The sequence below is a fragment of the Ruditapes philippinarum genome, unplaced genomic scaffold (genome assembly GCF_026571515.1).
Source record: "Ruditapes philippinarum isolate M1 unplaced genomic scaffold, ASM2657151v2 ctg989_1_1_1_1, whole genome shotgun sequence".
Taxonomy (NCBI): Eukaryota; Metazoa; Mollusca; class Bivalvia; order Venerida; family Veneridae; genus Ruditapes; species Ruditapes philippinarum.
This window is the reverse complement of record NW_026852943.1, coordinates 127,018-199,106: the sequence shown is the minus strand read 5'-3', so window position 1 is coordinate 199,106 and position 72,089 is coordinate 127,018. Positions and strand designations below refer to the sequence as shown.

Sequence of the window (72,089 nt, the reverse complement as noted above, 5' to 3'; positions counted from 1 at the left end):
AGTGCAATTTTGAACTTCGTATATCCTGGGGTATGTTAAAATGTACATTCAAACACTGAAACTAAATAATATTTTCGTACCAATATAATGCAAAATATTTGAAATATGATACCAACTTTAAATGCGGTTTCAAAGCAAATTGTTTGGTGACAATAGTGTTTCTTAACACGAAGTTTCTTTATGATTATATACAATTGCTTTTAAAGAGAACAGACTGAATCAATCATGACAAAATCAAATGTTTGAAGGCATCGGTTTCCACTACAAGTGTGTTCATAATTGCTGTATTTTATTCCTAATTATGCTTACAGGAATTATCTTTTTTAATTAGTTTGTTAAAGCATATTTAGTATAATTAGATCATAAAACAATAAACAACAGCTGTATAAGTGACATATTGAAATGATGACATGTTTGTAAATATAATATATTTTCATTTTTGGAGATAATATGTATTTATTGTTTGACGAAGGATCTTTTGTTCACCTATTAAAGGTAAAACATATTAGTTCCGATGATCATCAACGATAAATCTTTGTGGCGGCCGTTACAATTATGAGAAGAATAACCGTTTTTCTAACATCTCTGTACCATAACATCTCATCAGGCAATCTTTTGCAGTTATCATGTAAATGTAACTTGCTTGAAAATTTCACTACAAACAAAAGAATTACCAAAACTGCTTGAATATAAAAATGAAAATATATGCAATAAAATAAATCAGATGCACATTTTAAGTATCAGTATTTTGTAAATCATTTTAGACGTAAATACATTCTGTCAGAGTTCTGAGTATCTTTGTTATGCCTATTGATACGGATAAAAGATGGCATAATCGGTAAATAAACCCGGCAGCATTAATCACAACAAAATTACATGAAAATTGCAGACTCGTGTACATAAGGAATAATGAAAAAGTGCCTCACACCCCCTAGCAAATTTTGCAAAAGCAATTTACAACACTTAAAAGTGTTGGAATCAATGATCCCGAAGGACCAAAAAAAATATAACAACACTAAAGTGAAGTAAGGGGCAATTTTTAACAGCTGCCACACAGCATTTGACACCTACTGTTGTGAAATATAAAAATCTCGAATAAGTGTGATCCCTTAGAAGCATTAATCACAACAAAATTACATGAACATTGCAGACCCGGTTTGATTGAGACGGCAATGTGGAATGTTAATCGATATAAAATTACATTTCCTTTGGTATGTTTACACGTGCTTACTTGTCCTGCATTATCTTTTGACATTTTCTGGGTGCATATACAAGTTTCAATAAAATTATTTGACAATTTACGAAAAAACAAAAACAGAATAGATTTACGGTCAAACCGTTAGAAGTAGTCTTGAGGTAAAGCATCAAGTATTTTGTATCGGCCGGATCTGGTGTCATCCAATAATAAGGCATTGGTATTGTGTTCAAATAGTACGCAACTTTTGTAATGATTATTTTGGTAACATGGTCAGTAGGATTTATTCTTCTTTTAATTTGGATCTGTTAATTTTTGTTACATGTACACGGGGTTACAATATTAAGAGGCTAAAATAGACAGCTAGCAATGTAGGGTCTGCTTAGACTGCATAATACTGAATATATTGAAAAGCTAGCAATCGCTAAAGGCCTCAACAGACGGTAGGATTTAGTTGTACAGCACTAATTAGAGATAAGATGTACAATTTTCAAAGCTATACAACACTTGCATTCAGACGGTAATTCTACACTGTAAGAATCATGTGTGGTTTCCCCTAAAAAGGATACATTGATCCTTTACATACTTTACTCACTAAATACTTTTTTCGCCATGAATAATGATTGAAACCCCTCCATTTAAAAAAAAAAATATATATATTTTAATGTGAAGCCTGACCGAGACTCAAACCTTGGACCCTCGGAATACCGAACTGTGGCTCTACTGACTAAGCTTTGTGGTCGCCTACAAACTACCTCCCCTCCCCTTATTAGAGAACAATTCAATACTGTGACATAATTATTTTCGGAATAATTTAGGATTCTAACATAACTCCTGAAGAGTTTTTCAACATCATTTTTACCCCATCTTACTACTATGTTTACCTTTTAGCCCTAATTGTTCTGGAATTTCATTCATTACACCAATTATCAGGAGATAATTTGGTTATCTATTACTTGTCATTGTGGGAGGTCTGTTAAACTCTGTACGACAAGATTTTCAAAATAGAACATGTTCTATCCCTTACATCTAGACTAAAGGTTTCCGAAATCAAGAAAAGGTAGCCTTCACACATTAATATTTGTCTGTACATCTTAGTTTTAATTGGTGTTGTACTTCAAAATCCTACCGTCTGTTGAGGTCTTAAGTTAACGTGCTATTTTAGTTGATAAGTGTATGTTTTCCACGACATACATGTCTAGCTCATAATTTAATTCATAAAAATATCGCCTAATATATCTCATTTATGTGGAAAAGTCATCAACATCTCTTTCGAATTTTTGACACAACCAAGTGTTATCCTTTCTTTCATTTTAGTCGAAAAACCGAAAATACGAAATCAGAAATATTGCAAGTGCGTCAATGTGTTCTCGGATTTTAAAGTCAAGAATACAACAGAACGACAAAAGTAAGGCGACAAAACGAAACATAAAATATGCCGTCTGTTTGCATATGTCGTGTCGTTACTTTTTTTGGATGAAAAAGAAACAATGCCAAAACACAGAGACGACAAAATCACAAACTTTCCTTTTTTTTCCCCCTCTTTGTTTTCGTAAATTTATACAAGCGCAAACGCACACGAAAAGCAACTAAAGAAGTCTCATAATATGACAATATTATTTGTAAATAAAAAGGTTGATATTAATTGAAATTATTCTAGTTTAACTTATTAGTCAACTTTATCGTTATTTTTGAAACTTTGACTCCATTTTCCACAATTTGCATAATACGAAGACATGACACATGAGAAGCAAACACAGAACTTATGTTATATGTTGTTCTTTTTTTCTTTCTTATAATAAACAAAAGGACGGCAAATGGGCAATTGCAATCAATGTCCACGTTTCAGAAAATATTGTATTATGATTTAAATTGTCATAAACGGAATCCTTTAACCTATTGTGTTCACATGTATGTTTGTAATCATGCAACCTTCATTGCAGCGACATTTTTGTGCTTTTCAATTAAACGCGGCGAATGGTCCCTAAGCTTAAGAAAACGTGGGCCTTAAACATGACAACAATAAGCGGAACTAAATAAATTATTATTATTATGTTTAAGAGAGGATGAGGGTCATTAATAAAAAGGTTTACTTATCACAGTTGGCATAATATAAACCATAAGGTGATTGAGATTATTCAAAATGTATTACTTTAAGCATCCAACGATGAAAAGTTGAATTGCAAGAACTGAAGATACATCAAACACGGTAAGGATCTTGTGCTGAAAGATCTTCACGAATCTGAAAAAGTCTGATCACAACTAATTGAAATATTGAACACAAACTTGAAATTCGTAGACCTTTCAAATATTAATTATTTTCTAGTGCACTCTGCGGTAGATGATTGACTATTATATGAATAATTGACTTGTAAATTTGAGTGAATTCCAAACAATCATAAATCTAGGATTGAATCGGATTAAATGCTGTGATTTTCCGGTGTCAGAATCTACTTTCACAGGAGCAAATAAGTCAATTTCTATACTGTTTACTGGCATAATAGCAGCGACTTAATATCAAAACCAGAAAATTGTATAGATCCTTATTCAACGTGTTTTTTTTCTCACATTCTATAACATATTCTATAATACTTGAATATCCCGTGCCTACACTAGCGGATGAGTTTAAGTTTGATATTTAATGAACTTTGATACATCAGAATGTTTAAGTACATGAATATATTTCATATGTATAAATCATTTTAATCTTAAACATAAACATAGTAAGCAACATTTTATAGCTTACAATCAGTTGTAACTTCATTTCATAAAATACACAATTAGCAGTTCTTAATGTTCTAACATTTTTTATTGATATACATATTCTTTCTCAATTTCTAATATATTATATCTTCTTAAATTTACAGTGTTTAAATTCTCACACATGGTTTACAAGTCACTGAAAATTTCCATTATCAAACCCCCAAAAAACACGTCTCTAGCCGAAAGTAAAACTCTGACTCTCGAATCCCAAATCCCGAATCATGAATGCTCCCTTAGAAGATTTTGCACCAGTATTTATACAATATACCTTATCTCACCATATCTGGAGTCTACCCAAGTGTTTACTGACAAAAATATTTATAACGACAAGTGTTGACCAAGTTACCATATCAGATCAAGCAGACTGATACCTCAAATATTTATGATGAAAACCGATGATTGAGTTACCTTAACACAACAATTGCATGTCAATTGTCCAGAATTCATGAAGGTAATCGTTGACATGGTTGATTGTTCTCTTATTATTGCATTTATTTCGATACACGTATTTTGTTATTATTGTCGTCTTCCTTTCTTTTCATTTTCTTTTTAGTATTCCTGTATACGCTAACAATGCTGTTCTTATGAAACTTTGGCGTTTCCAAGTCGTAACATTTATTGAAAGCTAATCTATTTCTATTCCCTTTAATGCCAGAGACGAGCAAACAAACATCAGTGCTTTATTTATTTAGAATAAGAATATTGTCATTTGAGTATTGTATCCGCATAGAGAAAGTAAATAGATTTATGTATATAGTAAGCCTTTTTATTGCCAAGCTCCGGTGTTTTAACCAGTTTTAAAGCAGTTTAGCTATAAATACCAGTAGGTGAACTCAAATAATTAGTATACTAGAAAGATATGTATTGATATGCTGTATTTGAAATGACTACTTATTCTCAGTTTGCTTGTTAAAACGCACAATTAAATAAGTAATATTTATTACATATCATCTATGGGGAGTATTTAGTATATACGGTTGCAAATTAATTTGTCTGTAGAAAGCGAATGAGACAAAAATTTACGTTATATAAAATTGCTTGAAAATTACACATACTAACACAATGAAGGAAGTCATCAACTTCTAGATAATTCGGTTTTAAACAACTGAGTGTATAATGTCCCAAACATTGTATTTATTGTCTTCGTAGTTATACAAAGTGCCAGGGATAATCCTTTTTATCTTTTTAATAGAGCATGATAAATATCTACAGCTATACACATGTATATAGAGATACTATGTATTCATTGTTTGAGGACGAATATTCTTCAACTACATGTACAAACTTTATGGTATAATAGGACTAAGGAATTCATATTCTTTTTAATATTTGTGTAATTTATTATACAAGAAATATTTGAACACAACCTTTTGTTGATATCTTTAATATCAGTATCGAATATGATATTAACATGATAAAAACATAACAAACGTGTGTCAGCGCAAAAATTCTATCTTCTCGTTTTATGTTTCATGAAATCATAACACCGGAAACGTTTAATTCATTTAAAAATAAAAAGGATGGATACACTGGAGGGTATTTAAAAAAACACAATACTGGTATCTCATCGGCGATTAAAGAAGTACGCGGCCGTTTATTGTGAGCAGACTGATATTTTAATTTTCCTATTCCAGAATCTTTTAAACACGCAATCTAATGTGACCGATATATGCGTGAAACTTTCGCTACCATAGTTGCTTTACATTTTGAAAAATAAGCATGATTAGCCTTGTGACTACTGGTTGTTAAAATCTACTTTGATGCGTTAAAATTATTAGACTGGAAACGTAGAATTATAGTTATAAAGTTTGAATCAAAATATGGAAACTAAGTAAAGTAATATAATTTTGATCGTATTCATTTTATTATTGATAATTGTTAAGTGGTTTCTGTTGTTGTTGTTGTTGTTGTTATAAAAATATTTATTCATAAAAGTAAGTTAGTATACAATCTTTTATAGCTGTATTGTGTTAGTTATTTCAAAACAATTCGTTTGTACATACCCCATATCTTCTTTTGAAATTAAAGTAACCAATAATAGAAAGGTAGATACAAAATTGAGATATTAGTTGTTTGCCATCAATAACAATATGACAATTTTAGACATGGGTATAGGTATACCAGAAAGTTAGAATCGTATTTTGAAGAGCATCATAGGTTCGAGGGTTGATCTAGATATCTATTGACTCATGTCATATCTACTTTACTGCGCACAAGACTAAAATACAAACCACATCCTCTTTGACCATTTCTTTCTTTTGTGTTGCTAATGAAATTAATTCTAAATAAGGTTTACCTTTGGTGCTATTTTCTACAAGAGGAATACTCATCAAGTGGCGTATATTGATTGAAAACATGATAGCATTATTTGTAAATACTTTATGATGCTGATGGACAACTTTTATTGTTATGTTTCAATATAGGTTTGTAGCTGTAAATGAATATTTTATCTTTTTTTCAGTCAGACCCATTAGGAATAGCCACTAGTCATTGTGTTGCCGCTACCTAGCTTGATTTTTTGTTAATAAGCAAAGTTGCAAATGAATTGTTCACAAATTTAGAAAATTAGATTCAATTGCAAACTTTGCGATGTTTGTCTTGATTTATAACGTCAATAAGATGGCTTTGATAACATTATAATCCGTTGTCATCAAATAGAAACATTGTTTTACTTGGTTCAAATTACTAAAAGTGATCTTATTTTTCTAGAATGGTTACTTTTAACAAGCACAATATTGAACAGCTAAACAGAGCACGTAGCAATGTAGATATTGGTCACACTGCACGAATATGATACAGAAATGCATTCGGTATTTTAATTTGTTTTGTTAGCATCAGTAAAATTGTGTCGGTAGCTAGGTCCTTTTTTTATTCTCAATTTAAAAAGCTATGTTGCTTTAAGTTATGTATGGACTGTTTAATTTGTTAAAATACCAAAGCATGAAGTTCATTCAATTTCCAACATACATGTATTATCGGGATAGAAATTGATATGCATGTATTAAAAGGCAGATTTGCAAACAAATTGATAGTAAAGACTACGTATCATTCATATGTTGTGGCTTCCCTTAAACTAGAAGATATACCTTCTTATAAATGTATGTGACAAACTCGAATCTATCAGTTAAAATAAACCTTTTGCTTCAAAACATACAATTGAGCAATGGTACGAGGTATGTTTAATTGATGTCAACTCTTGATAACTATATCCATTTGCTGGAATAAGTCAGTTTTGATATGAGGATATCAAGGATATCCTCCGTGCTGGAGTATTCAGTGTCATTTCTGTATATTAGACATCTGCATCGATCTTATTTTATTGTGATTCATTCTTGGGAATTTAACAGTTGCGTTTAACAGATATTGGTTTTATCAAATGTTTTCGGTACTGTACACATAGTTCACTTATTCAATTTATTAAGACATACATGCATGGATTTAGGAATATACTGCATACATAAGGTATTATATTTGTTTTGTTAATGATTTAATGTTTATTTTGTGTTTCAAAAGTATAGGCCCATATGATAGCAATATGAATAACGCGTAAACTGCTAAATTCCAAAAACGTGTATTGTCATTTGCAAAATAGTAAGCATGTTGTTTAATATTTTTATCAGCGTATTGTTTGAGAATCTGCTTATTGATGTGTGATAATCTTTATCATCACTTGTTATAGTGATATTGACGTTTCATCTAGCATATTTTCCCATTTTACATGGTTATATGAAAGAAATGCTCATATAATGCTGAGCAGGCACACATTTTTATCATGCAATTGTATTCGTTATAAAATTATGTCAGTAATACGTATGTTAGTGGATGTTCAGGTTGGTAAACAGGTTGGTGTATATTAGATTTTCTATCTGATTTATAACTTAATATGTATTGTCACGAACCAAGAAGTAATATTTGTCATGACATTATTACATTACTTATTAAAGGTTAATCAATTCCCCTAACAATATTTTCCATTAAAGTATCGAGGAAAAAGCCAGCGTTCTATTTATTCAGAAGATGAATATTGTCATTTAATTACCGTTTCCCAGATAATCAAATCGTGATAGAGTTTAGCTTAACACATTTCGCACTGTAAATATTGTATAAAAAATAATTAAAACACTGAAAAATACAACATATTTAAACAGATGAATAACTTTAAATGTCTTTTTCCTCCTCCTCCTTCTTTTTCATTATTATTATTATTATTATTATTATTATTATTATTATTATTATTATCATCACCAATCATCAAGAACAACAATAGCAGAAGCAGCAGCAACAGCATTATCGTCATTTTCTACTTTATCATCATTAACATTATCATCATAAACATCATCATCTGACATAATAATTATCAATATTAATTATTATAATTATTACATTTCCATTCTTTTATTGTTTACATTTCTATTCTTTTATTGTTTGTTTCTAACAAAAGATGATCTCTTTCCTATATAATGATTTTCTGTGGAAATGAAACATGTCGGTAATTTCGTCAGATAAACTATGATAAAACAACAATAAAAACATTAATAATCCAATAAGATATGAATATGTACATGTGGTAACCGCAACAAAACAAAACATTGTTTGTGTAGCGGCTTTTATTAATTATTGTTGCATTGTGTTACAGATTATATTGTTGTTAATGTTGATTATAATTACTGTTAGATATGTTACTTTGGCTTATGATATTACTAAAACGATTTTTGGTTGTGTATTGCAGTAAATGAACAACAACAGAAATACTCTGTTACAACCTTTTCTATACGATTATGGAAACAACATAAATTTACTGTTTTTAAATTTTGTAAACAAATTTCATAAGATATAAATTCCCCTTAATTCACAAATATTACATATATATCCAGCTAAAGTATAGATTTTATTATATATATATAAAAAAGAATTACAAAAAGGTACGATGTAATTTTATATGAGTAACATTTGTATACAAAATTTAGTGTTTCACCGTGAAAACTAGATATGTTGTTATTACTTGATAACTTTTTGAAATACACATTGCTTTTGCTGGAGATAATCGTGAATAAATTGGACATCACTGTGAAAAATAATGGCTTCTAAAGATAGAAAAACTACTAAATATCAACTGTGGTAATCACTCTATAAATTTTGCACTTTCACCAGAACCAGAGAGTGTAAATAAAGCCCCCCCCCCCCCGGTACAACAACAAAAATTAATTCCCTCATATGCAGGACTACAATACCCATTTTTGCCACCTTCCACATTCCAGGAATCCCCGGATATGCGTCAACATAACGTCAACATCAAGAATCTCTAATAAGTCATACAATTATGAAACATTATTCAATATAATGTTCAAGAGCATGCAGTCTATGGACAATCGTTAGAAATCTAAAATATAAAAACTGAACAAAATATTGCTCCCCTAAAACTAAATGTGCAGAATCTCGCGCAAGAAAATAGCTAGCATAGCTCACATCCCAAAACTTCTTTCCATATATAAGAGGTATTTCTGATCATCGTTTAAAATAAAAAGTAAGAGCGAAGAAGCTCTGAGGAAATTGAAGGTGTCCAACATAAATCTGTGGTCACAAATCGATGAACTCGGACACAAAAACACTTATTTAGAAAGTACACACAAAGACATGTATAACGCATACCTCAATACACAATGTCCTGAAAAATAACCTTATTGTATTCGATGTAAATGAGGCCCGTCGTGCATTTGACCAAGATTTAAATGCTCTAAAATTCCACCAGAAATCCCAGAAATGACCATTGGAAAATCTGTGAAAGACGATCTACAAAATAATATCGCAAATAAAATAAGGCTCAATTGACTTTAACTCTTTCAAGTTCTTATAAGTAAAAGGATTGGTGATCCGGGGAATGCAGCAGAGTCGTATCGTCCGTCCGGGACCAATAGTGGTAACATTTGACCGGGTACATACTCGTAACTTCTTATACGTTTTTACAATGCAATCCTATATGCTGTCATGAAATGTCGATTTCTTCTTTGTAACAGATATTGTCTTAAGTAGTATCAATAATTTATAGCCAAATACATGTGTTGTGTAAGTACTTATTTAAACTTGTGTTGTGAATATTACCGAACATGAGTTTATTTTGTTATTATTCATTAACTCTGCGGTTTTCTCTCATATTTCATGTTGTTACTACACGTTGTATTATAATCATACAGTATGATATAAATTACATCTTTAGAACAACATCATCTGCTGAATTCAATGTTTATTTTCCAAACGATATTTGAAAGTATGATACTTTTTTCCTTTTACTTGATTTGGTCTTTCGCAAAGAGATAAAGGCTTTTTGGTACAATAAGTAAACATTGATATTTTCTATCTAGATACACTTCTGATGGACACGTAACAATTTCATCCTTGCTTTAAAAACATCTGAATGTATTAATTTCTAATTAAATATTATTTCTGGTTTTAATAATAAATTAATAAAAATTATTGTCAATTATTGATTTTTTTCTGTTAAGATTTCATCATAGTTGTTTTTCATATATATTCGTATCTTAGTTTTACAAGGAATAGTGTTCCACTTTTGTTGTTTCGCCTGAACTTACATATGTTTCTAAATAACATTTGTCTTTAATTAAGTAAGTCAAATTCATTTTTCATTCTAAAGGCATCACCAGACGTATTAACAAATATATTTGCTTATCTGTCCTTTGACACAGATACTTTAAAATATATACAGAAGCTGTATAAGACAATCCTCGTATCACGAGCATGTCTTATACGAGGATTGTTCAAAAGTTTGTGGACTGCGGCTCTACTGTTCACATCTTTTAATTTGCGTACACGATTTGTACAAGAGACAAATATTGGAACGTTTCCCTAATTTACAATAAAAAAAGCAATATATTTTTAAACAAATTATCTGTGAAAGCTACAAATAACAAGGTGTACGTGTATTTCTGCCTGACTGTTCTCATTATTAATTTAAAAAAAAATTCCTTAAAATCTTGTTACTTTAAAGAATGATGGCATGTTTGTGAAATTTAAGAAGAGTTCGGTTACATGTCATGTAACGAGTCATAAGCCATAAAATGCCCTCAAAGCATCGTTTTCATTTAAAAAAGGATAGTTTAGATAATGTTTGTGTAAACATACGCATTTATAAATTTGCTTAATTAATAGTTAATTTCACATATTGCACTGGAGAGATCTTTTTCTGATCTTTAAATTAAAAAATGTGTTGATAAGGATTGAACACCGATTAAGCTGGTGCTAAACGCGTAAGAGATGTCGCTATTTCCATAATCACGCGTGAACAGACTAAATGAAACCAACTCTGCAATGGTCTAATGCTCGTAAGAAGTTTTGTTTTGTTTCACTTTATCTTGGGTGATCGCTTTACAAAAGTATAAGTTTAAGGAAGACAACGTGATAACGAAAGACCTATAACTTATCCCGAGACATTTTGCATCATACAAGGAATAAAACATTTCAATTTCAGAAAATTGATCTTACGAAAGCCATTTAAATATACTATGAGAAGTATCTTATTGTTGTTTACTGGGCTCGCTTTATCTGCATGTGATATATATGCATTCATTGAAACACTAGTCATGAAATGGAGAAATGTGTTTTTTTTAATATTTAATGTATAGAATGATCATTTCAACACAGCTCCATACCATATGTTGTTACATAATGTAAATACAGGTCATTTTCTAAACCTGAGAATTTTCCCAAAATTAACCAAATGCAGCTGCGCCTCAAGTGAATTATTTCAGTATGATGCTGTAGGCGTTTTTGACAACAGACAGAAATGTTCTATTATATTTTGTGACTATGTATCTTGAACATTGAAATTTGATACAGTACTGTATTTAATATGATAGTTAGACGACTGTTTTTTCCAGTTAATGTAAAAAAAGTTTCGTCTCTTGGAAAAGTGAAAAGAGATTTTATCCAAAGGATGGAGTAAATATTGAATATAAAGATTTCTGAATAGAAATATATGAATTATGTATTAGCAAGGCCGTCGTCGATGGTCCGGCCGGTCCGGCCTTGGCCGGACCAATATTTTGGCCAAAAATGAGTAAAAAAACCCCCAAAAAACAAAAACAAAAAAACACGCATCGCTGATTAGCAATTTGACACTTAACTGGCCCCTTATGCAATACGCGGTTACATACAAACATGACGCGAAGAAACAAATGGACACTGTTAATTGACCAGGTATTTGTAGGGGTCCTACGAAGTTAAATGTGAAGTTAATTGACATCGACGTGGCTTCGGACAGTTCACCGTATATACATGTATATATATGTGCATTATGAATATCTTGAACTAGTATGCCTGAATTCTCCGAGAACTTGATAATATTTTATTGATTGTACACGGCAACCGTTCAAAAGTCATATTTTTATCACATATCCGTGCCGTTTTTGCGACTCCGTGAAAATGGTATTGCACGGCCGTGCATATATTTTGACATCATTTGCGTTATACACACTAAATGTTAGCGTTTTTCTATGGGCGTCAATGAAAAATGGTTGCTCTTCACTTCAAAAGGTACTTATTTTTGGTATGTAATAAACAGAATATTGAATTCGTGTAAGTTCATTACTGAATTTATTGAACTCGTTGAATAAAATATTATACTCGCCAGAGGCTCGAATAATATATTTCCATTCAACTCCTAACATAAATTCAGTAATAAACTCATTCAATTACTCTATTACATAATTACAGTGCAGGACGTGTTCCGGCCTAAGTATTTTGAAGCAATCGATCTTGCCATGGCCAGTGTTAAAGAGAGATTGGACAAACCGAGATATCGCGTACTTCAGAACGTGGAGGATTTATTTATTAAGGCCGAACAACCTTTGAAGACCGTTCACTAGAAAACTTGGTTTTTGTTTGTGATTATTTGGCAACGATATTAACAGTGACATCTTATAGGTGCAGCTTCAGCTGCTACGTTCACATTTTGACAAATCAGAAAATAGTACTGTTACTCTACCTGACGCTTTGAAATTTGTGTCAAAACAATCGGTGCAAGAACAGAGGTCATTGTGTTGTTAAAGAATTTGTTAGTAATGCCTGCTGCTAATGCTACCAGTGAAAGGACATTCTCGGAGCTCAGAAGAATAAATGTGAAAATACACAGGGAGATAATAAGAACGGCGAATGCATTGTTGTAGAATAATGCACTCTTCGGGCCTTCTTTGTTTATATAGAAAAAATTCCGATAGTGTTAGAATGTTTATTTTTCATTCGCCAAATATCAATTACATGTATTCATCTTTTATGTTCACCTGTCCGTCCGTTATGCAAACCTTAAATTTCACCCTAAAAAATAACGACGCACTTACATCTGTAAAAAAATCGTTGACATTTTACTATGACATGTTCTAGCGACAGGCTGTAAAATGTGCCAAATATATGGGAAAACGCCCCTAAGAACATCCTAGAATAAAAAATTTTCCGGGGGAGCATGCCCCCGTACCCCCTAGATTCTGGCTAAAATCTGGCTAAAATCTACCAAATTGGCCGCACCAATCACAAAATCGTGACGACGGGCCTGATTAGGCATTACTCATAAGTCAGTCAAAACTTTAGGATGGGACTGATTTGTATTTATAGAAGGTTAGTAGACACTTTTCCGAGAATCTGCAGAAGCAGGGCGAAGGGCGAAAGATTTAAAAATTCTTGCATTATTCTTTCATGAAAAAATAAAAATATACTTCTGATTCGGTAATTCCGGGATTTGTTAATTTTGTGTGTAACGATACCGCTTTTGTCATACTTTTACATGAAACATGTTATTTTTAGAAATATAGAATAGTTATGCACATTGAAAGCTGATTTATTTCAATTCAATTGTGTTATCTATTTTCATTGTCAAACCTTTATTCAAATAATGCCCTCCATCCTGCACTAAAGCTACGCTCCCTTCGCAGCTTACTGAATACACTCCCGTTACTTCAGACCGCTGCTGTAATACCCGTCGATTCATGATATTGACCTTTACCGTGAACTTTAAACGACCAATGAAAGTTTTCCAAATTCCAAAACAGCCTAAAATCTTTATACGCATTTTCATTGGTTGAAACAGATGACGTGTGTACAAAATTATAAATAGACGGGTATTTCCTCAAAATTATGTAAACAAAATACAAGAAATAGCGTAACCGGCGCCAGACATCATTACAGAAGTTTGTTTTTCGTGCAACCATTGAACAAAATTTGGATACATTTGATTTTCTCAACATGGTCATTTAAGTAACTTTGTTTTTCAAGGAAAAGCGCACCTTCATCGACATAATTTGCGAGAGAAACCAATTTTCGCGATCTAGATTTACAGTAGCCTACTGTACATCGGAATAAAAGACATTGACAGGACAAATTTGTATGTCTACTGTACTCTGATTCAGACAACTCTATATCATGTGTGAGGAAGATGCACCTATAAGTAAAGTTGAAGAGAATAGAGATTGTACTGTATTTGATAAAGTAGCCAATAGTACACCAGTCTGATCTGCAGGTGTCAAGACAGTTCAGGTGTCAATATGGTATGAATTTTGATTTATGTTAAAACATTTGAGTTTGTGATAATGTGTTAGTAATGTGACATTATTTTTCACTGTCCAGATTGTTTCAATAGACAGACTTGAATTTAGTCCAACTAATTAGACTTGTCAAAGAGACACCGAGATAATTTTGGACGGGCGCTGTCTTTTTCCAAGTCCAACCACGAACTGCATTTTTATGCACGGACGCTTCCCAATTAGAAGTTGTTGGGAGCGAAAACTAGAAAAGTTTCAAAGAAACAGTCTACATTACCTGAAAGAGAATCGTTTTTTATGCAAGGTTCCAAATTATCATACTTCAAAGTCGAACAGAAGTCTAAATATTCCACTTTAATTTTTTTAATCGTTGAAAATTATTGAAAGCGGCCATATTGGAAAACGGTGTCATGGTAAAATTGTAAACACTGGTAAAATCCATGGTGTAACACAGGTATCGACGGCAATCGATTGTATTTGCCAAGCTTTATTATACAATTTGTTTATGTTATTTATATGAATTATTGCAGGAATAACTCTTTTATTCACACACAAATATTTCAGCATTAAAAAGAGAATGTGTAAAGGAAATTATGATAACCTTACTTAGAAATTAAATAGTTTATGATGTCCGATGTCAGATCATACTGCATTTAAGTCCGTTTAAATTGTCAAATTAGATATTATTAAGTTGGAATTTTTAACATCTGTGATCATTAGGTGAAATTTCTGAACTACCTTTTTATTTTATAACCCTGCCATGATTTCCCACATACGAAAATACAATGTAATTGTAGGTACATCTTAATTAATGAATTATAATTATACTATACATGATGAAGCAAAGAAGAATTTCAATTTATATTACACTCCATATCATTTTCTAGTTTATTTTCTTTAAAAGAAATTGAGGACGGTTGTGTATGGGAAGAAGTTCAAAACAACCCAAAATAACTTTAAAACTCTGAAAAAAAATCTTAAAATTTCAAACTATAAAATGGAATTTCAGACAGTCCTCAGTAAAATATAATTGTCGCACAGATTTGACGGGGTTTATGATAAAAACACAGCAAGCGGAAATTTAGTGACCGTTATTTAGATGTTGAATAGCATAACAATGTAAGACAGATGGGAGAAATGTTGGAACGACTGTCGCAAAAGGCACCAAAACCTCTGATACCCATTAAAAATTCCATGTTATCTAGTTCCCGTTGAACGGCACCTCGAATGTGTCACATTGAAAGTTCCATGATTACCGCCGTATTATGTACACATCTGTGCATGGATGTTGATTAAAAATTTCAACATTATTATGTTTAAGTGATCAATTCTGTTTAAACCGGCGAAAGGGAGCACTTGCACCTACCAGAGCCGTCTTTGGCACTCCTGTGTATTTATGTTTCGTTTTTTTTGGGTGGTTTTTTTTTTTGGAGGGTGGATACATGAATGTGGATAAGTCTTTTCTGTTTCTTTACATTTCTTTGCTTGCTTGCCGAACCTTGTACATGTATTGATAATCATTATATGTTTGTTACGGTTCGGTATACATGTATACAATATGATAAACAAGATGAACAAGGAAAGGCGGCGTTCATTGAACGCAACCCCCACACGACCCAGGAACATGAACCATTGGCAAGGAGCCCAGGGGGATCCTAAATTAAAACGGGACAGGGCGCAAGGGAGAGCACGGTCATGCTTATCACTAAAATGTAACTGAGAAGGAAATCAAAGAAAATAAATAAATGAATGATTAATAGGACCACTAAGTTAACGAGCACAGGGGAAGGGGATAGGAAATTCGGGGAGGGGGCGAAATAAAGAAATAAAACTAGGGGCAAAGGGAAGATACTTACCAAAGACGAGAAAACAACAAGGGACACAAACAAAAGAGTCACCAAAACAGTATGAAACAGGACCACTAAGTTAACGGGCACAGGGGAAGGGGATAGGAAATTCGGGGGAGGGGGCGAAATAAAGAAATAAAACTAGGGGCAAAGGGAAGATACTTACCATAGACGAGAAAACAACAAGGGACACAAACAAAAGTGTCACCAAAACAGTATGAAACAACAAGACATACACCTTATACATTTATAAGTCTCTTAATCTGTTCATTTGAAAATTCTGATCTTCTCAATGACTTTTTTTTAATATCCTCTACTTAAAATTTATTTCAATTAAAATATGTGACCCTTCCTTTATAGTTACACATCATATGGCTGGATCACAATAAAGTTCCTTTTTAGTAAATTAATAAAGTATGTCAAGAAGGCATTTAACTTTATCAATAGGTTTAATATGGTATTATATATCGGCAATCGGTGAAAAAGAGCTCTTGAAATATTATTTGTACAAATACTGAATAATTTGAAGTGTATTTCAAATAGTTTCCTTCAATATTTCTTTTACGTTCTTAATTGTCATATAAATATGCATGTATAAATGAAGTCAGTATTTTATCCGAGAGTGACATTTGGCAGTCATTAGCAGTAAACAAGAAGGCAAACCACCAATTGATAAATGTTGAGTACATGTATTAAAATATTTAAAAAATATGAAACAAAAGTACTTGTACGGAGCCTATTTGCGACCATTGCATTTAGGTTAAATAGAATGATACTTTTCAATAGTATTTAATAATGCACACATTTATTAAAAAATAATGAATAGATTTATTTCCCCCCGATATTTTGTTTAATTTAATCTTCATGCGTAACCCACACTTACCTGCTAGACACACTGGTAGCTACTACCAGCTTTCACGGAATCGATTTTTTACGATGACGTCATAACATGTCCGCCGAAGATAGAGTAGACAGTACAAATTTGAAATAAATCGAATGTATGCGTTAAGACAGGTACAATCTAATATTTTTTCTAGGAGAAGTTAGTACTAAAATTTATATTCTATTGATCTTTAGAGGTAATTGAAGTTACTTTCAGGTTTAAGCAGTAAAAATCAGTCCAAACTATCGATAGTGTTACCGGTAGATTTTCCGTGCGTAAAAATGACAGTTAAAATTAGGCGTAACGGTTTGACAGTAAGAAAAAAAAGTCTGTAAAATGGGTCAAACCGTTCACGCCAAATTAATTAGGCTAACTTGAATTGTGATTGAACAAAAATTAATGATAGTTGATCAGTGATTCCTAAATATAAAAAGACTGCCACACTTTTTTAATAAAATGACAGCCACACTTTTTTAATAAAATGACAGCCACACTCCTTTAATAAAATGACAGTTTATGAAGGATATTTACAAATATTTTTGTGGTTAACGGGATTTATTTACTCAGTTATTTTAATTTAAATGATCACAGAATCATGACAAATGCATACCTACCAAGGAAAAACATGATTCAGCACCCTTAAATTAGCATTACTAAATGTGAAATTTCTCAAATTGGCCAGCTTATCTTTCAATATGGACTAAAGCATTTATCAATTTGAAAAAGACTCTTCACAATTTGTAGTGACTGAAAAGTGAATAGTGCAGACCATGATCAGATCTTACAACACAGATGTGCCTCCACAATAGTTTCTTAAATTCTATAAAGTGTTAAAATTGTATAAAATATGTAACCATGCAGCTTAACAGAAATTTAATCTATGTGTGCATGGAATATAGAAAATTAAATTAACTTTAGTTTAAGAGAAATCAAACACTGTATGAAATAATTGCTACTTAATTATTAAGTAGCAATTATTTCATACAGTGTTTGATTTCTCTTAAACTCTTTTACAATTGTTGTTTTTTTGTGTTTTTTTTTATTGTTTTTTTTATAAACAAAATACAAATGTAATTGTATTTAGAAATTCTAAAATATTCACTATATTGATATTCATTTCATTTTGTTAACAAGAATATGTGAAGCTGTAGATGATATGTTTTGAAATTGTTACATATTAATATAAACATTTACAAGATATCTTCCAGATTTAACACAATAGAGTAATTTATGTGGCTTTTAAATAAAAAAATCTTGTAACTGTTATCATAATTTATATATTAATTAATATAAAAGGACCATTACAGTTATCAAAATTGATTTATTAATATACATGTCAGGGTTATGCAGGAGATTAATGCTTTTCATGTATTAAAAAAACAACTTATAATGAGGGCCCAGTGGATTTGTTCTTTACTTGAAAGTTGAAAACACAAACCTTTTTTAGGCAAAGACTGTTAGGAGCGTTTGGCATATGTGTTTATATTTATTTGACCTTTATAGCTGAATGGCTTAAAGTTTAGTATTCATTTGTCTAAATACTAGAACAGAACATTGCTTCATGGACAGTCAAAGTTCTTGACAAGAAATGTAAATAAGACATATGAGCCGCGTCATGACAAAACCAACATAATGGGTTTGCGACCAGCATGGATCCAGAAGAGCCTGCACATCCGCGCAGTCTGATCAGGATCCATGCTGTTCGCTATCAGTTTCTCTACTTGTTATAGGGTTTGTGAGCAAACAACATGGATCCTGATCAGACTGCGTGGATGCGCAGGCTGGTCTGGATCCATGCTGGTCGCAAACCCATTATGTTGGTTTTGTCATGACGCGGCTCAATTATATATCTTCCAAAATCCATAGGTCATTTGAAATGTAAAGAGTTTGTTATAGTTATATTACTCTTGGGAGAAGTTAGGCACAAATATCTGTCTTATAGAGTGTTTAAGGTCACATAATTACAGGCTGCCTAAAAAACAAAGTTACTATTTAAGTTTGGCCATGATAGCTACAGGGATTTTACTATTCCCAAATGTAAGGTGCTTATGGGGTATTGAAAGTATAAATTAAATAGTAGCTCAGAAGGAAATATTTTAGGAGATAATTTAATTTCAAATTTTAAGTTTCTGCATTTTGACAGATTTCTGTAGATGTTTAAATGGATCAACACCATTTACTTGTTATCCTCTTCTGAAATAAAGGTGGACTACTAGTATATTTTGACATTTATTAACATATAGATGGTTATTTTCTTTGAACAACAGGACTGTTACTGTATAATTAAATGATGTTTTCATACTGTACAATTCTTATATACAGTACTCCATACATGTTTATAATTGAATTAATGTCATAACTTCTGTTTTTAGGGTATATGACCAAAACCAGAAAGATGTGTTTCATCCAGTGTTCACTGTTCACAGGGGTTGAAGAGCTTTGCTAGCACTTACAGCTACAGCTAGGCCAACAGATTGTGCCAAATAAACATTGTGTACTAGGTACATGTATAATAACCATTAGAAATAGTACAGTTGAACTTGAAGGCAGAAAAACATAGAAGAAATCAGTGATCAAAGTATCTGTGGATCTGAGAGTGGGAAGTAAATGTTATGAACAAATGTCTTATGTGATTAACATGCTTTTACAGAAGATAAAATAATGATTTTGGACCTTTTTTATTTATTTTAAAAATAAAATTTGGGATGAAGAGTTATTTGACATACTACTACACCAAATATCAAATCAAGTCATCAATCAGAGTCAAATAGCAGTCTTAAAGTCTTCATAACTGCAAAAATGTTGAAATATGGTTAGACTACAATACTTGGACAGTATGGACCATCATCAGTATATGATCAAATACCTGCATTCAACATATTGATTAAGTTTAAGTAACTTAGTGTTGGAACACTTCCTCATGGAATTATTGTATAGTGTGTAATTTCAGGTCAAGGTTTTGTCCAGGTTTTGTCCAAAATGATAAGTTTTTTGAAAGGCAACACTGTCACACATAATCCTTTGCCAAATTCATGAAAACTACACATGTATTGGTGCTGCAAGTTGTGACATTTGTCAGAAAGATGTAATGATGGAAATTGTAGAAATTTATTTTCACTGGTATTTTGAAATACATGTGCATGTGCAATTTAAATTTTTACACAGTTATATAATCAGAATATTTTAAGTTTCCTTTCAACACTCACATCAAATGGCTGTACATAGGTTTAAAATTCTGGCATCATTTTCCATGAAATTTAGGTCTTTTCTTATACAATTTTGTAATTTTTAACATTAGCTGATTCTTAAACTTTAAAATTCACTGTGTGAGATATTGTGTAATACATTAAGGATGTAACAAGTTGAATTTTGTTGACATCATTTTCTGCCCACATCAGGTACCAGTATTTTGTGAATGATATCCCTTTTATAAATTTGAATTTATAGGGTATCGACAGTATCTATGTTATTACTGTTGCTTATTTATAAATGAGATAGCTCTTTTAATTAGTTAACAATGAGTTATGTCTATTTTTTTCATAGTCTTGAATAAATGTAGATCTGCAGGAACCTATGTTATAATTACATTGTAAATGATTGCATTTGAACTGGGGACATTTGTTTCACATTAGCATCATATCATAAAGAACAAGTTGCATAAATCCTGCATGATTATATTTGTTTAGGAATATGGTTCCTGTTCCAAAGTTAGATTTTTTAATTCAACTTGTAATGTCTGAACTAACAGTTTTGCTTTAACATGAAATTATTTATGGGATATTTGTCATTTATGACAACATAATAAGACCTGCAGCCTTTCTTTAAATGCTTTTAGATGTTACCTATATGATTTTGAATTTTGCAAAATGTAAGCATTGATGCAAAATTATATCAACCCTTAGCCTGTAGAGTTTATAAATGGACATGTCTGGCTTATATATTTAAAAGTGTTTATTATCATTTTGGGTACATTATTCATCAGGATGAAAAGTTAAAGTTAGTGAGACACTAGTGTGGAGCCTGTTCAGTCTCCATAGCCTGGCTTTATACTGCTGGCAAAGGCTAATCACTTAGCTTATTTACAATGAAGCATGAAAATAGCCAATTACACTGTCCTATGGATAATGCTAAATTACAACAAAATAATATGACCTATTTTGAGTAATAGCCTCATAAACCAGATACTGTTCTGGCCATCTTTTGGCACTTGTCAACATATTTATATATATAATTAGCTCACATGTCACAAAGTGACATTAAGATCTTTTTTGATGTAACAATGTGAATGGGTATCATAATTTCACTGAACATAGTAACAATATGACTGGGTATCCGAGTATTAAACCAGTGCTGAAGGCACAAATTGTACTTTAAAACCTGAAATATTCAAACAAGCTTAAATATACATTGCCTACTCAATAGCTAGATTATCCTAACCTATATATATTTAGTGTTCTGGTCAAGTTTGATCTTGTTTTTCTATTGTTACTATTGGCTTAGGATGTTAACTTCATAGGAAAAGATATTTGTCAATTTATCCCTGTGATTGTGAGTGACCTTACAGCCAACTTATGTACTCTTATTTTTGTTATGTTTATGTGATCAACCCTTGATACATTATATTTTAGGACTGTGGTATATGTGTATGTTAAATCAATAAAATGTTGCATTTGTAATTTCATATTACATATTGTTTTGAGAATGAAGACTTACATGTACAGGTGTGAAATAAATTCATTGATGATCTACAGTGCATTTATTGTTTTTAGCTTAAATATTTGAAGAAAAATGGGACTATCCTTTACATCTGGAATTCTTCATCAGTGTAACATCTTAATGTTTTTCGTGCAACTAATGGCTTGCACTTCACCTCGGTTTGAAATCCGCAAGGAACATTGGATTCTTTCATGTGTAAAAGACTTTGCACACTCTGGGATCACTTTCCAAGGCCAGTAACTTTAGCATGGATTTTGACAGAAGCATGACCCTCAAAACTTCTGATTTAATACAGGTGAAAGTTTTACCTGCAATATTATTCTTGAAACTTAATAATAGTATACCTTGGGCGTCACTGTCAAAGGCTCATAACTCGGGAATTTTAAATGAAATATGGCCTCATGAGAACATTATATGTAAATAAATGAAATATTCCTTAGTTAATTCAAACATTTTCCATCAAATTCTGATAATAGTTGAATAGAACAACTGTTCTATTGACAGCCCTTGTTGATATTATAAACATTGGACAAGCTTGTGGTTGCTGTGGTAGTCTCCTGATTGACTACAATATTATTAAGTAGAATAGCTGAATTTCAAATGAGTAACCAATGCAGTTTTACTATTGATGTGTACAATAGTGTTGGTTGAGTCTGCAGATATCTGTATGTAGTATGTATGTCATTTTGCACATCTTCCGCTTTATTCATACTTGTATATAAGAATTGCTGTTTTTCGAGGGATTGGTTGAATGCTACTGGTCATCCGAGAAAATATAAGAAAAATAATTTTAACGGCCTGACTTGGACTTTTTTGCAGCCAGAATATGCGGACCATTATTCGTATTGAGCTATCGTTTACGTAGACTCCATTACAATTGACTATCCGTAAATAATATATCATCGCGAATTTACCATTTTGGTCGTTTAAAACAAACAATTTTAAGTAAAGTACAAATGAACACGCATTGTTTACATTACAGTGCGTCAAATTGAGGTATGTGACAATTCGTTACAAGTAAGCTAGTCACTGATTGGCTGAAGTGTAGACACGGATTTTCCTGTCTAAAAATAGAAATATCGGTCTGAACCTACAATTTTAGCAGAGGTAAGAAGTGAGCGATAGTGGAACATTCGACCGATGCGCAGGAGAGTACACTAAAGCTTGGATGGGGGTCCATTTTCTTTAAATGTATGTATGGTTTCACAGAATTTGCTGATATAAGATAAATACTCCTATATATGGCATTTTAAAGTGATGACATTACTAATTCCTTGGATGATTTATTCAGAAACAGATGTTGTTGTTTAGTATTTGCAAGACATTTACGGTAATCTTCAAGTGTTTAAAGAATAGGAAACTGTAAATATTCTTATTTTAATATTACCGCATAATTTCAGTTAACATTATACATGATCGATTTGTTCGTCGGAAAATCAAAGGAAAAATAGGTGTAATGTTACATATACGTATATAAAACAGTCGCTCATGCTTAATTTTCAAGCATTTTTAAATCATTCGTATTGGTGCATTATTGTGAAAGAACATTGTAGAGTTAAGTGCCTAATATCATTTGACCATGAGCTATAATTTAAATATGATCAAAAATAAAAAAATATTATATGCAATTTCGGTCTTTCAAATAAAATGAAATTTTGTGATTATTTCGTCATTAAAGGTGCATATAAAAATGGGATTGATTTACTTAACAGCCCTTCTTGCATACGCTTAAATTACTGCGTCACAATAAATTGTTATTTTTTGCAAAATATAATACCTGTGCTAATTATCACAAAACAATATTTGAATTCAAAAGTAAAATAGCATAATAACATTGTAATATACTGGAAATTATCTCTTATATAATTTTGTATTATCTATTTTCTCTATATTTTTTTATTAAAACGGCATCAGACAAAATGAAAAACAAAAATTACTTTTATTCAAAACATGTTTATATTTCCTCTCGTGGCATTTTTGCATTCTTACTTACAAAAACCATGTAATTTCATAACAAAAAAAATCAAGAAAACGATGGAAGTAATTATCCAGCAAAAATATTATCAAAAATAAAATGTGCTGCCATGTAATTGTAAAAGCAGCTCTATTGAACTTAAAACTGTTATTTTACAGTAATTTATTAAAATTTTGCTGTAAAAGAAATCAGACGTTTTTAAGGCAATCACTTAAAGCAAAAATCAAGTCTCTGATCGTATTGGTTTCCAATAAAACGCTATAGGGTTTGTACTACAGTATTGTTTAAAATGGTTCTAAATGAAGTGTAGAACACTTCACGTTATAAAAATTTGCTGGAAATATTTTATCTCCAGATTTTGGTGAAAATTTACAAATGGTTTTTATTCTAATAATCAATTTCGTAAGAATACCAAACTGATTACCATCACATGATTGGTGAAAACATAAGTAAGAGTAATTATCTGTGTAATTAATTAAAGAACTTTAATTGACATAAGACAGTATTTTCAACATTAATTGATTAATCTGAACACGTGCTCAATCAGAATGGTTAGAAAAGTTTGTCATTCATTTGTATAATGTTAGGACTTTTTCAAAATATTTGCCAAAGTTAATTTCATACTAACAGTATATGACAATATTAAGCCTCCAGACATAATTTTAAACAGGAATATATTCAAACAGAAAAAGGTATGTGATGCTATTTTCTTATCGATTTGTTACTTTCTTGAAAACCGAGCCTGCAACATTTTCAATTGTGACGTGTTGGGCTTTCTTTAGGGATTCTTATTTTGAAAAATGCAATACAAATATGAATTTATTTATAGATATTTGAATAATGTACAAATACATAAGTTTCATTTATCTCACTTTCGCCGTTGTAAATATATTTTAAAAGGACAAAACTGGAGACAGAAGTCCATATAACACAATTAAGCGAAACATATGGTTCATGCTTCGCTCTATGTTTGCAAGAGAGGGCCATAATCCCATTTTATTTCTTTATTTCTATATTGTAGTAGGAGGAGTGAGAAGGATGCACAAATTCCAATGAATTGTAATGTGTCAAATTACAGCAATGCATAGTTAAAGTTGATCTACCAAAATTAATAGGGAGTTAAAAAATGTCTGCCTGATGGATTCAACCGTCTGTATAAGAATAAGTCAAATATCTAAATAAAATACTTTGATAATATTGATCGTAAACATTTTATGCAGGGTATTTAGAACAAATTTCATCATTTGAAAATTAGTTCATCAGTTGTCTTTGTTTTATCATAAAAAATACAACTTTGAATAATTACCTGTATCACTGCGATTCACGGCTTTGGTAAAAGTTGGTACGCATGTACTCACTCATTCACTCACGCACTTAGTTATTGACTTACGTCACGTTAAGCCCTAGTACCTGGAGCTTTAGTGCATTTATATCTATTGACTGGTAACAAACACATACTGTTTTCAAAGATGGGAAAGGGGCTTCCTTCTGTTGCAATTCAGTCTATACGTAAATTTGTTGGATTACATGAGGTTTTTTTTGTAAAATAAACGACAAGAGACAACCCAAACTGGTTTATTTTCATATATGAGTACCTAAATGTAATGTTTAAACCGATATAGGAAACATTCAAATCTGGGTCAATTTTATTTGTAATACTAATAAATTCCATTTGTATATAATACATTAAAACTTTCAAAGAGTTGGCCTTTTTAACAGTCAACTAGTTGTACAGCCGCTTTTTAAGAAGTGAATGGACTTAAAGCTGAAAAGAAAACATAAAATCATATATTTCATTCTTTAGAAAATTAGGAAATTATATCCCCAATGTCTGTTTTCAAACAGTCGTGTTCAAACTTTCAAGGAAATAATAACCAAGATACCTGCTCTCCTGCTTGAAATAAAAAAAATGAAATGCACTTTTGAAATAAGGCATTGCGGCAACAGTTGTCCATAAGCGTTATGCTTTGTTTATTTCTATATTTGCTGTTTTATATAACATATGTATGCCATTGAAAAATTTGAAAAGGTTATTTGAAAAACTCTGGTAAAGAATATCACAGAGGCGAAATGTTAATGATAAAAATGTCTTCTTGTATGTTTAATGATCGCATGTGATGAGCATTCAAATATGCAACAAAGTACTGTATTTGTATTATCTTTATAAAGTTTGCAGTAGTTTTGTTCTTAGTACAAAAATAAAATGTTCGTAAAAAATCAAAAGGCGACAATGTTCATTGATTGCATTGATTGTAATATAAAAACATTGCGTGTATCGATACATAAAACTGGGAAATGAGAGCCTGGCAACTTTATTTTGTAACTTACTGTGGGACGATGATACAAATATTAGCATGAAAGATTATTTTGTGTTATGGGGAGAGTTGCTTTCTGAATAATTCATGAGTCAGGACCTCGGGCTTTGATTGATATGTATTAATGTAGTTAACAGCTTGTTATGACCGGCTCGGGAAATGAAAATACATAACTTGTCTTAAGCGATGAAAACAGACTTCATTTATATATTCATCAGAGCATAAACCAGTTATACTAAAATTTGGCAGCCATCTGTCTGCTAGTATTTCTGCCCAGTTATGTCGTGAACGAAGTAACAATATTATGATTTATTTATAACAACATTTATTTATACCTCGGATTTTCAAAGTAATGTTTTAGAAAATAATTTCTATTGACGAAGTTAGAAAGGAGTTCATAAGTATATCGATCGATCTACTGCTGTAGCGACATTAAATTCCCCATTACATATTATCACTGTCATACAGTTGCAAATTACAACACATTTACCACATCAATTTATCGACACGACATAATAAAATATATATCCAAGACAATTCGAATGTGTGTATAAAGAGATGGCAAACGCTAACATCTAATATGAGCATTTTATTTCATTAAAAAATATATAAATTTCTTAAATATTCTTCTATAATACCTGGTATTAACAAATATATAAAATACATTTAAGGATATTAGTAGAATACGAATAAGTGTTATAATTTAGATTGATACAGGAAAATGTTCTGCGATGATGAAATTAATTTAAATAGAGTTGTCCTTGTTTCATTTTTCTTATTCCTGTCATTACCATGTTGGTTATTGCTGTTTTTATTATATTATATCAATTAAAGCATAAACACATTTAGAAAGAACTTAGTAAGGTTTTAAAATTACGTAATTCAAACAAAACAAGATTCCTTGACTTTCCTAGAAACAAGATTCAAAAATAGCTGCATTTTAAGTAAGATTAAAACACTTTAGAACTACATGTCCTCTGTCAACTCCATTACATTAATTGTTGTTTTAAATACAATTAAGACATTTTTTTGGAAACATCTTGACAGCTGCTTTCTCCGTGTAAATGGCTTTCACTTTAATATAATCAAAACATTTAAGTTAATATGTTCTGTTTAGTCTTTTATATTTGGCGTAAACATTTGGATACATTTAAGTTTCGAGAAAAGAAAAATATGAACATATGAAACATTTTCTCTAAGATTATCCTTAAATATTTCCATCTAAAAAGGACAAAAATGAAACTTTTAATTTGGTAAAGAAATCGTTGTTGCAATTAGGAAAGACAATTATTAAAGTTACCCGAAACTCGGACATCTTTACTGTTATTTAGCATTATATAAGGAACGAGTTTCTAGCACTGTATTATAAGATAAACTAAATCGACAGCTTTTAAAAAAATATCAAAGAAAAACATAGAAACTCCATAAGACAAATAAGATTATAGAGGGAAAAAATTGATGTCACATGCAAAAACAAAATATAACATCCCTAACGAAAGCAGAAAACAACTGAACTTACACAATACACTTATTTCCAAAATAGGTTTGACAACTTTTTTAAACTCAAATTTAAATAAATCTTTAGATCACAGAACTTTTCTTGTATTCTCAAGACATTTAAACGAATGTCTTGATTTAGGCGTAAATGGTGTTTATCCATTTTGAGTAATGATATTTAGCTTAAGTAGTTGTTTACTTGCAGTGTTCCTGAGATAAGTCTCGATATAGCGACTGAAGTATTAATGGTTATGGTATAGTTATGGATAATTTCTCATATAATCTAAAAATGACAAATGAACTCGCCTGTCGGGATACATTCTGCTTCTTCTGACAGTTGTCAAGATTCAAACAAAGGCCGCTTCTAATTTCCCTTTTTGTCAGAAGATGATTGGGGATTTTAAATTAAGAAGAGTACTTATTCAAACTCATTATTACGGCCATTCAACATAACCAATATGTGTAAAGATACTGAGGCGAACGTAGTAAATAATAATAAGTCGCCCAAAAATCAAATTGTAAAATGAATGCTAATTTAAAGATTAACCAAACACAGTTGTGTAAACTTTTCGGGTTCTTGTTTTCTCTTTTTACCGCGCACCACCAGAATAAAGGTCATATTGCGCCGAAATAGGAAAGATGATTTTGGATAACCTGTGGTGTAACGAGCTTAATGCAATTTCTGGGGTCTAAACTCTTACGAACAGTGGCTGCAATGCTGATGCTTAACCGTTTAAAGCAAACCCTCGGCCACGTGAGGATTAACTTTTCTTTAATGCTTTAAGGCCTAACCAAACCATTATCTAAAATAGAATGTTGTTAACATGCTGTATGGTGTTATTTTGATAAATCTTTATGGACATTAATTCTTTATTTGTAAAAATTTATCCGACCTGTGTAAATGGAGTTCACACTTAAAAACCATCCTTGTTTTTCATTTACAATTTTTATATGTAACATTGTTATATCAAATAATGGACTAGTGCTATCATTACTAAGTAAATAATTCTTAATAAATTACTGAAAGTTGATTGCTTAAGTCGCTCATTTGCGTGTTTAGCATAAGAAATGATAGTTGTCATTGACATGACAAGGTGTTTGCATCAGTAAGGATGCTGTGAAAATTAAACGGTTTTGTTTATTTGTTTGTTTGTTTTTTATTTATTTATTTATTCATTTATTTATTTATTTATTTATTTATTTATTTATTTGTTTATTTATTTATTTATTTATTTATTTTTAACAGTCATGACTAAAAAATATAGATGAAATAACATTGGCCTTTTTAAATGTAAACTAATGATGATTTTGTTTCAAAGTAACACCATTTGAGCCTTTATTGACATGTAAAAAATCACCAGAATTCGTGCTTTGTTAAATTAGATCTTCGATCCAGATATTTAGTAAATTTCGTAATGACAAAATTGATTGTCTAGTAATAATTTACATGCTATTATCTAAAAAAACAGACGTAGATGTATTTTTGCGTGCTGTTTACCTTTAATTGAAAATTTTATGCGCAAGAATATATAAATTGACTCCAAGACTGGAATTCCAACTTTTAAGAAAAGTTAACGAGATACGATTTTCAATGAATGAAAAACAACTGATCTGTGTTAAAATAAATCATAGATAATTGATCGTATTATGATGGTATCTGCCCATTGATCATATTATAAGAACTATTTTCGCAACGTATAAAGTAGATTTATTGTGTTATTTATAATTTTTCCCTTGTGTCTCAGTATTCAAGAATATAGACTTTGTCATAAAGAACAATTACCCGATTTGTGTCTGTTGATAACATGCAAGTAAATAATTGCTTTTTCTAACTTCTACATAGTAATATTTTAAATCAGTGGCTGTTTTCAAGGAACTCTTCAATCTACAATGAATCCAATATTCAGTTTCACGAGACTAAAATTGATAGGTTAGGTAGTTACACGACTGGGATCATAAAAATAATTGCGTTTTAGAACAAAAGCGTAAAAGTGGAAATAACAACTTTATTGCCATATTTATCAAATCTCTTACATAAAACAGTAGCTCTATTAATTCAATTTCCAATTACCTTGCAAATCTATTATCATGCCGGAAAAACAAATCGGTAGTAATTTATGAGGTTTTTGTTCTGAGTTTAAAAATTTCTGAAACAGATTACATGTACTGAAGTTTAAATGAATAATGATCTAAGCTGTAATAATTGAAATAACAATTACAAAATGACACGTTCTAACAGTTCAACCTCTCCAAAAGGTACAGTTAAGATCGATCACCGAAAAGAAAAACAATTGAAAAAAGTACTGTTACACAAGGAAACTTAACTTTAATCTAAATAAATATTATTTGTGGCGTAAGTTGTGTTGTGCGTTTTCCTTGCGGTCTCTTGCAGTTTGCAGACACAAAATCCGGTGAATAGTACTGAAGATCACTGGTACTATAAACGGCTTTGCGCTGTGAATCATTACATTTTTTTATAAAGTTTCAGCATTTATATATCCCAAATCTCAAAGGAAATTAATTTATAGCCAGATTTATGATTTAAGTGACAAAATTAATTTATAACCAACTTTATGATTTAAGTGACGTTTTAATGTTTCAGAAATACGGTTAATGTCTAAAAGTTATTTTACAGAGGGTTGATCGTCGTCTGGAAACAATTCTTAAATGTTATCTCGATATTTTAGTAACACTTATACAAGAGAAATATTCATTCTCGATGACTTGTATACAATTTACCACTTCAATGAGTAAATGACCAGTGTTAATCAGGTCCACATGGCTGTTTTGATACACGCATCACGTTTTAATTGTCTAGTTGTTTATTACATCATTTTTATGATATCCAGAAAAACATTAAGCTTGATGATGCATCAGCAAACAAGACTTATGAAAAAGTGTGATACAGGGCGCAAGAAGCATCTCAAACATAAAAGTCAAACTGTTTTTTAAGAGATCGCCATTCTAGAATGTTAAATTATAACAACAAGGTTACAGCTATTAATGATTGTCTGGTACTTCATCTCAGTGTTATTATATCATTTTTCTTGCCTTTCAGGAACATTGATTCCAATTGATTGAATTTGACATACGCTGGTGCTGCTGAACGTGAAGAATGATCCTTGGACTATTATCTCTCATGAATTGCTTTTCACTCCAACAAGAGACAAGCAATTTTCTATAAATCAGAAGAAGGTAAGAATGGTTATTTTATATTTCATAATAAAAATCATAATTGTTATCATAATATTAATTGTAGCTTCATAGGCTGTTTTCCTCATACACATTTACTTATCTATTATAAGTATTTTACTTATATATTTATTTCTATTAACTCAGTGGACACCATGCACACAAAGTTCCGTATGTCTTTGTCGATAAGAAGGGCAAGACCGTTACACTATCAGGAATTACTTATGATAGTTCACGCATTCAGAAAAATTAAAAGCAAAAACCTGAAAATACAACAGTTGGTCAAGAAGCCCCGCTCTTTGTTATCCTTGGCTCTACATCTATTTAAAATGAATTAACTGAAATTGATATAAATGTTGAATTATACAAGCAACATGCTGATACTTTAAGTCAGGATGGAAATATAAAATAATTTTAGAAAAAAAAACTATTTGGTTGTCACGGCCAATATATCATTGTTTCAAAAGTTCCGTTAATGGTAGAATCTCTAGATGTTGACATTTTCTGTAAAATTGACAGATATTTTATAGTTTTTATGATAAATTATAATGTTATATCATAAATAGAAATGAATATAAATAAACTATATTTTGTATCCGTGACATACCTTAATGTAACACATTTATTTATTTAGAGACGTTGATTAAGTGTTGGAAAGAAACAGACTACAAAGTAATATATTCATTTTCATCAAAAAACACTTAAAACATTTTAGACCAAACCAAAACGAGCTTGCGCTCTTTTTTCTCTCTCTTCATTTCTCCCAATTTCCGGGGGGTTTTGTTTTATTTCTTTGCTACCTGAATAGGGTAGTTTTTCACTGTTTGAGGTCTCAAAAAAGGGCGGGGTCGAAAAGCCGTCAAAACACGTCTGTATGAGGTAAAGGGTTAATTTGATTACGATATGACGGAATAAAAATACACTATAATTTTTGTCAGAAAACTTGTTATAGTCAGGAGTAGACATTTTTATCGAATCTCATCAGTCACACTTTACTTTTCCTTCAAAATCAGTAAATACCTTAGAGATCAGCTATCAGTTCTTAGTGACAAATCGATCTAACTTTCTGAATCTGTGAATTATGTAACAATTTCCCGCAGACATGCCTTTCTGGCATTTGCTGTTTCGATTTAATGTCAATGTATTGCAATGATTGAATTGAATTATATCTCTTAAAAAAGTAGATTAGAGTAGTGAAAAGTGGGAATATTCTACGGTTGCCCCACACGGTAATATAACAATATGTTGCAGACTGTTTAATCAAGTATATCCATGATGGACAACTGTGATTATTGTACACTCATCGTACGATTCTCGTAAAAAATACAGAAATACTGTAAATATATTTTGTATTGTATAAATGAGAGGTACAGAGAACAGAACTGTGCAATTGTGTCAAAATCCTTTCGAAGATAAATTTGGTGGGTTAGAAGTGATGTTTGTCACATAAAGTATTTTAAAATAACAAAAAAGATAATTTCTGTAAATTGAATACTGAACCTTTATTAACAATCGTTTTATTTTACCTACGCGACGTGAAATTTCACTTTATATAATAAATGATTTATTTTACATGAAAGTGATATGCGTGTGTCAATACAAGACAACTAGTTGAAATATAAACTGAAAGTAAATCATTTCTCTGAAGAAAACAGACAAATAAAATCACACTCTAAGAAAGAACACAACTTTCTGCCAGATCCATTTTAGTTAAATTGAGTATAGAATGTTTTATTACTGCTATTTATGGAAAGCTCCCACAATTCTGACAAGAACCAAATGAGTTTAATTTCATTTTATGAGAAATTTTAGAAAGCGAGGTGTATCTTTACTGTTGATCTGTGTTCGAGGAAAATTAATGTCGAAGGCAAAATCCTGAAAAATGATTTCGCATAACAGATAGAATTTCACTCTTTTATGAGTGAATGGACTCCACATGTCTGTAAGAAGTTGAGATAAATCTTTGCAGTTGTTAAGTTTATGTTTGATATAATAGACACAACAAAACTGCAATATTAAGATTAATGCATACAATATGTTTTCCTTCATATTCAAGTTTAATTCTTTGTCAGAGTTAAAGAAACTACGAGTTATGATTACTTGTATTATCAAATTGTTCCACAAAAGCTATTTTGATATTTGCATTTAGTCATGTGCGTTATAGTGCAAGACACAATGACTGTGTTCAGGCGTATTCTAACATTTCACATCATTTAAGCGGAGAATGGAATAAAAAGTTTAGTAAAAATAACTTTCATCAAATAACTCGGTCATAGCAACTTCTGGTGGTTGCTCAATTTGATTATAAAGACTCCCCCTACATATGATAGAATTTAGAGTATCGATTAACTTAATGGAACTTGGTAATCTACAATAAACTATCTGAATTTACAACAAGAAACATGGCAATGCCATGAAACCAGGTTTTCAATTATCACCATTGTAGATAAATATGTTGTATTTGAAATACAAATACAAGCAACAAACAATGTAACTATGTGCAATGTAAAACATGAATAATGTAGGAGGAATTGCCACTGAAGAAGTGTTCACTATAATATTATGTATAAGGAATCAAAGGGCTGCAGCTCTATGGTATTTTCTGATCTTTGCAATCTAAATCATACTGACTATCTGTATGTACTTTCCTGTATAAGTTTTTTTATATACTATAATTCATCTTACGCAGCGACAGCGTTTTGATTTTCTTCTATAACAGTTTGAGATTTACATATGGAATTTTGCATGAAAAAAATAGAATTGCCTCGACTAGGATTTGAACCATAGGCCTCTCACACCCTCAACGAGACCGCTTACCTCTGCACCACGGCGAAGTTATACATATGAACCTTGAATAAAAACGAATACATTATGTAATTCTAAATTGAGAATTTCCATTTCGTGTTTGTAATCCTTATTAATTTCGAGGTATTTTGTTCACGGTAAACGTGTTGTTTAACACTGATGAAAATAATTTATCGGAAATCTTCTCGCCAAAACAGTCCGACATGTATATATTCCACTACTCGACAGTCAGATTTATTTGTGTACTACGCTCTGGAGTATTCGGTAATCGGCATAGCTAAAAATAGCATTTTCATTGATTAAAATGATATTCATGATAATCCGAAGCTTTACGGAAATAGCCGAACATTTTTCATTGAGTAAAAAGATATTCATCCGCGAAATTTGTGATTGTAACCTCATATTTCTATTGACTAATCTAAACTTTTAATGCACTGTAATTCGTTAAATGCCTACATTAAAAATTATTCTTTCTTTTAAATTGGTGGTTTTTAAGCAGTTTTGAGTGAGAACTACTTTGCGTTGTTAGGACTGTTAGGAAATTTTGTGTCAGACTGTGGATGTTAGCTATGTATTTATCTGATCTTGCGATCAGAAAATACAAAAAAACAAAGGGCCATAATTAGGTCAAAAACTATCCAATCACAAAACCCCGACAATATGTGCCAGGGTGCTTGATGACAAAGCTTCTGTGAAAGTTTGAACAAAATCCGTTGAGAAATGTAGGACGAGTTCAGCACAGAAGAATTTGTTCACTATAATTATATTGATAATTCTGTATAATGAAAAACAAGTTACAAAGTAGACATGAAATAATATATCATATCTTTTTTAAATTACCTCCAAAGATGATATGACCTTTGACTGCCAAATCAAGTTAAAATCATGTAAACAGGATTTTCAATGTTAATGTCACTGTGACCTTGACCTTGGAGCCAGCCATGCGGAACATGCGTTCTGCACGTCATCTTGATGTGGTAAACATTTGTCTGAAGTTTCATCAAAATTCTTCAAAGGGTTGAAGAGTTACAGAGCGGACAGGATTTTCAATGTTAATGTCACTGTGACCTTGACCTTGGAGCCAGCCATGCGGAACATGCGTTCTGCACGTCATCTTGATGTGGTAAACATTTGTCTGAAGTTTCATCAAAATTCTTCAAAGGGTTGAAGAGTTACAGAGCGGACACAATTTCGTTTGACGCCCGCCCGCCCATCCGCCCAGCCGCCCATCCGCCCATCCGCCCGCCATACCCCAATCTAATAACCAGGATTTTCAAAATTGAAAACCTGGTTAAAGGTCAAAAACTATCCAATCACAAAACCCCGACAATATGTGCCAGGGTGCTTGATGACAAAGCTTCTGTGAAAGTTTGAACAAAATCCGTTGAGAAATGTAGGACGAGTTCAGCACAGAAGAATTTGTTCACTATAATTATATTGATAATTCTGTATAATGAAAAACAAGTTACAAAGTAGACATGAAATAATATATCATATCTTTTTTAAATTACCTCCAAAGATGATATGACCTTTGACTGCCAAATCAAGTTAAAATCATGTAAACAGGATTTTCAATGTTAATGTCACTGTGACCTTGACCTTGGAGCCAGCCATGCGGAACATGCGTTCTGCACGTCATCTTGATGTGGTAAACATTTGTCTGAAGTTTCATCAAAATTCTTCAAAGGGTTGAAGAGTTACAGAGCGGACAGGATTTTCAATGTTAATGTCACTGTGACCTTGACCTTGGAGCCAGCCATGCGGAACATGCGTTCTGCACGTCATCTTGATGTGGTAAACATTTGTCTGAAGTTTCATCAAAAATTCTTCAAAGGGTTGAAGAGTTACAGAGCGGACACAATTTCGTTTGACGCCCGCCCGCCATCCGCCCATCCGCCCATCCGCCCATCCGCCCGCCATACCCAATCTAATAACCAGGATTTTCAAAATTGAAAACCTGGTTAAAAATGTAGTTAGTTAGGAAACAGATCTTGTTTTGTAGTGTGTTGTGTATTTTATTGCACAGAATAGAGTTCATCTGCTCAGTTATATATAAACACAAGGCAGTAACCCCGAGTGATTTCTTACATTGTTTCCCAACAACAAGCGCAGGCCATTGTAATGGACCTTATCAACCACTTTTGAAAAATTTATAACTAAAGTACTCGAAGATGCTTTGTTCATTTAAATGCATTTGTAAAAAAGATTTCGTTAAAATGAATAAAAAGATAAACAATATAAAATATCGTTATATAAAGTAATTATATTAGTGTCATAACATCAATCAACTTGCAGTGCAATGTGCATACCGTCATGCACAATTTACATTTAACTTATAACGTATTAAGTAAACAAATATAATAAACTGAATTACAGGCAAATAAATTACACATCTAAATATTCAAAACACTTTATCGCTGATTAAAGTAACTTTTGAATGAAATCAATAGACTAAAAACTAATAAAAAATTTTTACAACCTACGTGTTTCTATAAATACATTGTTTAAAACAATGTTTTGTTTGCACATTCTGTAAAGATAAGAAACAAATACTTTCAGTGATTCAGATTGGATCTTCTTTCCTTAGGACAGGTGTCCTTAATTGTAAAAAAAAGTCAGGTCATTTGTCCTAAATCATAGGAAAAACTTCGGACAATTTCTTTTACCGGTATCTCTAAATAAGTAATGTATATGGTTGGCTGGTATTCTGATAAAATAAGGATAAACAAAATATTTAAATGCATTTTCAATATCTATTTAACAAAGACAAAAGTTGCTGTCCGTCACACTGTTTCTGCCAGCTCCAATTTTTGTATCAGATTTAAGTGATCACTTGACAATTTAGAGGGTCATGCGAAACAATTTATTTTAATCAAAAAAAGAATTGGAACCACTACTGTATACTTGAATATATCAGCCTTTTCTCTATATTTTGTTCAGCCGTTGGAAAACGAAAATGAAAAGAAAAGAAAATGTTGTAGTAAAATCATATGAAGATTCTCTATAAACTGAAAAAAGTTCTTTAATGAATTACCTCAGTTAGCTCCATTCACAAGCCAGTATGTACATTACAACTTCACTTTTAATCAGCGAGTTAATTGTTTTACATAGTTGCATCATGCTTACCATATTTGGTAGTATATATGCTACGTCACTAGCTGTACTGCATACAGGTAAAATGTGTAATTATTGAAAGAGGGTTGTGTAGACTAGTTTATTGTGAAAATGGGATAATTGATCAATTGAAAAGTGAACAATAATTGGATATAGTTATATTGCCTCTCTGGGTTGCTTGAACAGGGAATTTTGGTGTGATTAACGGACAATTGAAAGAAATGAAGTTATAAAAAAATCAGGACAAAGCAGTGCATGATTTGTAAAACAGTTTGCCGTGGATTTGAAATTGGCATAATTTCAGATGTTCTGTAAATTGATGAAGAATAAATAACTGTCACAGGAAAAGCACTAATTAAATCTCATTGAGTCAAAGTTATAAAAAATGCGCCCAAAAAAGCCCTCTGGAAAACACAGGTCCTTCGCATATTCCTCGGCAAAATAATTAATTGGGTCATTAAGCATGGATCAATTGAAAAAATTCTATTTTTATTTTCAAATTAGCCTCTTTCAAGATTTACACAAGTAAAATGAAATACTAAATCGTTTTTGTTGCTTATTGATCTACAAAAAAAATATGCCAAAGCACTGTACATTATAAGCTGTTGAATGCAAACAAAATTTATTTACACGGTCAATTGATTCACCCGCAAATGTAACAGGAATGCTGATAGGCTTATGACATTCTACGTCACATATGTGGGCGGGTACCGAATCACTTATCAATAATTGCTTGGGATTTAACTTTTTTCGTCGATGCTAATTTACGTTTTCTGCCAATGCATCAATAGATTATATTATTCAATGAAATGTTGACTCTTTACTATGGAAATTCGTAGGTCATATGGTCTGAGAGATAGTATTTTTCTCGGTCCGATGGGCGTATTGAATTTAATTTTCCCGGTCATCCGTGACTTTATCGGCCATGGGCCGAAGGGCCGACCCAATCTGAATCACTGGACTTTGCTTCTATAAAAAGTATTTTACAACATTCGATTTCATCAAAATTATAGACGGAAGGCTACAATAAACACCATTACCCCTTTGATTATTTCTGTAGTGAAGCTTATGGTATATGCTGTCAGTTGGTACTTGCTGTCCAGCTGCAACATTTACAATAAAACCCGCGTTCTATCCGTTAAGGTTTAAATATATTGTAACGTGTACCGAGCTTAAGTACGTATTTATAATCAATATATTATATTTATAATTTTTCTCTAGGTTTCCTTACCTAAATGATTGAAGACCAATGATTTCAAAATGATTGGAATATAGATTAATTAACTTGAATTAAATAAATATTATATAAACAAAACACAATATTGATATATTTGATAACAATCCTAAATCCTAGTTTCGATCCCTAGTCTCTATGCCTCTTAATATAACCCGTCTCGATGCCTATGCCTATTACACTCGATGCCTATGCCTATTACACTATACTCGTATTTCCTATACTTTTGTTTTATTTATCTCCAAACAGTAATCCAACAAATATCCTGCAGCCCGGTTTACTTTCTACCATATAAAAACCTGTAATCCTCTCCGGTAGCGTTGCCCCCTAGAGAACACGGATCACAGATAATATATATAGCAGGTATAACTTCAAAGCTCCAAGATTAGATGTTGACACTCTGACTTCCACCAACAAAAACTAAAACTCACCTTGAATTCCTCTGCTTATATATGCTTTGCACAACAACGCCCTCTTACGGCTATTTATGATTGGCTAATTAACTTACAATACAATTATACAGAAACGAGCACCTGCTAATAATATTATTTAGATCATAATATAGTCTGCATTACAAATAATGCCAATTAAAACATTGTAGTAGAAACTATTTATACATTTCATTAAAATTACATAAAAGAAATACTCGCATTATTATTTACAACAGAATAATAGCAAACTAACCTTAAACAAATATAGTCTCCAGTGCAACGTATTGTTTACGTATATTTACCTGCAAATGGCGTTCATGTACTAAAGGGCCGTAACTCGTCATGATTGTTACAATATTATATTTAATGTCGTCTAGTTCCGTTCAGTTCACCTTATTTAAACCATGGTAATAAAATCGAACGTTAAACTTTTATAATACACCAAAGTGCCTGATAAAACGCGGATCTAGTCCAAATTCGCTGAAGCTTGATGTAAAACACGAAAAATTTCATGTCTGTTGAATGCTGGATTAATGAGTAAATGAAGTTTATGGAACGCTCAAAATGCTGAAAAAGTCAGCATCAAACCGGCATTTACATGACAGCTGACAACAGTCCGGAAAGTCTCACCCAACACCATTTTTGTGTGACAAAAGAAATACATGTACCACTTAATTATCTAGTCATTCGATTTTTTTGCGTTTGGGTAAATTGACTTTATATTTCAAAAGATTGTCTATTATAAGGGTGACTGACCAACAGTTGCTGTTGGAAAATGTTGGGATAAAATATAAATCTGCTTAAAATACAAGTAATGTTATGTAAGTAAGCGTAAACATTGAGTTCAGAACACGTTGATTTCTGTCATTAAAGGGACTCCACCTGAAACATTACATTTGAATTTCTTACGTGAATAAGCTGGGGCACTTTAAACAGAAATATATGCAAAGGTAGTTAAGAAATATACTTTGAAATAAATTAAAAAAAGGTATTTATTATTGTGCTTTTCTTAGCCCGATTTGAGTAAAAAACGTATAAACGCTTTTCATTTTGGGTCATTTGTTTACGATTTGAATAAATATTCTGGAAAAACGAAAAACGATGATTTGAACTTTTGGCACAAAGATTAGTGGTCTAAACCTCCATCAAATGGTACATTTATCTGGAAAAATATTGTCAGTCCCATTATGTCAAAAGACCTCAGTGGAGTCCCTTAAAGAGTTAATGTTAATATTGAGATCAGTCATAAGAGTTAGCGTACACGTTGAGTTCAGCCATATTAGTTATCAGACACGTTGAGACCAGTCGTGACAGTTATAATACACGTTTAGTTCTGTCATGTACGTTATCATACACGTTGAGTTCGGTCATGTTAGTTATAATTCACGTTGAGTTTAGTCATACAAGTTATCTCACACGTTGAGTTCAGTCATGTACGTTATTATATACATCTAGTTTAGTCATGTAAGTTATCATACACGTTGAGTTTAGTCATACAAGTTGTCTCACACGTTGAGTTCAGTCATGTAAGTCATCATACACGTTGAGTTAAGTCATGTAAGTCATCATACACGTTGAGTTAAGTCATGTAAGTTATCTCACACGTTGAGTTCAGTCATGTAAGTCATCATACACGTTGAGTGTGGTCATGTTAAGTATCATGCACGTTGAGCTTAGTCATACAAGTTATCATACACGTTAAGTTTAGTCATGTAAGTCATCATACACGTTGAGTTAAATCATACAAGTTATCTCACACGTTGAGTTCAGTCATGTAAGTCATCATACACGTTGAGTGTGGTCATGTTAAGTATCATGCACGTTGAGCTTAGTCATACAAGTTATCATACACGTTGAGTTCAGTCATGTTAATTATTATGTACATTTAGTTCAGTCATGTACGTTATCATGCACGTTCAGTTCAGTCATGTTATTTATTATGTACATTTAGTTCAAACATGTACGTTATCATACACGTTGAGTTTAGTCATGTTATTCATCGTACACGCTGAGTTCAGTCATGTTATTTATCGTACACGCTGAGTTCAGTCTTAAAAGATATCGGAGCGAATATATGACTCGTATAAACTAATTTTAGTTATAACACCGCATTTGGGATGTTGTTTGGACGTTTATATGTATAACTGGATCATCAACAGACACGGTCACAATGGAATAAAAAACAACCAATATTGGCTGTTAGATATGATGGAAAAGATATTATGATACTATTTGTGTATCGATTGATTTAAAATCACAAGCGAAAACATTTTTTTCCGTTTCTTAAAGAGGACAAACATGTCTTTTATAATGATATAATGATATATTTAGAGCATATTATTGCAAATCACATAGTGAAACTATCGCTGAATGTGAAATTATGATTCAGTTAGGAGCAATAATTAAAAAAGTGGTATTTTAAACTCACTAAAACTATGAATTGCTAAAATGCAAAAGAAGCAAAAGCGGGTTAAGCTATATGGCCAATGAGTAAAGATTTGGAAACTGTAATGGGACATCAATCAAAAATATTTTAGAAATACAAAAGCGGCGTAATTGGCCTTTAATAGAACTAAATTATCAGCTTAAAATCATTGAAAAACTAGATATTCATTTAAATCATAGAAAGTGTTTTTCGTGTTGAAAAAAGTGAAAATCTCCTTGCAGCTTTATGCTATCACTTAATTTCTTACGAAATTATCGTTAATCATAATGTAAAATGTTATTAATATATTTTTTTTTCAATACTTCAACGTAATATGGAAACTCAAACAAACAAATTTAGCAGCATGAAAGTAAGACATTTAAATCGTTTTATTATGCAATTAAAAGCATGGCTTGATTCAGTCAGAGTTATTTTAATATTAAGCAAAACAATATAATATCGGAATTTTCAAATCGATTGTATCTCCTTAGCTGTCTTGGTGAATTTGCGGAAGGATTTCCCAGAGAAATGCTGACCTGATTGTGTTACTTGTTATCTAACACTTGAACTGATTTGCATGTTATAAAATTTAATTGAATCAATAGAAAAAATCATCAATAGATCGTCATGTAACTAATGGACAATACGATAGCATGTTCTCCGACAGAGTGTGTCACAATATTTTAGTAAAAATGTCCGGTCTAAAAACTGAGTGTTATGTCATAGCAATTTAGAGTTGAGTCTTGACTTCTTTTGTACTTGTAATGATCATTATTATTGATAAGTAATGCATTTCATAAGAACATAGTATATATGAATCAAAATTGAAGAAGTATGCATTACTTGCAATGCAATTTATAATTTTTAGAGTTGAAGTAATATTTATTTATAACACACTGCTATAACATACTTTCACATATTATTTCTTAAATCAAATATATCTGGTATGTTGATAATATATTGCCGCAGCTTTTTTTCTGTGAAAAATATTTTAGAAACTCTGATATGCAGTTTTGACTTGGTTAAATAATTTCAATTTCTGAGTACGATCATTTAAGCAAACATGTAATACATTTTTTATCTATTATCAAACATGCATTATAATAAAGTAATGCCCATTAGAATCTGAAATCATTAATGAGTTCATAATTACGTGACAGCAATGTTATTTCTGAATTGTCAGTTTATTGGGATATTACAGAAAATTGAAGTTGACGATTTTTGAGTACTTACATTTAGAAATTGTACCATAAATACCATTATTTACGTTATCCATTACCGGCTGCCATTGTCGTTAGCCGTCAAAACTGCATATATCATTTTATCAGCAAGTCTTATATACATATATAAGGATAGCACATAGCACAAACAAAATGCACAACGAAATTAGTTATGATCCCCTGAGATAAGTAATTCTAAATTCAATCGTGGTTCAGATAATTGTCTCCTGGTTTATTCAGATATAATACATAAGCTCATCATACTGTCAAATAGAAAGAAATTGTCTGTTTCTTGAAAAATGTCTGTTGTTGTCATGCTTTATTCCTATATATCAAAATATGATGTGATTTCCAGATCTATATAATATTATGTCGTTTTGACAGGTTTATATAATTATCTTATCATATTTTGTATTTAATCGATAAATGTAACTTTAAGAAGGTGAGTAATTTCCTTTGCACTTCGTGTTTATTGAGCCTATAGGTAAAATACATTTATATGAAATGTCGCATACAAAATGTTTATAACATACACAGCTACATATATAAACTTGCTTTTAAGGTCGTAACATGAAAACGTTTTCTTAAAGACAAAGAAGTATGCAAAGCGATCGCTTTAAGACAGAAAAATCGTCAACGTTATTCATTATAAAAACTACAGTATTTTAATTGTTTCTTTCTTGATCATGGCAGATTTAAACTTACGTGAGAAGAATGGTAAAATATGTCTACTGCTGAAAAGTGCAAATCCTTAGCAAGGAGTAATATCGGAACAAATCGTTGGCCTTCTTAATGTTATATGGTACGTACCTAGCTACTCATTCATATCTAATTCACACCTTTTCAGTCTAATATGGTTCACGTCTACTCCATCCCATATAAAATCAAGTAGACATGAACCATATAATATTCAGTAGGCGTGAACCATATAAGATTGAGTACGCGTGGACCATATATGATTCAGTAGGCATGAACCATATAAGATTCGGTAAGCGTGAACCATATACGATTCAGTATTGCGTGAACCATATACGATTCAGTAGGCATGAACCATATAGAATTGTGTAGGCGTCAAATACTCGTAGAAGACAACCGAACTTTTGACAAATGAGCCGCGTCACGACAAAACCAACATAATGGGTTTGCGACCAGCATGGATCCAGACCAGCCTGCACATCCGCGCAGTCTGATCAGAATCCATGCTGTTCGCTTACAAACTCTATAACAAGTAGGTAAATCTGATAGCGAACAGCATGGATCCTGATCAGACTGCGCGGATGCGCAGGCTGGTCTGGATCCATGCTAGTCGCAAACCCATTATGTTGGTTTTGTCATGACGCGGCTCCAATTTTTTTCTTGATTTCTTCGAATCTATCCTCACACAATTGAAAAAGAAAATCTGGAAAAGGGGAAGCAATAAAAACAACAAAATGAAATAAAAATTGCAGACTCGGTTTTAAAATTTCTGTTTATGAGATATAATGTAATTTATGTGCAGCATCGCTATAGATAAGCGGTTTTCAATCTTCAACACAAGTGTTCTAGAACAATTATTCCAGGGGACCGGAAAAATGTCAGAACCATGACAACTTGTTCGAGCTGCAACACCGCACTAAACACCTGCTGGTGTAAATTTTAAAAGTCTGAAAAAGGAGAGTCCTTTGCAAGCAATAAAAACAACATAATTATATGAAAATTGCGGTTGATCTGAGTATTTCGATAAGTGCAACATCTCGCTCGCCCTGAAGCACCGGCTATAGCGGTTTTCAATATGCAACACCAAATATACTGGAACCAATGATCCCGGATGGTAACTTGTTAGAAGATGTAGTCTGCTTCCATGCCGTCGATATTATGAGGACCTAGTATAAGAGGCAGATAATCATGACAGTAAGCAAGCTGAGCCGTCCGGTTAGCTTTATAGGTAGAGCGTTTGACTGTGAATCAGGTGACCCGGGTTTGATTCCCGGACGGCGCAGGTTACTTTCTTTGTGATTGATCATAAAATCCTTTCTACGGTCATTCGCACTGTACCTCTGCTCTGGCATGTACAGAAGTTTTAGTTCCTTGCGAAAGTGAAGGCAACTAGTACTGGTAAACTGCTTGACAGCCTGCCCAGGAACGATGCGGTGGTTGAACTGTGCTCTGGTGACTTCAATGTGGCTTATTGTCGTGATCCGGAGTGAAAACTACCAACACCACTACACCACCACCATTTAGCAAGCTTTAGACGACATCATCTTCTCGTCTTCGGAGGAGATTTTGATTAGATTCAAAAGGAACTTACTCCTGTGAATGTATACCATATCATATGCTGAGCGATTAAGGAACTATACGGAATATATATAATCATTCAAATATATCAAATATAAGTCACCTTTCATAATCATATCATAGTCAAGTGTTAGTAAATTACATGGTATTTTTTACATGTTATTTTTATTTGAGTGTCACGTCAACATTTACGTCAGGCCTAAGGTATATAAATCGCTTGCAAAAAGCTTACATTTTTGTACTTAAAGATAATTCTCTCTGTTAATGTAAATATGGGATTGTTGTAAAAAAGATGTCACGCTAATTACCGCTGTTTATCATTGTTTAAGTGTATTTTGTTTGAAGTGAAACCTTCTTAACATGCTTTAATTATAGTTAAAACGACTCGACAAACAATCTAAATCCATACTTTAAAGGTTATTTTATACGTCTTTACTACGAACAAAACAAATAGCAAACAATAAAACTACTGTAACATTATGCAATTAAATTAGATTTCATCCTAAACGTAATAAGTGTAGGAAATAAATAAATTATGATTGGCATAATAAGATGATATTGAACTTTATTTTTTTATTTTATTTTTTATTTTTCTTATTTTTTTTGTACAAGCATGTACTTTTAAATTATAAGAATTATATAAGAAAGTGATATAAGTGAAGTTAATGCTATCAAATCTGATGTGTTATATGAGACAGGGGATAAGCAGCATCCAATAAAACGAATAGGTTCTAACAATTATAACAAATTCTTTGATCACATTTTATGTAACATCTTTGACAATGATTGCTGACCTTCTACCAGGAACATTTTGTATAAAGAAATTATTTGGTACATATGGCACTCTCGATAAACGTAACCTGGTCGAGTGGTTAATGGATAGGACTAGTAATCTAAGGATCGCTAACCGCGAGGGTTCAAATCCTGTCAGGGGCAAGCCGTTGTTTCCTTTAGCAAGAAACTTTACACTGGTTGGTTCAAAGAACTGATTCGATAGTGTGTCTATAAACTTATAGCTTCCAAAACAATAGAACTTAAATACCGCAGCGTGTGATAAATTTGTGTTAATTTTATTGTATCTGAAAAGTGGAATATAAACAGCATATAGTTAACTTTAATATAGTACAAAAGAACAAATAAAAATCAAAGAAACAATGATATCAAGTATACGAGTAGGTGTATGGCGAACTACAAAATAATGTGCAAAAATAGCTCTCATATCCATGCCTGTTTATAGCAAATATACACATAAAACATTTCCCAAATTAATTGCATATTTTATTATCATTTTTTGAATTTTGAGAATATCTTTTGACGTTTTTATGCTTTGAATTAAATAAATATTGCTTGAAAAATCCCTACGCTTTAAACATTGAATGATTTTGTGTTCATGCTTTTCTTTGTAAACTTTTATTATGTTAGCTTTGTATACAGTTCTTTGTGTTCAAGACAATATAAAGAAGGGGGCTAGATATTCACATTCACTTCCATTTATTGTTGGTGGTCTGCATGGTTTAAAGGACAGACACGTAGGGGACGTGTCTTTCTTTTAATGTACATTTAGTACTATTATGATACTAAACGACGGAGTTCTAATATTTCATATTTGATTTGAATTTTCATTTTAGATACAATAAATTATACATTATTTTGTTCAGCTTGAGGCTGAGATAAAATTTTTCTGTCCCCTTTTTTTTGAAACCCCAAAATTGGGCCAAATTTAGATATATTTAAATAAAAAAACCCACTGGAAACAGTTTTGTTTTTTAGTCAAATTAAATAAAAATTCATTGCTTTTTTTTTCATTTTTTACGCCATTTTTAAAGGGTGTAAGTGGCATTTTTTCCAATTGAACATACATTGTATTCAATGTATGAATAATAACAGATATTAAAACAGAACTCGGCAAATATGAGGTTTCCCAGTCTCAAACTCAAAATATACAATATATGTTTACAGCACATGTATAACAGAAGACATGGATATTTGTGGACGGATCATCTATATTGACTTTGTGGACGGGTCATCTATATTGACTTTGTGGACTGGTCATCTTTATTGACTTTGTGGACGGGTCATCTATATTGACTTTGTGGACGTGTCATCTATATTGACTTTGTGGACGGGTCATGTATATTGACTTTGTGGACGGGTCATCTATATTGACTTTGTGGACGTGTCATCTATATTGACTTTGTGGACGGATCATTTATATTGACTTTGTGGACGGGTCATCTATATTGACATGTGGACGGGTCATCTATATTGACTTTTTGGACGGGTCATCTATATTGACTTTGTGGGACGGGTCATCTATATTGACTTTGTGGACGGATCATCTATATTGACTTTGTGGACGGGTCATCTATATTGACTTTGTGGACGGGTCATCTTTATTTACTTTTTGGACGGATCATCTATATTGACTTTGTGGACGGGTCATCTATATTGACTTTGTGGACGGATCATCTATATTGACTTTGTCGACGGATCATCTTTATTGACTTTGTTGACGGATCATCTATATTGACTTTGTGGACGGGTCTTCTCTATTAACTTTGTCGACGGATCATCTATATTGACTTTGTGGACGGGTCATCTATATTGACTTTGTAGACGGGTCATCTATATTGACTTTGTGGACGGATCATCTTTATTGACTTTGTCGACGGATCATCTTTATTGACTTTGTTGACGGATCATCTATATTGACTTTGTGGACGGGTCTTCTCTATTGACTTTGTGGACGGATCATCTATATTGACTTTGTGGACGGGTCATCTATATTGACTTTGTGGACGGGTCATCTTTATTGACTTTTTGGACGGATCATCTATATTAACTTTGTGGACGGGTCATCTATATTGACTTTGTGGACGGGTCATCTAATCTATATTGACTTTGTGGACGGATCATCTATATTGACTTTGTGGACGGGTCATCTATATTGAATTTGTGGACGGATCATCTATATTGACTTTGTGTACGGGTCATCTATATTGACTTTGTGGACGGGTCATCTATATTGACTTTGTGGACGGGTCATCTATATTGACTTTGTGGACGGGTCATCTATATTGACTTTGTGGACGGATCATCTATATTGACTTTTTGGACGGGTCATCTATATTGACTTTGTGGACGGGTCATCTATATTGACTTTGTGGACGGGTCATCTATATTGACTTTGTGGACGGGTCATCTATATTGACTTTGTGGACGGGTCATCTATATTGACTTTGTGGACGGATCATCTATATTGACTTTGTGGACGGGTCATCTATATTGACTTTGTGGACGGGTCATCTAATCTATATTGACTTTGTGGACGGTCATCTATATTGAATTTGTGGACGGATCATCTGTATTGACTTTGTGGACGGGTCATCTATATTGACTTTGTGGACGGGTCATTTATATTGACTTTGTGGACGGGTCATCTATATTGACTTTGTGGACGGGTCATCTATATTGACTTTGTGTACGGATCATCTATATTGACTTTTTGGACGGGTCATCTATATTGACTTTGTGGACGGGTCATCTATATTGACTTTGTGGACGGGTCATCTAATCTATATTGACTTTGTGGACGGATCATCTATATTGACTTTGTGGACGGGTCATCTATATTGAATTTGTGGACGGATCATCTATATTGACTTTGTGGACGGGTCATCTATATTGACTTTGTGGACGGGTCATCTATATTGACTTTGTGGACGGGTCATCTATGTTGACTTTGTGGACGGGTCATCTATATTGACTTTGTGGACGGGTCATCTATATTGACTTTGTGGACGGGTCATCTATATTGACTTTGTGGACGGATCATTTATATTGAATTTGTGGACGGGTCATCTATATTGACTTTGTGGACGGGTCATCTCTATTGACTTTGTGGACGGATCATTTATATTGACTTTGTGGACGGGTCATCTATGTTGACTTTGTGTACGGATCATCTATATTGACTTTGTGGACGGATCATCTATATTGACTTTGTGGACGGGTCATCTATATTGACGTTTGTGGACGGGTCATCTATATTGGCTTTGTGTACGGATCATCTATATTGGCTTTGTGTACGGATCATCTATATTAACTTTATAGACGGGTCATCTATATTGACTTTGTGGACGGGTCATCTATATTGACTTTGTGGACGGGTCATCTATATTGACTTAGTGGACGGGTCTTCTATATTGACCTTGTGGACATGTCATCTATATTGACTTTGTGGACGGGTCATCTATATTGACTTTGTGGACGTGTCATCTATATTGACTTTGTGGACGGGTCATCTATATTGACTTTCTGGACGGGTCATCTATATTGACTTTGTGGACGGGTCACCCATCTATATTGACTTTGTGGACGGGTCATCTATATTGACTTTGTGGACGGGTCATCTATATTGACTTTGTGGACGGGTCATCTATATTGACTTTGTGGACGGATCATTTATATTGACTTTGTGGACGGGTCATCTATATTGACTTTGTGGACGGGTCATCTCTATTGACTTTGTGTACGGATCATTTATATTGACTTTGTGGACGGGTCATCTATATTGACTTTGTGTACGGATCATCTATATTGACTTTATGTGGACGGATCATCTATATTGACTTTGTGGACGGGTCATCTATATTGACTTTGTGGACGGGTCATCTATATTGGCTTTGTGTACGGATCATCTATATTGTCTTTGTGTACGGATCATCTATATTAACTTTGTAGACGGGTCATCTATATTGGCTTTGTGTACGGATCATCTTTATTGGCTTTTGTGTACGGATCATCTATATTGACTTTGTGGACGGGTCATCTATATTGACTTTGTGTACGGATCATCTATATTGACTTTGTGGACGGGTCATCTATATTGACTTTGTGGACGGGTCATCTATATTGACTTTGTGGACGGGTCATTTATATTGGCTTTGTGTACGGATCATCTATTTTGGCTTTGTGTACGGATTATCTATATTGACTTTGTCGACGGATCATCTTTATTGACTTTATTGACGGATCATCTATATTGACTTTGTGGACGGGTCATCTATATAAGTTTTGTGTACGGATCATCTATATTGGCTTTGTGATTGACTTTGTGGACGGGTCATCTATATTGACTTTGTGTACGGATCATCTATATTGACTTTGTGGACAGATCATCTATATTGACTTTGTGGACGGATCATCTATATTGACTTTGTGGACGGGTCATCTATATTGACTTTGTGGACGGATCATCTATATTGACTTTGTGGACGGGCCATTTATATTGACTTTGTGGACGGGTCATCTATATTGACTTTGTGGACGGATCATCTATATTGACTTTGTGGACGGGTCATCTACATTGACTTTGTGAACGGGTCATCTATATTGACTTTGTGGACGGATCATGTATATTGACTCTGTGGACGGATCATCTTTATTGACTTTGTGGACGGGTCATCTATATTGACTCTGTGGACGGGTCATCTATATTGACTTTGTGGACGGGTCATCTATACTGACTTTGTGGACGGGTCATCTATATTGACTTTGTGTACGGATCATCTATATTGACTTTGTGGACGGATCATCTATATTGACTTTGTGGACGGGTCATCTATATTGACTTTGTGGACGGGTCATCTATATTGGCTTTGTGTACGGATCATCTATATTGGCTTTTGTGTACGGATCATCTATATTAACTTTGTAGACGGGTCATCTATATTGGCTTTGTGTACGGATCATCTATATTGGCTTTGTGTACAGATCATCTATATTGACTTTGTGGACGGGTCATCTATATTGACTTTGTGTACGGATCATCTATATTGACTTTGTGGACGGGTCATCTATATTGACTTTGTGGACGGGTCATCTATATTGACTTTGTGGACGGGTCATTTATATTGGCTTTGTGTACGGATTATCTATTTTGGCTTTGTGTACGGATTATCTATATTGACTTTGTGGACGGATCATCTTTATTGACTTTGTTGACGGATCATCTATATTGACTTTGTGGACGGGTCATCTATATAAGTTTTGTGTACGGATCATCTATATTGGCTTTGTGATTGACTTTGTGGACGGGTCATCTATATTGACTTTGTGTACGGATCATCTATATTGACTTTGTGGACGGATCATCTATATTGACTTTGTGGACGGGTCATCTATATTGACTTTGTGGACGGGTCATCTATATTGACTTTGTGTACGGATCATCTATATTGACTTTGTGGACGGGTCATCTATATTGACTTTGTGGACGGGTCATCTATATTGACTTTGTGGACGGATCATCGATATTGACTTTGTGGACGGGTCATCTACATTGACTTTGTGAACGGTCATCTATATTGACTTTGTGGACGGATCATGTATATTGACTCTGTGGACGGATCATCTTTATTGACTTTGTGGACGGGTCATCTATATTGACTCTGTGGACGGGTCATCTATATTGACTTTGTGGACGGGTCATCTATATTGACTTTGTGGACGGGTCATCTATATTGACTTTTTGGACGGATAATCTATATTGACTTTGTGGACGGGTCATCTGTATTGACTTTGTGGACTGGTCATCTATATTGACTTTGTGGACGGATCATCTATATTGACTTTGTGGACGTGTCATCTATATTGACTTTGTGGACGGATCATATATATTGACTTTTTGGACGGATAATCTATATTGACTTTGTGGACGGATCATCTATATTGACTTTGTGGACGTGTCATGTATATTGACTTTGTGAACGGGTCGTATATTGACTTGGTGGACGGGTCATCTATATTGACTTTTTGGACGGATAATCTATATTGACTTTGTGGACGGGTCATCTATATTGACTTTGTGAACGGGTCATGTATATTGACTTTGTGGACGTGTCATGTATATTGACTCTGTGGACGGGTCATCTTTATTGACTTTTTGGACGGGTCATCTATATTGACTTTGTGGACGGGTCATCTATATTGACTTTGTGGACGGGTCATCTATATTGACTTTGTGGACGAGTCATCTATATTGACTTTGTGGACGGGTCATCTATATTAACTTTGTGGACGAATCATCTATATTGACTTTGTGGACGGGTCATCTATATTGACTTTGTGGACGGGTCATCTATATTGACTTTGTGGACGGGTCACTATATTGAATTTGTTGACGGATCATCTATATTGACTTTGTGGACGGGTCATCTATATTGACTTTGTGTAGCGGATCATCTATATTGACTTTGTGGACGGGTCATCTATATTGACTTTTTGGACGGGTCATCTATAATGACTTTTTGGACGGGTCATCTATATTGACTTTGTGAACGGTCATCTATATTGACTCTGTGGACGGGTCATCTATATTGACTTTGTGGACGGATCATCTATATTGGCTTTGTGGACGGGTCATCTATATTGACTTGTGGACGGATCATCTATATTGACTTTGTGGACGGGTCATCTATATTGACTTCGTGGACGGATCATCTATATTGACTTTGTGAACGGGTCATGTATATTGACTTTGTGGACGGATCATCTATATTGACTTTGTGGACGGGTCATCTATATCTGTAATTATGTAAGAAATAAACCATGATAGATTTTATCCTCGAGTGCTAGGAAACTAAAATATAAATACTTCTATGAATAAGTAGAATATCTCATGAATTTTTTATTAAAGTTTTACACTATTCAAATCTGTATTAAATCGGGTTTTCCTTTCATAATCTTTCATCATTTTTGTATAAATGAAGAAAATACTAAAATAATTAACTACAGCTTTATATTAACTATATCTTCTGTTAAGAAAAAGATATGACTTTTATTTAGCACTTTTTGCCAATTCCCCTTCATTATTTTTAAGAAATCAATAAAAGGTGTTTCCCACTTTAAAAAGCTTTAGTTTCGATTTCGTTGAAGCTATATAAAGGAGAAATGCTTACAATCATATTAAGGATACACTTGTAGTTGCCATGTTTTCTTGTTAGATAATAGATCAATAAATTAAACACAGGTGTGAATTACTTTTGCCATAGAATGAAAGATTTAATATAGATCCCACAATATATATGATTTTTGTTTTTGTTATGATATACTTTTGTAATGTTATCGCATAATATTTAAATGGTATTATACATGTATTGTTACTGTAAATATTGTATCTTTGTATCATAGTTTGGAGACCTTTCTGTTGAAAATGTGTCAGGGTTAAATCGTATACATATACATGCACAGTGCGTTAACTGGAGTGCGGGTATTAGTTACCCGCACTCCAGAGCATGCCCATTGATTGGCTCATTTTTGCTGGGGTTTACATATTGTGACGGCAGAGAAAGTAAAAGCGACAGAAATATCATATTCAGATGTACGTTCATTGGTTCATTTTTGCCGGGGTTTCATATTGTGACAAAAGGGATCGTGTTTTTATGTTTGACTATGATACAAAAGAGAAAGAACACCAAAACACTCGGTAATCTGATTAATACTCGGGGGCTACGCCCCTCGTACAAATCGGATAACCTCGTGTTTCGGTGCTCTTTCTATTACGTAAATACTGTTATGTGTAAATATTGTATCTGTAAATACTGTTATGCTCTTCATCTTTGGAGGAGGAAATAAAAGTATCTATCTATCTATCTATCTATCTGTCTGTCTGTCTGTCTGTCTGTCTGTCTCTCTCTCTCTCTCTCTCTCTCTCTATCTTATCTTATCTTATCTTATCTTATCTTATCTTATCTTATCTATCTATCTATCTATCTATCTATCTATCTATCTATCTAATCTATCTATCTATCTATCTATCTATCTATCTATCTATCTATCTATCTATCTATCTATAGATCTATCTATAGATCTATCTATAGATCTATCTATCTATCTATCTAGACTTTGTGGACGGGTCATCTATATTGGTATTGTGGACGGATTATCTGTATTAACCTTGTGGACGGATCAACTACATTGACTTTCTGGGCGGGTCATCAATATTGACTTTGTGGACGGGTCATCTTTGTTGACTTTGTGGACGAGTCATCTACATTTGTTGACGGGTCATCTTTATTGAATTTTTGACGGGTCATATATATTGAATTTTGATTATTGTTTGATTATTGATATATTGAAGAATTATTTATAATGGTTATACACTCAAAGCAAGATCTAACGTGTCCCTTTTCAAAATCAATTTTGATGAATATGGTTGCATGACTGATTGTATGAAGTCGAAAATTTACTTACTATTTAATACTACGACTATCTATCAACAGCGATGAATCATTCAACCGTGACGAATATTACTATTTGTACATGGCACAGGCATTTTCACGTTTAGCACGAAACAATTTGCCAAAAGAAAAAAAAATCGATTATTGTAGTCATAGCATTTTTCTCCAATGAAAGCCAGGCTAGAAAAGCATAATTTGAATGTCATGGCTGGAATGAACAAAACAAATCACGACCGAGAAACCGGCATGCTAGAGGCCAGATATTCTCCCAGAAGGTATAATTAACATTGAACTTAATCTGTAATAATTAATCAAAATGTTAATTATTATCTATTCAGTATAGGTTAGTGTTTAATGTTTCTGGTGTTACGTGTTAAATATCTAAATAATCTTAGTGAAGAATATACATGTATGCTTGGTGTAAGACAAGGTGAGTGTTTATCTCCCTTGCTCTTCTCTCTATTCATAAATGATTTAGAAGATACGTTGATACATAGAGGTTCAGATGGTATAGATATAGATATGTTTAAAATTTTCCTTCTGTTGTATGCAGATGATATTGTTCTTTTTGGAAATTCTCCTGAAGATTTACAGCATAGTTTGAATGTTTTAAATGATTATTGTAACACTTGGAAATTAAAAGTAAACATATCAAAAACAAAGGTAATGATTTTTAGGAAAGGTGGACGTTTACCAAGTAATCTTTGTTTTTATTATAATGGTGAAATACTTGACATAGTTAACAAATTCTCATACTTAGGTGTAGTGTTCACTTGTGGTGGGTCTTTAAGCACAGCTCAAAGTACCCTGGCGGGCCAAGCTCAGAAAGCAGTTTTTAAGTTAAACAAATACTTATATAAATTTACTTACATAACACCTCGACATAAACTCGATTTATTTGATAAATTAGTTATGCCAATTTTAAATTATAGTAGTGAAGTATTAGGTTTTACTAATGATATATCAATAGAAAGAGTTAATTTGCAATTCTGTAAAAGTATTCTTGGTGTGAAAAAAACAACCCAAAATGATTTCGTTTATGGAGAACTGGGTAGAACCTCTTTACAAGTTATTCATCATATGAACATTGTTAAATACTGGGTAAAGATATTAAGAACACGCGAAAATAAGTATATTTATTTGATCTATAACATGTTAAAATTAGATTTTGAACGAGATGAGCGTAAGGTAAACTGGTGTTCAATGGTTAAAAATTTATTATGTTCTCTTGGTTTTTATGATGCTTGGTTAGAGCAAAATGTTGGTGATGTTGAATTATTTTTATCTTCAGTTAAACAAAGATTAACAGATCAATTTATTCAAAACTGGGATAGTAGACTAAATGATTCAAGCAGAGCATTATTTTACAGAAACATAGCATCTTTCCAAAGTCAGCCATATCTTGAATGTTTTTCAATGAATAAATTTTGCCAAGCATTATCTAGATTGCGTGTTTCATCACACAGGTTACAAATTGAGTCAGGTAGATGGGCACGTCCAGTAAGAATTGAAATAAATGAAAGGAAATGTAACTTATGTGGTTTATTGGAGGATGAATTTCATTTTGTAATTGAATGCTATCTTTACAATGATTTAAGGAAAAAGTATATACCAAGATACTATTGGAATAGACCAAATATGTTTAAGTTTTTAGAATTGATTAAATCTGATAACAAAACTGTAATAAGAAATTTAGGAATATATGTATACAACGCTTTTGATGTTAGAAATAACGTTATGTACGGGCAATGATACTTGTAAAATAATGTATATATCTCAGCATTTTTCTTCTTCTCTTCTTTTGGTTGCCACAGCACATTGGAAATATTACTCCTTTCAAGATATAAAATTCAATACTAAAAGTTTCAAAGAGAAAAGAGTAAAAAAATTAATGATATTTGAATCAATCTACAGTTATTTCGATGAAGATGTTTCACGAATAGCCAATGAGTTGACCTTTTCTCTTTTGTTTTCGATTTCGATAAAGGTTGACAAAAAAAAATTGGAGTACTATTCCCATGATTGCATATATATTATAATGCATTGTATTGAATAATTGTTTCTCCTCTATTGGAGAAGTTATTTTAAGGTTGAGTTTCAACCTTCTCCTATATTTCAAATATTTGAAAAAGTGATGTATTATTATCATTATCATGCTTTACTCTGTCATGTCATATATATTATGTTTGTAATATGTTGTCCTCATGGGCTTATTAGCCTATTGGAAATGAAATAAATAAATTCTAAAATTCTTTCTGGTCAACCGTACAGTTCTAATTTAATAGATGATGAGTTATATTTAGTTATGCAAATATATTATAAGTAAGCCAAACATTGTTGAAAAGATAGCAAACTTTATATGGATGTTTCTGATCAACCGTACAGTTCTAATTAAATAGATTATTAGTTATATGTCTTATGACTGTGCACAGTTAAGAAATGTATTAAGTAGATTATTTTGTCTTATGACCCAAGTTAGTCGTAAGGCTTTTTTTTTTTTAATTACAACTTTGCAATCGAAATATTTTTTGGAATAGCCAATTGTTAACCTTCCCTTTCGTTTCGTTTAACGTTAACTGTAGTTTTGGAGTACTATTCCCCTTCAAAATAGTATATAGTGTGATACTATAGTTGGTTATTCACTTGTATCGGATGTTGATTACGTATATATAGATAACTTTATTGTAAGTGGCACAATAATGTATGTGAAATTCACGCTATCTTTGTCAACATGTTCGTAACACAATATTAAACTATGTAATATATGTTAAACTGATTATGTCATATCCTATACTGAAGGAAACAAAATAGATTAAACTGTTCACCTTCAAGAAATTTGCAGACTATCCATTGATTTTGTGATTGTATATATGTATGTATGAATGAATGTATTAATGTAATTGACTATGTACTTTGTATACGTCAAAATAAACTTTCTGTTCTGTTCTGTTCTGTTTAATAATATGCATTAACAAAAATAATTGGTCAAGCCTGCCGCAGGCAGGCGACCAATTATTTTTGTTAATGCATATTATTAAACATTAACCTATTTAATGATCAACATTATTTTTTCCACCAAAAACAAGACATTTCTCTAAATCACGATAGCTCCGCCCTTTCGCTCTACAAGATGTCTACACCTTGTCAAGTTTCTAACATGAGCTAAATAAATGACCTTTTCAACATACAATCAGGCACAATTTGTACTGAAATGTCTCAGAATTTATACCTTTATCTACAGTATTTACATGTAGGTAAAAACAATGGAGTGAATGAAATGTGTACATCCTTTTAAAATGAATGGAAAATGTGAGAAAAATACATTAGAGATTATTAATTGATACAAATTCGTTATTAGCTTCAAGCTATTCACTAACATTTAAAATCCCAATTGATTTGCTCTTTTGAAAAACAGTTCTTTTTTTTCTGTGTGTCAATTTTGGTTTATAGGTGGATGGGGTCCATTTTCAATGAGTTTTCCAGCCTAAAAATGTAACCATTGTGGATTGTTAATGCAGTTCATTCCTATCAAGTGAAAGAAAATAATTTTTTGGTTAATATAAAGTTAAAACAATCAGCAATTAATTTATAACAGACATTTTTCTTAGAGTTAAAAGGATATAAAAAAGTTACTATGTAATCATTTGTCTCTGCCTGCCCCACATGTATTATCTATGTAATAAATCAATTGATTGTATCCTCACATTTAGAAAGCCTAATTATTTTTACGTTGGCATTGTTTTGCTAACCTTTATATTTTAAAATTCAGAGTGCAAACCACACCTCTAACTCCTCCCTAATATAATGCATTACTGAAATTTGTTAGACTAGTTAGACAACAGATTAAGTAAATTTTATTAAGTTAGTACACATTAACCAAAGTTAGACTTAGCAGAAATTTGAAAAATACTACAATGTGATTGGACAAAAAATAATGTTGATCATTAACAAAAAAGGGTATATCTTCGTTTCTATGAAGTCTTTCAGATAATAATTTACGCTGAATACTTGTGGGCATCTGTTTTAGGTTAGAATGCACATAACGTCACCAGAATCGACGTTTTCAATGTTAAATTAGGTCCAAAGAGAAGTTGTCTCCAGTTTTCCAGCTACCCCGAGTGACTGCGTCGCACGGTATTTCCATCAAATTGTCCACCAACAGGCAATATCTTTACATGTGCATACTCGGAAAACATGTCGCTAGCTAACTGCATTCCGATATTTTTACATAAATGTCTGTAATCTTCAAAAATTATGAAAAACTCACCTTGTTTATATCGTGTCACACGTCAAAGATGGGTGCTCACAACGAGGAACGGAAGTTGCTCACAACATTTTTACCGATCGATGGACATTTTTCACTCGTTGTGAGTTAAACGGGCGTGATTACGTATTATAAAGTTGACTATGTGGACGGGTCGTCTATGTTGACTATCTAATATTTGTAGTAACTTTTCACCATGGCAATAAATGACCCTCGTATTGCAATTTCCTGTGATTGATTGTAAGTCACATGTAGACATGTTTCTAATATACATGTATACATATAAATCCCCCTATAACCAATTATAATTACCAAACTTCTCCATTAAATCTTGATACAGGCAATGTTTGTATTTAGATTTAGTAACGTAAAAACTAACACACATAAAAATGATCTTCCTTTATGAAAGAAACATCAACCGTGTAATGATTGTAATTTACCCATTACAAATAAATAGTATAAATTGTACCTTCCGGTCATTTTGACCGGATACAACAGCTAAATTGTAGTTATTATGTTACCAGATTATAAATAGATTTTGCATGTATAAACTAATTAATGGAGAAAAAAACATCATTTTACGAATTTATTGATGATGAGTAATATAGATATTCTCCGAAAGTTAAAAAAAAAGTTATTTCAAGTGTATAACAACAATCATTAACATGTGCTGTAAATGTAAAACTCTCACCGTAAAAACTACCCCTACTTAATTGTACTTGACGTTAAATATACAATAGTTCATACAGTAGTTCAACAACTATAGCTGTCGCGCAGTTACAATTTCGTTGTCAATCTAAAGAGAATGATAACTATGTAAATACTGTGACAAAATATTTCGGATCGAGAATGTATTCTGTAAGTTGTTATAACTTTTATATTTTATAAATCTTTAACAATTATGCTTGTAAATAAACTACTAAATAATCTATCTTGTGGTGAATATATTTGCGTCAAAATGTTTGGTATTCCGGTCTACCTCGCTGAATTAATATTGTATTTTTCCTTACTTATACATCAGAAATAACAATTAGAAAAGAATATCATATCTAAGTATGATATCTATTGGCGCAATTTTGATTCAAAATAAGCATCAGATCTTTCGGTATTAGGGAAAATAACTTTACTTAATTTGATCGCGTTTTTTTTGTGTTGTTGTTGTTGTTTTGCATATATTATGTACAGGAAGCTAAAATGAAAGACGTGTGGTAGAAACATGCAAAAGTTAGTAAGAAAAATCTTGATTTGTTTCGGCGTCATGACTGAATTAATTGATACCCTCTGGCCAAACTTGTATTACAAACTATCGCCACTTTTTTAAAACCATTGTGACAGATATATGCTTATACATGCGTATATAGTCTCTATTAAAGGCCCATTATGCCTCAGAGATGCTTTCATTTTTATTTCTGAAAAACTTTATTTTTGCTATCTTTTTACAGTTTCTAAAAACACACTAATTTTCCATATACATAAACTATCTTTTGCTGCTTTTTTACTACTTTGTTTACATTTTGCTACTTTCTTGACACGTTACTGCATGTTCAGTGCTACTTTCTTCAATTCTTACACCTCTTACATGTTCTAAATCCATTATAAAATCATTTTTAGAACACAAATTCAACATTTCTAAAGAATTAACAATGGCATGATGTGCCTTTAAACTAACTTGTTCAGTTCATACAAAAGCATGTTAGATATACGAACCCGGGTTTGTGGGATTTCATACTCTATTGAGAGACATTATCCTTGTAAAATGATTATGAATTATACGTTTATGTTATTATTTACTGACGATTGAAGAAATTGTACAAGAATTTACAAGATGTCTACCAATCCTTTTAAAATATGAAACTAAACAAAATGAGCTTATGATCGTACACTCTTTGTGTCTTTGAAAACTGCAAACGAACAATTAGAAGGAATCGAATACACTTGCATAAATTCATTGAATTTTTCATTGTACGTGATCATAGCATAATGAACAGTTTACTATCAATACAATAAATGTAGAAAGGCTTTACAAGTATTATTTACGAAATAAATATATAATACATGTATTTGTCAATCGTTTCGGATTATTCATCATTTCAATTACGTCTTATTTTGAATGTAAACTCTAAAATGGTGTTACATTCCTAAAAATTAAATAGAAAATATAAATCTTCGTGTACAAAGATAAGAACGTCTTAAGTTTTCAGATTTTCACTGTCAAAACTTAAATGATTTTGATCTGACTATTTTGCTTCACATGTAAACCATATATTCGTGCCATTATATATAATGTTTTACGCTCAGTGGTAAGACGGCCCACTATATAGACCCGTCCACGGCCCGAGAGAAACCGTGTCTGTCCGTTGAATACTTGATCTACTAGCTTCTACAAGTAAACAATCAACTCATTATATCTTAAACACGTTCGTTTAACAACCTTAAAACTGTCGTGATAATTAAAATAATGCTACTATAGTTGAGTTTTGAGAAACGGACGACATATCTGGACATAACTTATCGGTTGTTATATATAGATATTCATACATATTTCACATTGTATAACAGTGGATCATTAAAAACTTCCTTTAATGAAAAAGTAATTAGGATCTATTTAAATTTATAATTGTATTTTTTAAACTATTAGGTCGTTCGACCTTAATTCTTCACCGACATTTATTTCATCAAAACCAGTATTGTTCAGGTTTATCTTAAGCAACATCTACTTCAGAAAAGTGGAGTCTTACTCTAACTTACAATAAACAAACAACAATGTTGTGCATTGTAGCGAGGTTATTTTATTACGAGATCGTTATAACAGGAGGAAATATCACAATGAGACATACATATGTATAAAGCATATCACGATCAAAACTGTTGTACTATGTCCAAGACATTTCATGATAAAATGTAAATTAAACAAAACTTAACAGGTTCGATCGTATATTCGTCACAGGAATACTGGCCGCCTGCGTAAAACCCCTTTTTATCTTTTTTAAATGTAAGAGGAACCGTAGAATCCGTGGGCATGCACGGAGGAAACACAAAAGTGATCCTCCTCAGACTATTCCTCGGAATATTGAACAACGGACCGTGCTCAGACATGCTAACGTACATATTGAATATATACATATCAATATATTTTCCTTAATCAAAATACATGTTCAGTTCCACATATACAAACTTGAAATAAACCAATACATTCAATAAATTTTTTCACTAACATTGTAATTTTTCCCTTATAAAACAGTTTGCTTAATTATGGCTTTAACATAATCTTATAACATAATAAATATTGAATTTGAATGCTGGTGATCTCGTAAGAGAAATATCGCTAGAACTGATTTTCATACTCTGCCGCGGGTATTTATACCCGTGTATAAAATACACATGTATGCTTGAATACATTCAAAACCGGTTTATGTAATCCGTTACAGTTAGACAATGGTTCTCCTCTATACGATGTAACGCGGAGAACCAGTAATACTTGTGTATCCAGAAATTAACGGTCAACTATTCGCTCACCTTTACATTAATGTGATTCTCAGTGAAGCGTATAACACACTGTTCGGCGCGGTATGATCTCGCACTTTAAAGTTTGAATAACTTCAGTGAATACATTGTATCGGGGAGATACTATTACTTGATTACAGTAAATGAATATCAAACACAAATACAAGGTAAGGGAGCATTCTTAACACTAAATTGTTAAAAAAAATAATGATAGAAATATAAACAGATAAATGAAAATAGTTATGTATTATTTTTTTGTAAATAACTGAATAAGTAGTCACATATCGTGCCGTGCATGTATACCATAGGTCAAGTCGGAAATGTAATCAAAAGTTCTATATATGTAACAAATTTCAAACTATATTAACTATTAATAAATGCATAATATTTTTTAACTGGAATGCATTAATTGGTTATGCAAACTTAATTAATTCATTTCAAAGAAACCACAAAATAATAATGAAATAGAAAATTAATAAATATAAGTGAACAGTGTATATTTGTATACAATTTTGCTTATTAACTCACGAATAAACGAGCCTTATTTATCATTTAATCAAAAATAAAACCTTAACTTTTAAATACATAAAATCTCATATTATATTGCCTTTTACACAGTGTAATTGAAATGTACATGTTATTCTATATTGTTTTGTTGAATTGTTAATTTTCACATTATTTAGATAGAGCACATAGATTTAAATTGTTCTATGAAACGCAATAAAGCTCTTTGTATCTTCACACTAAACATTTTAAACAATGTTTTTAGAGAGAGAAAATTTATCACGTTAAAGTAATCACCCCAAAACACGGCAATTTCATTGATTCTGCTGGATTGTTTAATTTACGAATCAAATGTCGTTAAACATTTATAACCGAGCCGTCTTTGGGTAATAAATCTGTATTAAGTGTGATCAAAGAAACAATCATCACCGAAAATAATGCAAAAAACTTTTTCTTGCATCGACACACGTATGAGTGAGGCTTTAATATACTCTTGAACATGTACACATAAATTGAGCCGTGTCATGACAAAACAAACATAATGGGTTTGCGACCAGCATAGATCCAGACCAGCCTGCGCATCCGCGCAGTCTGATCAGGATCCATGCTGTTCGCTATCAGTTTCTCTACTTGTTATAGGGTTTGTTAGCGAAAAGCATGGATCCTGATCAGACTGCGCGGATGCGCAGGCTGGTCTGGATCCATGCTGGTCGCAAATCCATTATGTTGGTTTTGTCGTGACACGGCTCACATATACTTCATACTTTTAATTTGCCAAATCTTAAACGAATGACGCCCTATTTTGACAAGTGTAACGTTTTAACTGACGCCTGAAGCATCTTCTCTATAGTTTTAGCGAGATATAAAGATATTACTTCCTCATCATTAAAACGAACTTTTCCCCTTAAGGCTTTTCCCTCTGTTTCCTCAAAAAACAACAACAACAACAAAACAATTGTTGCTACACCAACTCCATACTGGATGTGGATATTTTATGGTTTATGTGTGCCCAAACTTATTCATGGGTATGTGTTTTTTTCCCCTTAAACTGTAGGGAATATTTAATTAAGGTAGCTCGCTACTTTGCATACCAGAAAACCATCAAAATCTGAGATGTCGTAAACTTAAGCAAGATAACTTTACTTTTCAACGTTGTTGTTGTTGTTGTTGATTTAAATCATTTAGATTCTCACTTTTAAAGTTGCATGCCTCCGAGATTAGCCAAAATATTTCAAGACAATTGTAATAAGATTTTTGGAAAGTAAAAAGATTCAAGATTCAAACATTATTTTCCATGTTATGTGTGATGGATGACTGATCTTGCAGTATTTATCACCATATTGTTCTGCGTGGCTAACGCAGTAAGGGCTATTTTTTTGCATATTATGATAATTTTTAGTAATTAATGTAGATTGTAAGTGCCGTTTACATGTGTAAATTACTTTCTTTGTTCACTTCACACTATTTTACTATTTAATACATTTTCAAAAAATTTTTTTATGAAAATTGGCATGAATCTGGGGGCATGTTGCTTGAAAAACAAATATAAGAATGGTAATCTCGGACATATTGAGGTGAAAGATTCTGATGTAAAATTTAAAAATATAAAATCGTGAGGTAATGAAACTTTTATTTTAACAATGGCCGTGTGAATCACCATATATGTTGTATAGGTCAGTGTTCATTAGTAAGCATTTTCAAAATTAAATTGATCAAGAACGACGGAATACTGCAATCCTATTGGACAAAACAATAATTCTAACACTAACATATCTTAAACGTTATACAATTCCTTAAAACATCGTAGGGGCGAAGTCGCTCTTGTAATTTTAATACTAATAAACACTAATCAGGTTAGTGTTTGAAATTACTTTCATTAACAGTCCATTAACAAGACTGATAAACTGAAGCCGACTCACTAAAGTAAATGTATTTACGAGTCATTCGAAATAGTGCGGATAGTGCGAACATTTTTACACGGTACATACATGTGCGTTATTTTAACCATAACTGCACTAACTTCGGTATCACGAAAACTGTTACACGATACATAAATGTTTTGTATTTCAAACATTACGAAACCAGCTTCGGGTATCTCGAACACTGTTACATGATACATTCATATGAGATAATTCAACCATAACTGAACTAACTTTGGGTATCACGAACACTGTTACACGATACATACATGTATTGTATTTCAACCATAACTGAACTAACTTTGGATATCACGAACACTGTTTCATGATACATACATGTATTGTATTTCAACCATTACGGAACATGTTTCAGTTATTACGAACACTGTTGCACGATATATACATGTATTTTATCTCAACCATAACTGAACTTGCTTTGGGTATCACGAACACTGTTACACGACACTTACATGTATATTATTTCAACCATAACTGAACTAATTTCGGGTATCACGAACAGTGTTAACGCAACACAAACGCTGTTTTTAGATATTAACGACATTGTTTATATGAATTCAATGGAAATCATTATATTTAGTCGTATCATCTTGCTTAAATAGGTTTTATGATAACTTTAGAATTATTTATTTTCAGATATCAAGAAGAATGAAAGATTACTCCTCGAATAATTAAGTCTCCAAAACAAGTTTACTTTCCTGATTTTCCAGTAGAAAGAACTTGACAAATATCAGAATGAAGTTACGACGCAAACACTGTCTCAGTAAAATCGCGATAGTCATCACTTCGACTGCAATTATTTCACTTGTTCTATGGGGAAATGGGACCAGACCCGAAATCGTGACAAAAGAAGTGGGTAGTGGACCGCTAGATTTTTATTTTCCAAATCGAGTTGTTGACAATTTCTTAAATAGGACAAAAATATTAACACAAAGTGCTCAAAGGTGTCTTTCTAGTTTAAATAATATTAAAATTACTGCTAATTATACTTTGAATAATGTATTAGATAAGATAAAGATTATTTTTCAAAATGGCCACATTGACGCGGTGGATAATAGTTCTCCTAACCTGCAACATCCTCTCACACGTGAACAAACTTCAAAACTAGGGAACGAGCTTCTCGAAGTGATTGTTATCCCTCATTCCCACAACGATCCGGGCTGGAAAAAGACATATAGAAAATATTTTGATGATCAAACTACGCACATTCTTAGCAATATGGTTGACAAACTGTATGAGTATCCGGATATGACATTCATTTGGGTAGAAAGTTGCTTTTTGGATATGTGGTGGCAAAATCAAACTTCTGAAACTAAAGACAAATTTAAAAGATTAGTTCAAAGTGGACGACTTGAGATCGCTTCTGGAATGTGGGTGGCTCCTGACGAAGCCTCGCCGCATTATTTTGCTCTCCTAGATCAGATGATTGAGGGTCATTACTGGGTCAAGAAGAACCTTGGAATTGTACCAGAATCATCCTTAAATTTTGACCAGTTTGGTTACTCGTCCACTATGCCATATTTTGCTAAAAAAGCTGGTCTTAAAAATGTCCTTATCAAGCGGATACATAGGGGTCTGAAGGAGAGGTTTGGTAGACTTCAGAACCTCAATTTCAACTGGCGCCAGTTCTGGGATCCAGAAGGAAAAGATGATATATTTGGCCATGTAAGTATACTTTATATTTTTAGCTCGACTTTTCTATGAAAAGGGGAGCTATCCTACTCGCTCCGGCGTCGGCGTCGGCGTCGGCGTTGGCGTCACACCTTGGTTAAGTTTTTCGTACCACCCCACTTTATTTCAGAAGTATTACAAGTATGGCTTTGAAACTTACCATACTTGTTCACCATCATAACCTCCATCTACAGACAAGAGTACATAACTCTGTCAAGGTTTTTGACAGAATTATGGCCCTTTTTTGACTTAGAAAGTGTATTGAGCTTGGTTAAGTTTTTTGTACCACCTCACTTTATTTCAAAACCATTGGAGGTATTGCTTTGAAACTGACCATACTTGTTTACCATCACGACCTTCATCAACAGACAAGAGGACATAACTCTGTCAAGGTTTTTGACAGAATTATGCCCCTTTTTGACTTAGAAAATACATTGAATATGGGTAAAAACCACTTATTGCCTTAACCCTTTGAGATATTGCTTTGAAACTTTTAATGCTATTTCACATCATTACCCCCATCTGTACGCAAGAGAAGGTAACTCTGTCAATGATTTGTTTTAAAAATTAAGGCCTTTTATCGACTTAGAATCTTGGTTAAGTTTTTAGTACCAGTCCACTTTTTGACTGAACTGTTTGAGATATTAATTTGAAAGTTGGAATACTTGTTTACAATCATGATTCCCAAACATGTCCAGGAGAAGGTAATTCTGTCAAAGATTTTATTTGAATTATGGCCCTTAACTGTCAATGTTTTGTATTATAGGCAAGCACTAAAAAACTTAAAAAATCTAAAAAAATTCATTCCTATCCACTTGTTCACTTTACCATAAATTATGTCATATAAACATTGCTGTAATATTCAAGGGTATCAAACAACTAGTTCACTTTAAAAATACAGAGATTCTTGTATTGCCTTTTACTGCAAAAACTTTTTTTATTGGCAAGCAATAAAAAAGTCGAGCGCGCTGTCTTACGGACAGCTCTTGTTTAAAAATCAACATCAACAACAAACAGCGCGTTGCATCTTAAATACTACATATTCTTGTAAATAATCATTATTTTCTTTCACTTCTAGTAAGGTTATTAGAAAACGGAATATCATTAAATGTTCATATTTCCATTATTATAATGTAGAGTCATTATTCTTTAAAATTACAGTCATTACTTATAATTTAAAGTTATTAACCCCATATGCGTACAGATATCAGTTTTCATTAAATATTGTCATGATTCGTACATCAACTTATATCAAGGGGCAGGACGTGAAGTGGTTGCACACTTGGTTCAAGCGAGCGAATTGGTTGCAAACTTGACAAAATGGCGAAAACGGCGTGATTTTTTGAAACGGGTGAACGAATTTTTGCCAGGCAAGTGGGTTTCTTTGTTATTTTGAAGTTCATTAGTATGTCTATTCCATAATGCAATATATATGCCACACTCGGTTAAAGGTTTCAGCATCCTAGATTCTGTTTTGGCGAAGTTATTGAAGATATAAACTGATCATGTAGATATTTTGAAATTTGACATATGACTGTTCTGGCCGGTTTTTCTCCTAATTTATTCGAATTTGTAAGTTTTGAACTGCATTTAACAATAACAAAATATGTTTCTGTCAATGCTGTACAAACGGTTTAGTTCGCAAGTCCGAAGATAACGTTCAATACACAAAAATATCTTGTTCAAGCACATTTTGGTTGCAGACTTATACTTCACGCATTTTTGGTTGCAAACTTATTCTTATTCTATTGAAATCCATAGTAAAACTTTGCAAAAGGAGTGTAGAAGGTTATATCTATAAACCTATTTTCAATGGCAATTATTGCCATTTATGTTCTGTTACTTCTTTTTGTTATAAATGTTATTTAAACTTTCTTCTTTTACAACAATTATGCACTTTATGTTTCAAATTACATGGTTCTCTGTTCAATACTATAATCATCAGTAAAAGCCGGCAAACAAAATAATAGCATATAGAAAAATATTTATTGATGAAAAATATTTATTGATACTTCAATTCTAAAATATGTCATCATATGTAAAATGCAAATGAAAACTACATACAAAACAAACGTATGTGAGAGTACTGTTGTATTTAAGTGAATTATTTTCATCATATACATTAGGACATGTGCACACATACGATGTTATTCGGCAAAATTTCCAAAGTTTATCAAAACCACAAGAAATGTTAATTTGTTTCGTATGTAATATTCAGCAGTTGCTTTAGACATAAAGTTGTAAATGTACTTAAAATATTTTTACAAACCAAAAGTTAAAATGACGTACATGCTTGTTTACAATATTTCGGATTTGATGTACATCATGTGTCAATTGGTATTCTAAAGATGATTTTGATTATTAGATCATAATATAAATATAACTGATATACGATTGGTAATTTACATTGACTGATATGTGACAAAACTACTTAAAGTCATTGTTCGAGTTAGGGAATTTGGACAATGTTTCGATTGGTCAATTATAAGGAACAATTTAAAGAAACATGTGAATAATGCCCTTGTGTCAATGTTAATATAGTTTTTATCTACTATATAATCAAATTTATTTCAAATCTCAAAAAAGAACAATAATGAAAGCTGTTTGTTGCTATTTTTTTCTTCTTTTCCTTTACAGTTAGTCATGCCAAGATATAAAAAAAGTCCTAAGACTTTGTAAAAAGAAAAGGAGTATATCGAGGAGAAAAAATGATGAAGATAAACACAACTGAACTTCAAATTAGCATATTGTGTTATATATCTATATGTAAGACCCTGTGTTATATATCTGCACGCATGCACAATTTGTATATATATTTCTTATTAGTTGAACGGGTATAATTGCCTTAATATTGCTAATTATTAAAAAAAAAAGATAAGTTACTCCTCGCTAAAAATATGCATGCCACATTATTGACACAAAAGTTTGCAACCAAGAATGCGTGAAGTATAAGTCTGCAACCAAAATGTGCTTGAACAAGATATTTTTGTGTATTGAACGTTATCTTCGGACTTGCGAACTAAACCGTTTGTACAGCATTGACAGAAACATATTTTGTTATTGTTAAATGCAGTTCAAAACTTACAAAATCGAATAAATTAGGAGAAAAACCGGCCAGAACAGTCACATGTCAAATTTCAAAATATCTACATGATCAGTTTATATCTTCAATAACTTCGTCAAAACAGAATCTAGGATGCTGAAACCTTTAACCGAGTGTGGCATATATATTGCATTGTGGAATAGGCATACTAATGAACTTCAAAATAACAAAGAAACCCACTTGCCTGGCAAAAATCAGTTCACCCGTTTAAAAAAAATCACGCCGTTTTCGCCATTTTGTCAAGTTTGCAACCAATTCGCTCGCTTGAACCAAGTGTGCAACCACTTCACGTCCTGCCCCTTGTATATTAGAATTCCGCGGCAAACATGGTTATAAAATTAAGTTTGCTGCATTTTAAGCATACCATTTGCTACATGAATTCATTTTGCGTATGTTCTACTGGAATGACCTTAACAATAATAACATTTATGTTTTCTTCAGATTGATACATACGAATGGATGAGTATATCGGACAGCTGTGGCCCAGATCGATCTGTGTGTCGCGGTTTAGACTTTCTATATATGCCAGACCTTCCGGTACCTGGATCGTCAGCCGCAAATAAACCATTCCGAGCTGATCACGCATCGCAATTAATGGCACAGAATTTTCACGACTTTACAGTAAAACTTGTGGAACAGTTCCGTCTAAAAGCTGCAAACTACAAGTACAATGTGATGATGCTGCCTCATGGCGGCGACTTCCGGTATGCAACGCCATTCGAATGGGATAAACAATACAAAAATCTTAAAGTATTTATGAATTACGTAAATGAAAATAAGAAAATTTTCAATGTTAATATGCGGTTTGGTACACTTAAGGATTTCTTCGAAGAAATTGAGAAACAAGACCAAATGTACGACCTGTCATACCCGGTTGTTAGTGGAGATTTTTACACCTATACCGAAAGCACCGAATACTGGACTGGTTACTTTACCACAAGACAATTTGATAAAAGACTAGGGAGGGAAGTACTTGAAGGGTTACGTGCTGCAGAATTTTTCACAGCGCTAGCGCGGAGAGATCCTCATTTTAAATCTCTTGAAATGGAAAAGACAATTTTGTCTCTCCTTGAATCTGCAAGAAAGAATCTGGGTATCTTTCAACACCATGACGCGATAACGGGTACGTCACAAGCTCATGTCGTCATAGATTATGAACGTCTGTTAACTTCCGCTTATACTTCAGTGCAGAGGGTACTTTCTATGATCTCAATGTTCTTATTAAATCCGGATATTGATTGGAACACAGAAAAGCTTCTTCCAACCTTGAAGAGGACAGATTATAATGGACTTACCAAAAAGGTTTCTATTCCTATAACTACAACAGGAACAAAAATCGTTTTAGTAAATTCATTAACGCAAGGAAGACGAGAAATTGTATCTTTATTTGTCAAAGCAAAGGATATGTTTGTTTTAGATCCGAAAGGAAATGAAGTTAGGTTTGACATGATTCCATCGACAGGGGAAAGTAATGAGATAAAATTTGAAGTGGATTTTCCACCTGCTAGTGTTTTAGTTTACACTTTAAAACGGCGTGACAACATCAGTAATACCAAATTCGACGTGAAATATTCGATTCAAAGTAAAAAGTCGGAGATATTTGGAAAAGTGTACTTTTGTGAAAACAATATAATGAATGTAACGTTTAACAAAGCTACAGGTTCGCCTGAAATCGTTTGCTATAAAAACAAAAACTTTTGTGCTGAAGTTAAATTAGATTGGAAGTATTACCGCGGACAAGGCGGGGCTTACACAATGATGTCAAATGGTATGGAATCGACAGCGTTGGTTGGATCTTCAAAGGTGAAGTTTGTCAAAGGGGAAACATTTTGTGGTATAGAATCTCAGAATCAGTATTTTTCATTTAAAGTTAGTCTTCCTTTAATAGACAGCATATCAGGCAAATCATTGAGGGTAGATGTAATGAGCGACTTGTCACGTGCATCCGGTTTTGTAGGTGACTTAGCAATGAGAGTGGAGACTTCCATTCGTTCTGAAAATATTTTCTATGTAGATTCCAATGGATTTCAATTGATGGGTAGGAAATTTAGAAACTCTATACCCTTTGACGGAAATGTTTATCCGATGTCCTCTATGTCGATGCTAGAAGATGACTCAACCAGACTAATTGTTCATTCTGCGCAGCCGCACGGAGTAGTTAGTCGAGCTTCCGGTAAAATTGACTTTATGTTGGACAGAATTGCTATTAGACCGGAAATGGATCTTCCAGAGGGCGTGCGAGATAACAAACCGACAGAAACTGTTTTATATATAGAATTTGAATCGTCAACGGAATTTGAAAAGTTAAGTACGACCGAAACGGCACTTCCTTCCATTAACACTGTATATCTTAGTGATCTAATTCAGCATCCAATATATAGTTTTTACTCAATAGATGAACTAGTTATTCCAAATCAAAGCCAAAGCTTTTTAAACCATAAATTACCTTGTGATGTAATTATTGCAAACGTCAAAAATCTATTGGACAGTTCGTCGAATCCTGATGGGACGTCATTAACACTTTTTCGACGTGCTATTAGTTGCAAGGGAAACACAGCAGATAACTTTTGTGAATTACGTGATCCAGTGAATCTACATCCCGGATATATACTTAAAGCCAAATTTGATTTAGTAACTGAAATGTCTCTTTCACACTTGACGCCAAAAGAAGTTTTAAAGGAGACTGATTTGGTTTTATTACAACCAATGGATATCAAAACTTTCTATATGCGATAATGTTTATTTCTGAGATAATTTATTATAAATAATACTTGTATTTTCATAATGTATATTTACATAATGTTAATTGTTAATAAAGTTATTACATTCGACTTTCTTTCAATATATATTACACTAATAATAAGGTTGGGAAATTTTACATTGTATATGTATATATACTTACATGCAATCTGCAATTTGCATAACAGCTACAGCCGGTATATCTCAGCCGTTAAGTCCAATTTGGTCAGCGTTCAAAAATAAGAATAGGGATTTTTATATAAGTCAGTGATTGACTTTCCACTCTCAGATATATGGGTTGGTTCGAATTTCCAAGGACGTTAAATTCTGTTGGGAACATGTCCGACTAGTTACCGAGAAAACGTTGGTTCTGTAAAGGAGTCCGTACTTGCCGCAGTTTAATGTGGGGATGTGAGCTCGATGTTTGATTTTTTCCATGACAAGTTTCTATAAAACCATAACAATGTTGCTATAAGATAAAAACCCAACAAAAATGAGATAGTCAACACATGATGGACTGTTACAATTTAATGTTGGAGATACATCGTTACACGCCATTAATTTTGTTCTCCGGCTAGTTCAACATAATAACTCGTAAAAACAAACTATAGAAAAAATACATTTTAGAGTTATATATCATCAATCAGATAACAAAGTACATGTATATGAATTTTGATAAAGAAGCAGTACATTAT

At 32.4% G+C, this 72,089-nt stretch overlaps 1 protein-coding gene and 1 long non-coding RNA gene across 6 annotated transcripts; both read left to right on the top strand.

The window, feature by feature from the left end:
- The first annotated feature begins 14,057 nt into the window (after window positions 1-14,057).
- Window positions 14,058-21,980, top strand: LOC132728933 (uncharacterized). Its single transcript, XR_009625548.1, has 2 exons — window positions 14,058-14,508; window positions 19,605-21,980. It is a non-coding gene; the product is annotated as an uncharacterized LOC132728933 (long non-coding RNA).
- An 8,797-nt stretch (window positions 21,981-30,777) lies between these two features.
- LOC132728908 (alpha-mannosidase 2-like) lies at window positions 30,778-71,486 on the top strand. Of its 5 annotated transcripts, none has more exons than XM_060714639.1 (3): window positions 30,778-30,930; window positions 64,518-65,546; window positions 69,097-71,486. In XM_060714639.1, exons 2-3 carry the CDS (start codon window positions 64,617-64,619, stop codon window positions 71,389-71,391), a joined length of 3,225 nt encoding a protein of 1,074 aa, XP_060570622.1. In that variant the 5' UTR covers window positions 30,778-30,930; window positions 64,518-64,616; the 3' UTR covers window positions 71,392-71,486. The 5 variants fall into 5 exon arrangements, with proteins under 5 accessions (XP_060570622.1, XP_060570633.1, XP_060570616.1 ...); XM_060714650.1 differs by lacking the exon at window positions 30,778-30,930 and adding an exon at window positions 53,843-53,947; XM_060714633.1 differs by lacking the exon at window positions 30,778-30,930 and adding an exon at window positions 58,661-58,794.
- Window positions 71,487-72,089: the final 603 nt, after the last annotated feature.

Coding starts and splice junctions, on each gene's coding strand:
- LOC132728908 (XM_060714639.1), top strand. CDS start 64,617: ATGAAGTTACGACGCAAACACTGTCTCAGTAAAATCGCGATAGTCATC. Junction 65,547..69,096: donor AAGATGATATATTTGGCCAT/GTAAGTATACTT, acceptor TGTTTTCTTCAG/ATTGATACATACGAATGGAT.